General features: G+C 45.3%; 2 protein-coding genes across 2 annotated transcripts; both read right to left on the bottom strand.

The window, feature by feature from the left end:
• Window positions 1–12158: 12158 nt before the first annotated feature.
• On the bottom strand, window positions 12159–19784 carry LOC146179251 (calcium-activated chloride channel regulator 2-like). Its single transcript, XM_084580159.1, has 4 exons — window positions 19628–19784; window positions 18969–19145; window positions 14850–15137; window positions 12159–13120 (listed from the first exon to the last, which is right to left on the bottom strand). Exons 1-4 carry the CDS (start codon window positions 19782–19784, stop codon window positions 12465–12467), a joined length of 1278 nt encoding a protein of 425 aa, XP_084436285.1. The 3' UTR covers window positions 12159–12464.
• Window positions 19785–19893: 109 nt separating this feature from the next.
• Window positions 19894–53537, bottom strand: LOC146179250 (calcium-activated chloride channel regulator 1-like). The gene is made up of 10 exons (XM_084578927.1): window positions 53085–53537; window positions 46129–46298; window positions 44135–44432; window positions 39088–39194; window positions 37627–37800; window positions 32714–32841; window positions 29237–29351; window positions 26320–26547; window positions 21060–21362; window positions 19894–20332 (listed from the first exon to the last, which is right to left on the bottom strand). The coding sequence occupies exons 2-10, from the start codon at window positions 46282–46284 to the stop codon at window positions 20003–20005; spliced, it is 1839 nt and encodes a 612-aa protein (XP_084435053.1). The 5' UTR covers window positions 46285–46298; window positions 53085–53537; the 3' UTR covers window positions 19894–20002.
• Between the last annotated feature and the right edge of the window lie 18552 nt (window positions 53538–72089).

Below are 72089 nucleotides of genomic sequence, written 5' to 3'. Positions count from 1 at the left end.
TCTTTCGATTGGCTTCATCTATAGCGGCCATTAATTCGGGCGTGGAGATTTGGCTCGCGATTCCCTCAGCGTTGGCAGCGGATGGCAGCTTATCGACATGGACTGGCATGCCCCACAAATTAGTTCTTGTAACTGGTGCAAGCACCACGTCGTACTTGGGGAAAAACTTGAGCGCTGCTTGTCTTGCGAATTCATCCAGAGACAAGTTTGCTGAAAAAAACATGCTGTGTCCGCTGCGTCAACACGACGACCACCATGCTCCATGGCACAGAAAGTTCGTCAGAGGTAAGCATTCGATGAATGTGTAACATTCGGCTTTTGCCGGGGTTTGCACATGTGTAATGCAACATGTGCTGCAACATCCGGTTGGACTTCATCGCTGGTGTCAGCGACATTTAAACGCATATTTTCCTCATAAATGCCCCAGAACACAATATAAGTTCAAAAACATATCTTGAAGGCAATGGTTACATTAAAATGCATGAGTTCAGCCGCTGCTTGGCATAGCGTCCTCTGAGCTGCCACACATCACATGACAGCAATTATTGCAAATATTTCCAATATTGTCAAAACGAATAAAAGCGCATTTAATTGCCGCCGTTCCCGTCGCTTTTGAGGCTCATTGGAAAAACACTACTTATCTCACTATTCAAAACATGTGTTCGAACCCTCTGAGTGAAATTTTATTTGTTTTGTTTGATCTTCACAACACTAAAATAAATTGCATCATTCCTGGCGTCTGTTCCCCTTTAGGTTGCGTTATATGATGTTTTGGATTCCTAATAGCTGCTAAACCAGCTGTGAAAATAGCCAGGAGGTAACGGCACGAAACGGTTACACTATACAACTACCTTCACCGTCCTTTCCTGCCATCAGCGAGTGTATGTTACCTTTAGGTTGCGGTCAGAGACAAGGCTCAGCAACAATCACCGTTTATCTCGCTGGGAGACTACCAGTGAGGAGGAGAAAGAATTTGCGGGACCCTACTAAACTTTCCTTTGCTACACAATTCTTGGCCGATCCCCCTCTGTGGGTATGTGCCACAACTACGCAGCGAAGAATCTCAAGCCAGAGCATAAAGCTCAGCTTCTCGCACAGTGCAACATATTTTTAAAGAATCTGGAATGTAGGCAGGAGCTGCGTGCAGCGAAAGTTTCGTACGTGTGAAAGTTGAATATGGTATTGCACTTGCTTTCTGAAAGTACCTTGGCCTCGCTATAGAGGAAAGCACCGGAGCAAATGCGCCGGGGCAGGCGTGGACGTTTCGGAATGGTTCAAAATGGCAGCACCACTACCCTTCGGCGGAAAATGGGTTCTTTTACTTGGTCAATCTCGTCGTAGACGGCTTCGATTTCTCATCATGCGCTGTCAAAGCAAGTAAGAATCATTGTCAAACTTACTAAGCAACGAAAAGGCCAACAACGCGCAAACATTGTGCGCGGTTGCAGAGCAAACGGGCCTCCAGTTCATTCACGAGAATATTTGAAATGGTTCAAATAAACGCGCAGAGCACTGCATATACACTATAGGCGTAGTTTTTTTTTACTAATGGGACCGGGAAATTTAGCAAGGATCTCACGCTACTGTCCCAATCATCTTACTTTGTTTCAACTGAAAGGTTTATTTAATCCTTATATATATATTACCATATTACGGGCTACCATATTACGAGTACCAGGGGAAGTATACATTCGGGCGCTGATTTTTCGGAACGTTGGATTTGATATGTTTAATATATATATATTGGCCTTTGTAATGCTCCGGCAACATTTGAGCGGATGATGGACACCATTTTGCGTGGCCTAAAGTAGAAGACGTGCCTCTGCTACCTCGACTACATTGTCGTCTTTTCTCCTGACTTTGACACACACCTCTACCGTTTGAAGCACGTCTTGACCTTCCTATCTGATGCCGGGCTGCAGCTGAATTTTGAAAAATGTCGTTTTGCCGCCCGCCAGCTCATCATTTTCGGCCACGTTGCCTCCAAAGAAGGTGTATCTACAGATCCTGCCAAACTTCGTGCCGTAGCAGCCTTTCCCAAACCGACTTCCATCAAAGATCCACCTAGCTTCCTCGGGCTGTGCTCTTTCGCCGCTTTATTAGCAATTTTGCTTCAATTGCTGCTTTCTTGACAGACCTTCTGTCCGGCAGTTCCGACTTTTCGTCGTGGTCGCCAACGTGCGACGATGCCTCCATTACTTTACTCCGGATCCTCACGGCACCGCCTGTCCTACGTCACTTCGGTTCCACAGCGCCTACTGAGGTCCACACGAACGCTAGTGGTATTGGTCTCGGCGCTGTGGTCGCTCAGCGCAAATCAGGTTATACTGAGCACGTGGTCGCCTATGCTAGCCGAACACTCACGAAGGCTGAATCCAATTACTCTGTCACTGAGTGCTTAGCGATTATTTGGGCTCTTACTAAATTCAGCCCTTACCTCTATGGCCGCCCTTTTGAAGTAGTGACGGACCACCACGTGCTTTGCTGGCTTTCCGCACTGAAAGATCCGTCTGGCAGACTGGCAAGATGGGCTCTTCGCCTTCAGGAATATGATGTCCGCGGTGTTTACCTCTCCGGCCGCAAGCATCACGACGCCGAAGCACTTTCCCGCTGCCCCTTTACAGCTGAGGTCGCGAGCCTTTCCTCTTCCGACATTTCCCCACCATCGCTTCACATTAATGACATGCCGTTAGCGCAGCGATAAGATGCTTGGATACATTCTCTCCTAGATTTTATCTCCAATCCTGCAGATACTGCTCCATCGCGTGCTCTCCGCCGCCATGCTTCCCACTTCGCCATTCGCGATAACCTCCTCTACCGCCGCAGCTACTGCGCAGATGGCCGGAAGTGGTTGCTAGTTATTCCCTGGCATCTACGTTCGCAAATCTGTGACTCTTTCCACGCTGACCTACAATCCGGTCATGCGGGTGTCTTCAAGACATACACTCGTCTCCGGCTGCGTTACTACTGGCGGGGCATGTACACCTTCGTACCCAAGTACGTTCGCTCATGCCTCACCTGTCAACGTCGCAAGCCATCTCCTCAACGTTCCGCTGGAGAGTGGCTGCCGTCACCCAACCCATCACGCCCTTTCGACCGCGTCGGCATTGATTTGTACTGGCCGCTTCCCTACACTGCAGCCGGCAACCGCTGGGCTATTGTAGCCGTTGATCATCATACCAGGTATGCAGAAACCGCCGCACTTCCATCTGCTACAGCGTCAGAAGTAGCTTCCTTCATTTTGCCGAGATTTGTTCTTCGCCACGGCGCACCTCTAGAGCTGCTCAGCGACAGAGGACGCGTTTTCTTGAGTGACGTTGTGAAAGCCTTGCTCACCAAATGCAACATTATTCATATAACAACCTCCGCCTATAAACCCCAGACTAATGGCCTCAATGAGCATATTTTCCTCGTAAATGCCCCAGAACACAATATAAGTTCAAAAACATATCTTGAAGGCAATGGTTACATTAAAGTGCATGAGTTCAGCCGCTGCTCGGCATAGCGAATAGGCGCGATTCCGTTCCCTCAAGGGTCCTCTGAGCAGCCTCACATCACATGACAGCAATTATTGCAAATATTTCAAATATTGTCAAAACGAATAAAAGCGCATTTAATTGCCGCCGTTCCCGTCGCTTTTGAGGCTCACTGGATCAACACTACTTATCTCAGTATTCAAAACATGTGTTCGAACCCTCTGAGTGAAATTTTATTTGTTTTGTTTAATCTTCACAACACTAAAATAAATTGCATCATTCCTGGCGTCTGTTCCCCTTTAGGTTGAGTTATATGGTGTTTTTGATTCCTAATATTTACTAAACCAGCTGTGAAAATAGCCAGGAGGTAACGGCACGGCAACGGTTGCACTATACAATTACCTTCACCGTCCTTTCCTGCCATCAGCGAGTGTATGTTACCTTTAGGTTGCCTTCAGAGACAAGGCTCAGCAACAACCACCGTTTAACTCGCTGGGAGACTACCAGTGAGGAGGAGAAAGAATTTGCGGGGCCCTACTAAACTTTTCTTTGCTACACAATTCTTGGCCGATCCCCCTCTGTGGGTATGTGCCACAACTACGCAGCGAAGAATCTCAAGCCAGAGCATAAAGCTCAGCTTCTCGCACAGTGCAACATATTTTTAAAGAATCTGGAATGTAGGCAGGAGCTGCGTGCAGCGAAAGTTTCGTACGTGTGAAAGTTGAATATGGTATTGCACTTGCTTTCTGAAAGTACCTTGGCCTCGCTATAGAGGAAAGCACCGGAGCAAATGCGCTGGGGCAGGCGTGGACGTTTCGGAATGGTTCAAAATGGCAGCACCACTACCCTTCGACGGAAAATGGGTTCTTTTGCTTCCTCAATCTCGTCGTAGACGGCTTCGATTTCTCATCATGGGCTGTCAAAGCAAGTAAGAATCATTGTCAAATTACTAAGCAACGAAAAGGCCAACGACGCGCAAACATTGTGCGCGGTTGCACAGAAAACGGGCCTCCAGTTCATTCACGAGAATATTTCAAATGGTTCAGATAAACGCGCAGAGCACTGCATATACACTATAGGCGTAGTTTTTTTTTTTATTAATGGGACCGGGAAATTTAGCAAGGATCTCACGCTACTATCCCAATCATCTTACTTTGTTTCAACTGAAAGGTTTATTTCATCCTTATATATATATTGTCACGTCTCGGTAGAACACCAATTAGAACCTAGCGATAGATGGTTTGAATGGTCGACCAGAACAAGTCTTCCGTTCAAGCTTCTTTCATTTCCAGGCTCGCGCTTGTCGTCCCAGATGTCATCTTTTGCGTCGTCTTCTGTATGCGTCATTTGTCCCCCTCCTTAGGAAGCATCGTCTCGATGAGGTCAGTCCGAGTTGTACGGCTTCATACGCACAACGTGGACGACGTCTGCTTGTTGCTGGCGTCGCTTTGATGTCGACACCTTGTCTGGCACCACCTGATAAGTGACGTCAATTAAACGTCGCTGAACAAAATAGGGCCCGAAGTATCGCCGCAATAGTTTTTCGGGGAGTCCACGGCGGCGAATAGGAGTCCAGACCCACACTTTGTCGCCAGGTTCGTACATGGCATGTCGGTGTCTCTGATTGTAGCGTCGTGCATCATGCTCTTGCTGAGTTTTGATCCGCACGCGCGCTAGTTATCGAGCTTCCTCTGCATGTTGAGCGAATTGCTCGGCGTCCTGATCGAGATTATCGGTGTCAGCATTCGGGAGCAACATTGCATCCAGCATAGTTGTTACTGGTCGCCCGTGAAGGAGGCTGAATGGTGTCATACGAGTGGTGTCTTGGCGTGCCGTATTGTAGGCAAACGTGACGTAATGAAGAATTTCGTCCCAATTCTTGTGGTTCACGTCGACGTACATACAAAGCATGTCTGCGATGGTTTTATTGAGACGTTCCGTCAACCCATTGGTTTGGGGTGATAAGCTGTAGTTTTACGATGACTGGTGCCACTGAGGCGGAGAACGGTCTCCAAAAGTTCGGCCGTAAATGCAGTTCCTCGGTCTGTTATAATGAGTGCTGGAGCGCCATGCCTCAGGACAATGTTCTCAACGAAGAACCGAGCTGCTTCAGCGGCGGTACCCCTTGGCAGAGCCTTGGTCTCCGCGTAGCGGGTTAGATAATCGGTGGCGACAATTATCCATTTATTCCCGGCTGTGGGCGTCGAAAATGGTCCCAGGAGGTGCATTCCGATTTGTTTAAAAGGTTTAGTTGGCACTTGAAGAGGGTGGAGCAGGCCAGCTGGTTTTACAGGGGGTGATTTACGGCGCTGGCAGTCTATGCACGTACGTACTTACATAGTGTTTCACTGTCGCCGGCAGTTTTGGCCAGTAGTATCCATGCTGTACTCTAGCCAAAGTGCGGGTGTAGCCTAGGTGACCGGCTGTTGGCTCGTCGTGACACGCTAGCAAAACTTCACTGCGGAGAGCTGATGGGGCGACGAGTAAATGACTGTTTCCCCCTGGGCGGAAGTTCTTGTAAAGGACGTTGTTGCGAATAAAGAACGAAGGCATTACTCGGCCGAAAATCTTAGGCACTACCGTAGTTCGTTTTTCAAAGAAATCAATAAGAGGGAGCAATTGCCGGTCCTCTCGCTGCTGTTGGGAAAGCGTTGCATCATCTATGACACCTAAAATTGCAGTGCCTTCATCGTTCATAGTGGAAGGTTCGACCGGCGCTCGGGAAAGGCAATCAGCATCCGTGTGCTTCCTTCCAGATTTGTAAATAATGGCCATGTCAAATTCTTGTAATCGAAGGCTCCAACGCGCGAGTCTTCCTGAAGGGTCCTTTAGGTTCGTCAGCCAACAGAGAGAGTGATGGTCGCTAACGACTTCAAAGGGGCGAGCGTACAAATAAGAGCGGAACTTCATAACCGCCCATACCACTGCAAGGCATTCTTTTTCGGTTGTAGAGCAGTTCGCTTCCGCTTTAGATAGGGTCCTACGGACGTAAGCAATTACTTTTTCCACACCATCCTGGCGCTGCACCAGCACAGCACCTAAGCCCACGTTGCTGGCATCCGTATGAAGCAGTGTAGGGGCGTCGTCATCAATGTGTGCCAGAACAGGTGGCGTCTGTAAACGCCTCCGCAGCTCATTAAAAGCTTGTTGCTGTTCTTCACCCCAGCTAAAGACAGCGTTGTCACGCGTCAAAGAAGTTAATGGCCAGGCATTTCGTGAGAAGCCAGCAATAAACCGACGGTAATAGGCGCAAAGGCCCAGGAAGCGCCACAATGTCTTTTTGTCCGTAGGTTTTGGGAACTTGGCGACTGCGGAGAGCTAGCTTTTCAGGATCAGGCCGCACACCTTCTTGGCTAACGACGTGGCCTAAGAACTGCAGCTCCTCGTAACCGAAGTGGCACTTCTCGGGTTTTAGGGTGAGGCCTGAAGATCGTATGGCCTGAAATACAGCTAGCAAACGGCGTAGATGCTCTTCAAATGTGGCCGAAAACACAATCACGTCGTCAAGATACACCAGGCATGTTTGCCACCTAAATCCCGAGAGCACAGTGTCCATCAGCCTCTGAAATGTTGCTGGTGCCGAGCACAAACCGAACGGAAGCACCTTGAACTCATACAATCCGTTGGGAGTGACGAATGCTGTCTTCTCCCGATCCCTCTCATCTACTTCTATCTGCCAATATCCACTTTTCAAGTCCATTGATGAGAAGTAACGTGCATTTCGTAGGCGATCAAGGGAATCGTCGATGCGAGGAAGAGGGTACACGTCTTTTTTAGTCACTTGGTTTAGCTTGCGGTAGTCTATGCAAAATCGTAAGCTGCCGTCCTTCTTTTTAACAAGCACCACGGGGGAAGCCCAGGGGCTCTGTGACGGCTGGATAACGTCGTCTCTAAGCATTTCGGCCACCTGGCGCTGTATGGCTTCACGTTCTTTCGGAGCCACACGGTAAGGATTTTGTCGAATCGGGCGAATCGAGTCATCCGTAATGATTCGATGTTTTGTCAAGGGCGTTTGGCCGACCCGCGATTCGGAATCAAAGCAGTCTCGAAATTGATCTATGAGATCCAAAAGGCGGTCCCGTTCTGAAGAAGACAAATTTGGACTCACATCGACGATGGTTACGGGCGTCTTGCACATTGGCCCTTCCTTTTGCAGTGAGAAGCAGTGCTGTGCATTTAGGATGCTGTCGAAAAAGGCCACAGTTGTGCCTTTCGGAATTTGCTGACGCTCTTCGCTGAAGTTTGTCAGCAGCACTTCGGTCTCTCCATCGGTCAAGTTGACTAGCCCCCGAGCTATAGAAACACATCGGCTTAGTACCAGGGTGACTGCCCTTTCGGCGATTCCATCGCCGGTATGCGCCACGTCGCACTTCACTTGAACAAGAGAGCATGATCGCGGAGGTAATGTCACCGTCTCCTTGGCGACGCGTAAGGGCATCAGCGGTACTTCCGCATAACCAAGGTCTCCATGATTCTTGGTAAAGGCAACGACACTATCTCGAATGCTGATTACACCCCATGAAGGCGCAGAATGTCCATGCCCAAGATGAGGTCTTTGCAACAGTCAGGGAGAATAACGAAACTGCCAACAAACACCGCGTTTCCTATTCCTATCCGGGCAGTGCACTTCCCTGTCGGTGCCAGTAGCTGACCCCAGCACTTCTAATTACTGGCCCAGTCCATTCGGTTCTTACTTTACGCAGCGTATCAGCCAGTTTCTGGCTAGTAATTGAAAAATCCGCTCCGGTATCCACTAGAGCATGTACCTCCAGCCCGTCAATAGAAACGGCGAGGTCAGCACTAACAATTTCATCCAGGTTGCCCGTCTTTTTCGGCATTTGCGGCGGAAGTGCAGCAAGGTCGGCGCTGTCAGCTTCGTCGTCGGGGCTGCTCATCTGGTGCGGCATTTTCGGCGGTAATGTAGCCGGCATTTTCGGCGGTAGTGCGGCGATGTCAATGTTAATGTTAACAGCGGCGTCAGAAGCACAGGTTGTCGGCGGTTGCGGCGGTGGTGAAAGGTTTTGCATTTTTCTACTGGTTGCAACCTCCCCTCGCGAGGTTGCGGCTGTTAGTTTCCCCGGTGAGGGCTCGGGGACCGCTGTCCGCTAACGTCAGCAATGTTACGGCGCATCGGCGAAGGATAACGCTGTGGTGATGGGGAGGAGCGGCGGCGGAAGCCCCGGGATTTGTTTTCCCTGCTGACCGGAGGGTCGTCCTCGATTTGGGCAGTGCCGGCATTGAAGTGTTGGTGAGCAGAAGCAGGCGGAAAGGCTTGCCCCTCTTCGCGGTAGCGGCAGTACCGATACACGTGGCCAGGTTGTCCGCAGTAGAAATAGAGTGGCCGGCTATCATAACTGCGCCACCTGTCAGTTCGGCGTGGTTGAAAGCGACTGGAAGGCGCCCACTGAGGTCCATGGAAGAGTCGCGTCTCCTGACGGCTCGATGAGCTCGGTGGGGCGTGGTCTGGAGGCGGGCGACGAAGGACTGCGGCATAGCTCTCATGTTGCGGCTCGTGGTAAGTTGCAGGAACGTCGGCCGTGAAGCTGACCGGTTGTAGAGCATGGTATGGCTCCGAAATAGCTGCCGCGTTGTCGACGGGGTGAGACTGGTTACATGGTGCAGACGGGGATAAGGCATACCGAATTTCATTCCTGACGGTTTCCACGAGGGCCTGTAATGACTGAGCCTTCGTAGCCGTAATTCGCTGGAGCTCCTTAAGGACAATTTCTCTAATGAGGTCTCGAAGAGCGGTCCTATCGGTTGCATTCAGCGCCGCCGCAGTCGTCGAAGCACAGTTAACGGGTCGGTTATACTGGCGGCACCGATCTTGTAGGGCTCGCTCTATAGCAGTAGCGTCCTTAACGAACTCACGGTTTTAAGGGGGCTGCGTACCAAGCCAGCAAACACCTGTTCTTTGAAGCCATGCATGAGATGCCGTAGCTTCTTTGGCTCACTCATATCAGGGTCGGCACGGCGAAAAAGGTGAGCCATGTCTTCCGCAAACATAGCCACGCTCTCATTTGGCTTCTGGATGCGCACTTCAAGCAGGCGCAGCGCATTGTCCCGTCGGTCAGTTCTCGCGAAAGTGTCGACGAGCTGGCAGCGGAAGTCATCCATGTGGATAAACTGACCTCGTGGTTTTCAAACCACGTTCTAGCATTATCCTGAAGGGCAAAATAAACGTTACAAAGCTTCTGGTCTGCGCTCCACTGGTTGATCTTTGCCACTCGCTCAAACTGGTCGAGCCAGTCCTCCACATATTCAAACGCTTCCCCGCGAAAGCACTCTGGCACCTTGGTGTTCTGTAGAGTCACCGGCGTAGGGTTGGTATGTGCCATGGCTTGGGAGGTCTGAGGAACTTGGGCGTTTGAGGAGTCGTTCGGCAGATGACTGTACTCCGGCGCTAGGCCTAGAAGGCGGCGGCTAGCACGATGGACAGGCGTGTCGATGTTTGGGATCCGCTGGACCTGACGGTGTTCGCTGTCGCTGTGCTCGCCGCTGATCTGCCCAGTCCTGCTGATCTGCTCAATAAACCCCCATCTTACAATATATATATATATATATATATATATATATATATATATATATATATATATATATATATATATATATACATATATATATACATATATATATATACATATACAAGGTTTGCGAGGATGAGAATTCTTAACAATTAGCCCTCTCGTCCAGCAATCAATTGTATAGCACCGCACGTACTCAGGAAGTCAATTACCAAGATTGCGTCGCCTGTAGATCGAGGCTTCAAAGCGAATTCCGCCGGAATTCCTTGCCCCTGGAATAAGTTTTACAGCAACTAATGCACAGCTAGGATGCAACATCTCATAACATAAATATCAGCAATTCTGTCGGAAATGAACGTTACTTTGTGCAATAAAAGATTCCTAAACGCTAAACTCATGATAGAAACGGTATCGTCTGTGTCTACTAAAGCCATTGCGGACAAGCCGTCGATAAGCACATTAACTTTGTACTTCAAAATGTAAACAAATGGAGGAATAACAGGAAGCAGCGCACATGGTCCAGTCATCTCACCTCCATCGACCGCGCTAGCTGTTTCCGCACGCACGCACGCACACACAAACACACACACACACACACACACAAATATGTATATATATATATATATATATATATATATATATATATATATATATATATATATATTTGTGTGTGTGTGTGTATATATGTATATATATATATATATATATATATATATATATATATATATATATATATATATATATATATACATATTTGTGTGTGTGTGTGTGTGTGTGTTTGTGTGTGCGTGCGTGCGTGCGGAAACAGCTAGCGCGGTCGATGGAGGTGAGATGACTGGACCATGTGCGCTGCTTCCTGTTATTCCTCCATTTGTTTACATTTTGAAGTACAAAGTTAATGTGCTTATCGACGGCTTGTCCGCAATGGCTTTAGTAGACACAGACGATACCGTTTCTATCATGAGTTTAGCGTTTAGGAATCTTTTATTGCACAAAGTAACGTTCATTTCCGACAGAATTGCTGATATTTATGTTATGAGATGTTGCATCCTAGCTGTGCATTAGTTGCTGTAAAACTTATTCCAGGGGCAAGGAATTCCGGCGGAATTCGCTTTGAAGCCTCGATCTACAGGCGACGCAATCTTGGTAATTGACTTCCTGAGTACGTGCGGTGCTATACAATTGATTGCTGGACGAGAGGGCTAATTGTTAAGAATTCTCATCCTCGCAAACCTTTGTAAGAGTCAACAAATTGTGAAGAAGTTGTGTGCGTGCCGATGCAGTGGTACCGCCCCATTCTGCAATACACGTCGAGGAATCCTTCTCCTGCACCACTAACGTCTCATTTGACAGCTGAAGAAAAATGTATTGATTTTCTTACCGTGAGATCAGGGCTGTCGCGGTATGTGGACAATAAATTGCTTGCCAGAACCCTTTGGTTCTCCGGCGAACTCGAAACTAGCCTCATGGAACGCAGCTGTTCTATACCTATGTGGATCTAGTCACTCCTCCCCCTCACGACCGCGTTAATCACGCTCCTGCTGACCAGAAGCTTCCGCTGATCACTATCCTGCTGACTAAAAGCTCCTTCCAATGATAATCAACAGTGTTGTCGTGTTGCAATCTTGTTGCGTGATCAGCACATCGTTGAGCACATCAAGACGGCCGACCTTGATCACTCTCTTGTCTCAGGATGCCTACGTATTAATTTTGCAAGGTATTGCGCTAATAATAGTATGAACACCGCTTCTGCTCATTGCATGAACGCTAAGCCGAATATCAGGAATATAAGTTCTGCAGCGAAATCAATTTACGTGTTTTCTTTGTGCAGTCTAGTCTTTCCTGGACTTTTTTCGGTGCTAATCGCTTCCGTTCCTTCTTGAACTTAGGCTTATTTCAGACATTGCCATCCTACGGTCTCAACATAGCCCTTTTCACAAAACTTTCATATCCTGCACGGTGTTATTCTAAGCGCAGAGTATCGAGTCAATTCCGTTTTAAAGCTGCTACTTGGGTTCTTCCCTGTTTACTTATTGTCCTCCCATTTGCGAACCAAGGTGCTCAAAATAAAAGAGTGGTAAACTAACGTCATAAATACACAAACATAATTTACTGCCTCTTTTTGTTTTCTGGATGTGTGGCACCACCCCTTCTCCGAAGAATTTTCGCGCCGAATTTGAGAACATCGAGCTATTTAGAGCAACTGAAAGCAACTGAAATGAACTCATTAAATTTAATCCCCTTTGCTACCTCAATCAGATAAAGTGTTCAGTTGGCGCTACTTACGTTTTCCTACTATTTGCTATATTAGCAATATTTTTTGAAGACATAATTTTATTCGGCGAAGAACCCACTCTCAGAAACAAATCTCGACAAAGCCACAACTTATTGACGTACTGCAACAAAGGCGCAAATGCCTTCAGATCCGCTTCAGAAATTCCCAGTTCTTTTCGTACCACCTTGTTCACAGCGACGCAGTCGTCCGTTGCACGTCCAAAGATTGGTTAACGTAGGAGTCATCCATTCTTTTGTTTGAGTTTCTCTTGATTAGGACTGCAACCACAATAGCAACTACGATAACGCCAGTGATACTGCCTATCACGATCCACATCCGTACATGCAGAAACGCACCCGAATCTTTGTTATGCTGGACACCATGCGCAGATGTAGAGGCTTCCACAGTAGTGGAAAAAGGCATTTTGGTCGTACTTTCTGTGGTGGTCGACACTGCTGTGCTTGCCACCGTAGTGATGACCTCTGTTGTCGTTCCCTCTGTCATTTCCTCTGCTGTCGTAGCGGCTGTGCTTGTGGCCAGAGAAGTCGTCACTGAACGAGGTGTGTAACCCGCCGCAACGACGTTCGATATGTCAGACTTCAACCCGCCACTGTTGGCGACCCGGCATGCCAGATAGGCTCTCCATTGAATAGCTCCATCTGGCCGAGTCCTGGCGAATGCTCGTGGCACAGAAAGAGTCACTTTGTGTACGGCCCCGGACGGGAGGGGGTCAAGGTTGCCTTGGGCGATGTCACGCTTCTTGATCTCTGCTTGATTCTCGAAATTCTCGAAGTCCGAATACACCTTTTTGGAGTCCTTGCTAGCTCTGATTTCTATTAGAGAAGCTGAAAAAGAATGCAGTTGAAAAGTGTGTAAACAAAGAGTGATTTGATGACAAATCAGGACTACCTTACAAGAAAGAGTGGCACCTTGTGAATATCAAGTCTTCGCGAGCCTCCGTTTGAATCAGTATGCGTGCAAAGGTATGTCTTATATATTTACATGTGTAGCACAGCCTTCTGACTGTCAGGTCAGCCATGACAATCGCGATAGGTAAGGCTTAGTATAGTGACTGGCATGGTTTATATGTCTACTAATTCAGTCTTTGCAGCTAAAGAGTAATGCCATTTTGAGCTAAGTTTTCAATGTAATCCCTCTGATTATGTTCTAGTGACTGTGATTGATGCAACATCACCAGCTTTAAAGCTTCATTTATCTCTAGCGTACGCGTAGTAATAGGCGTTATAGCACACCCTCCTAACTTTGCCGATTGTTATTTAGCAATGCTTCGGGGTTACATTATTTCACGTGTGTCTCCATTCTCTGTTATGATTTTATTTTGAAACATATTGTTAATTAGCCCATACAATAAGCATAAATAATATATACATGCTGCATAAGCTGACAGGACGTTACGGTGCGGCACTTAAAACAATCTCTCGCGTTTCTCGCTGAGCGCAACGAGCTCTTGGTCATTTGATGGGGCTGTACCCTCTCCATATCCTACTACTAGCTAACAAAGAAAATAATGTTTATCCTCCTTTCTAAGCAATAAAATGATAACCCCTGCCCTTCCTTTCCAAGTTATTGAATGAGAAAGATTTATACAATGGCAGTGCCTATTGCCGCGGAAGTTTTATCCTCCTGTCTAGAAGTTAATTTAAGCATTGATCGGCCCCAATGTATTTTGCATGACAAGTTCCCATTCCCAGCATTTGCAAGCGAATTTCCTAAACGTTTTCGAATTCTAATGTAGCGTGTAGTTGCGTGTACCTTTTTGAAGAAATACTTATATCGCTAATGCCTCGCTTGTTTCTGTGTATGAGATTCAGCTGGAACAATCCATCATCTCCGCATAAGCAATCTTCGTTCGTAATTGCTACCTCAGCAAATTCTTTAGCTAACAGTATTGAAACAGAACAATAACACTTGCCGGGGGCTAGTTGGTGCATGTTCCTTTGATAAAATGTGTCGCCAAAACGGACCACACTCAAAAAGAAAAGAAGAGACAGACAGGACAGGCGGCACCAAAACAGACAACACTCAGACAGGACGGGCACCTCTCCTGTCTGTCTCTTTCAGAGTGTTGTCCGTTTTGGTGTCACATCTTTTCAGTAACACAGAAAGCTTAATTCTTATTTGATATCACGTATGTTTGCTTTAGCCTCGCCGCTGCTTCCAGCATGGTTTTACCTTTTTTTTTCTCTCTCTACGTAAGATTCGTTTCATCCTTTTATTTCTTTCATTCTTTGATGACTTTATTTCTTTAATAAAAGCTAGGCTATGCTCTTGATGTTCATTTTTAGAGCCCTGGTTCCGCATACACAGGGGTCTTATAATGAATGAGAAATTAGTTTTATGTGTACTTCTCCTGCAATAATACATGGCATCTGGCACGAAAAACTCAAGCTGTTAAACAGAAAACTAAAATTATTCACGGCAATGAACCCTGTACGTTTCTGCCATCAATTCTTCACATATTGATTTTTTTTAATTAAAGGTGTCTCATAAAAATTGCTTCTAATATCATATCCGGACTTCGTATCCGTTCAAGCTGTGTCCCTTGATGCTTACCTTTCCCGGACATCAAGTGGGCTCCAGGCCACGTCCATGTGACCGTCACCAAAAGAGTGCCGTTATCTCCTGGCTCTAGTGAGACCACTTTAAGGTTCCAGATTTCCGCTGGAGGCACCTGCTCTTCCAGAATTTCTTCCGTCACTAGGAAAGATCCACATGACGCCACCGTCTGGAAGGTGCCGCTGTCTTGCCCATCAGTAGAAGCTCCGTTATTCTCCTCGGCCGTTGTGTCGACAACAATGAAGTCGTCCAACGGGATCCCAAAAGGAACATCAAGGTCTGGATCTGCGCACAGTGGTTCCCAGAAATCAATACCCTGGAAAATGCTCGTTTCATTTCATTTGTGCACTTCAACATCCCAAAGTGACACAGGATATGCGGGTGCCGTAGTGTAGGGCTACGGAGTAATATCGACCGCCTGGGATTCTTAAACTTTCACTGACATCACGCAGTACAGGAGAACCTTGCTTTTCGTCTCCACCAAAGAGCGGCCGACGCGGTTGGGATTTGATTCCGCTTCCTCGGCTTACGCTTAGCCACCACTAAGCAATTTTTATAACCTTCTTGCCCAGCATGACGGGGCTCGGGACATAAGAGGCACCCGACACTGAATAATCACAAAACGGTCACCTTCCGCAAAGTTTAGTCGACAAGCTTTTCAAGCTCAACCCCTGTATGCTACATAAACGTAGCTGGCATGCTGACTGTCCAAACAGTGTAGATCAGGTTAGATACAGGAAAGGTTTCCCATACATGTATGCTAGGCCAGTCATCGCCGCCTTATTTTCACCATATTGCGGCGTTTATTCCGAATTGCCTGTCTTTATTGTGACTGGGCTACTGTAACCTGTTTCTGTTTTCCTTCAGCTCATATGTTGTGTGACGCTAGCGTGAAGCAAGGCAAGCAGACATTTTATTCAGTGTAGGTGTGGGGACATTCAGATAGCGAAAGCTTAAACGTGTTTGCCCTTACAGTATAAAATGTTTTATTCGAGAGCCACTTTCAATGCTAACTGTGGAACATTGCCTCTTTTCACAAGAATAAAAACAGGGGTAAGGTTGCGAAGGGAGGGAGGGGGGTCAGGACTTATGGATGGATTGAAACGAGCCACACTGTGGATGGAGTAAAACTAGGCTCTTTAGGCATGTTTTGAATGCTTTAGGAAGATTTACGCTGTTCGACCTTTTGAATTAGAAGAGACATCAAGTGTCGCCTTAGAGTAAACACAATATATCTACAACACTGTCTTTACATTCCACGATTTTTCATATTTTCTGCTTAAGCTAGTTTTAGGGGAAAGCAAGGTGTCACTTATCAGTAGACACCTTTACGCACTTGGGTCAAGTTTATTAGAAACCAGCTAAACGAAATTAAAAGTCGCAGCACGAAGTAAGGCTTCCGCTCTAAAAGGATTGTAAAGTGAAACATTCAATTTCAAAGGCGCACATATAATATTACGATGATAAAGAAAACGCATTTAATTACGCCGCTAAAGGCTTTCCGTGAACCCCAGATCATAGAAACAGGAAGGGGCAGTAGCAAGGGTTGTAAAACATATGCTTTAGCGTAAGGGGCAACTAGGTCTTGTTAACGCTCACGTTTCTAAAAATCCTTCTGCTGTATTCATTATCATCATGGTTAGCCTAACCACATCTGCTGTAACACGCAGGATACTTCCGTATATTTAGTTGCCTGCTCCTGTGGAGCCGGCAGAAACTGCTACTCAAGTATTCCCTTTGAATCCACTTTGTTACGTTTTACGAACATTGGTTTGTTACGCTTAACGACCATCCCTAGTTCCCGGTTAGATTAAAGCCCCATCTTCTTTACAGGCAAAGGAAGCTGCAATTATCTTGGCAATCTCCTCAAGCACCGTCACACTAATCTTTATTGATTCAAAAACAGCAATCCGCAATTTCGCTTGAAGGAAGACTCACACTTTCTATGGGTAACTGCTCATTCGGGCTACCCTGGAAATGAAGCAGCCCAAAATGCAGCTCAAGCCCATGTCCAGCAGGGCCAGCTACAGACCCAGGCAATACACGCGAATGCCCCGAAAATTATAACTCTTCTCTCCACAACAGAGAGCAACGGCTTCAGTACCTCCCCCAAATCTCTGTCTAAACATAAGCAGGTGACCTGGCGCAAGCTCCAGTCTCACACATCTCCATCTCCATCTCACATCACTTGTATCCACATCGGCCTTTTCGTTCATGTAGGCACGCTCTGCGGGACACCTAAAGACCAACCAAAATTCAGCCTATCCTGTACATTTGATCCAAGCTCCAGTCACCCTCAGAATGGCAACTAACGCACATGGAGCGATGGGAGATTGGGGTGTCCAGCTCGGACCCGGCTGCACAAAAGCAGCTGGTGAACTGGGGTATAAGAGTCGCTGAGAGCCACGACCTCTTGGCCTCCCTACGCGATATCGTGCTGACCCAGCAGTACAGACTGTAACTCCAGGCTAAAAAATCAATAAATATTATTCCCACCACACCACCGCTTACATTTCCTTCTCGTTAATTGCTACCTAAGGCTATTTTGCTCTTTCTAATTTCAACTCGCATGCCGTTAGCTATTGTTTGCTCAGTGACCAACTCCGCTATCGCATTTTATCTAACCGTTACAAATATAGTTTATCTATACAAAGATTGCTATTCTGTCCCCAAATTATAATCAGCCCAGTGCGTTAGACTCCGCATCAATGCCCAACAAGTGAGTACCACGTAAGCGCTAAACCAGTCGGGCGTCTTTTGACGTTTGAGTGATACCAAGCTAGTTGTCGTGGCAACTGTAATGCTAGTCGCCTCGTTGGTTGCCACAGCAACTGTGAGGCCGCCCGTTGTATAGAGCCGTTGTGCCGCAGACTTTAATGCGAAAACACTGCCTCACATGGCGAAAGCCAACAGAAAATGGCCTGCCCTGCTTATGTCAACCTCGGACAAAAACGACAAATGCCGAAGCAGGACGGATTAGAAAACAGCAATGTCTCGACGGAGTGAGTACGAAACGTCGTAGCCAACGTGAAACCTAAAGCCCCGCGTGCAGGTACACTGTCGCGGTGTACATTGCACGTCGTCACCTCTATAAACTTTCGCACGTGCGCAACAACTTTCGCCCGTCCCACTCTTTTAAGTACGCTAAAGCCTTACCATTCTACAATATCTCTTTCAGGAATACTGAAAGGCTCCTGAACAAAAACGTATACAGAATTGAACTATTTATATAATGCAACACTTTATTGAGATTAATTACACCAAACGAGCACCTTCAGTTTTACGTTATGCTGTCTGGCATATTTCGGGGCCGGACTTAAAACCTTACTACCCCGCCGGGGTGGCGCATTGGTTATAGCGCTCGGTGGAGGCGGAAAGCAAGGCACCCGTGTGCTGTGCGATGTCAGTGCACGTTAAAGAACCCCAGGTGGTCGAAATTTCCGACGTCCTCCACAACGGCGTCTCTCACAGCCTGAGTCGCTTTGGGACGTTAAACCCCACAAACCAAACCAAACCAAACTTAAAACCTTACTGCCCAAAATGAACTACCGTATTCGTATAAAAGTATATAGTTCGCTAAGTAGCTTATCATGATCTACGTTGCTTTATATCAGTGATTTTTCGATACTTGCCTAGATTGTTTGTAATGGACCAAAAACCTCATCATGGCACGTGCACAGTTTTCGCTGTGACAAGCCGAGCATTGGGCTTCACAAGCTGCTCCATCTGACGGATGGCGAGGCAATCGACATAACGGCTCCGGCTCCGTGGTTGGGCGCGTAGCGAGCATGCTTGAAAGGGAATGTTCATTTGCTCGCCACATTATTGCTACAAATAAGGGCAGCTTGTAAAATCGGCGCTCGGCACGTCTCGACGAAAACTGCGCACGAAGGTGCGAGTGGTTTTTCGACTCTAGAAAATCTAGCCAGGTAGCTAGATTGCCAAATCACCTGATAAATAACGTCCTCTGTGCTACGTCACATTGTGAACGATATCTGGGCTCGAACAGGACATTAGATTTCGCTCAGAATTTTCCTTAATTCCGGCCCCAAAATATCTGCTCGGTAGAACTTTACGGCATATGATAATTTTTCAAAAATGAAATGATGAACTCACCCGAAGTATGCGGGAGTAGAGGGGTGATGGCATAGGTGCTGCGCGAGCCGGGCTTTGGGTCCACAAGTAGGATGGTCTTGTGGTTGGACACATGTGCAGTGACGGCGTACCTGCCTTTCCCAACGAAGGCAGCGAAATATCCACTGTAGATGCCATCATTTGCGTCTAGGTCTGGATCTGTGGCGAGAGCATGCAAGGGCGCAAGAATGGTTTGAATGAAAGTAAAACGAACGACCTAAAGGTCTACGAGGTTTCAAGTACGCGACACAGTGTAATATGTAAACATGTAAAACAGCTTAATGCAACGACCAAACATCTTTGTTTTGAAATCTCTGCATTGTACACAATTTGAGTTTTATCTCTTTCGTTTGCCTCCGCTCTTCTGCCGCTTAAGTGAGAACCGGCAAGATACAGCTTGCTTCTCCCGAGGGGTATACTACTAAAGTGATAGTCACGACATAAAAGTTCCTGCCAGAGCGCTGCATCCTGCTGTTATTCTTCCGGTCATTTCACTCGCATGGTTTGGATCAGCTTCAACTATCTGCCCTAAGTCAAAATACTCGAAGTACTCCTCTTACATAAACCAGGCATCACCTCCTTTACTTCTAGAACACATCCCCAAGACGGGGAAAGCCGGACAAAAGAAAACACATTCGTACCTCGGCCTTCGTCATTGAGTGGAAATTTAACCTTGGGCGCTTGATTGGGTCTGGTGACCTCTGCAGTGACGTCAGCGTTCAGGACGACCTTCTGTCTCTTTCTCACCTCGGTAAGAATGATTGCATCGTTTGCTTTTCCTACTTCTGTAATAGCCATTCGGCAGGTTGCCTGAATAGGCTCGTTATTTGGGTCCTTGGCTTGAGACCTCACTTGGATGTTGACCTCTACTTCGTCACGACTTGAAGTTTCCAAGTGAAGAGTCCACTTCCCTGCCTTTGGAACACCCAATAAGTCTCATTAGTTTATTTATTCAATCAATCAACCGCGATGATCTGTTTTAAGGAATCAATAATTCAATAGGAAAATTGAGCACATTATAAATTTATCAGTCTAGTAGTGTAGCCGTTAATTAGAGACACAAATTCGGTACAGTTTTGCATTAAATGATGATTTAGACAACAGAATATTAGATTAAAACAATTTCGAGCCTCTGCAAGGCTTGGTATTAATATAGTCATTATAGAGCCTTTCTCCTCCACACGGCAATCTTGGCACTTTTTTCCGTTGGGATGGATGAGCCATGCTCTGATGGAAGCACTCTCAGGTTGCACGTGAATGAGGACGACAGTGTTGCTGCCCAAACTGTCCTCCAATACGAAAGTATCATTTAGACTGCCTACAAAAAGTCTTGAGGTATCCATGACCTGGAAGTGAAAGGACAAATATAAACATCACTGTTTTGAGACCAACGTAAGTTGAGCGCCGGCTCTCAGATATTACCGCTGTGTTCAAGAGTGGCTACTCCGAATGAAAAGGCGGTGTTAAAGGTGTCTATTTGTAACCGGAAGCTCAAGCATCATCCTATTTATATCTACGTGTCAGTACCTGCGCCATCATTGAATAAGATCAAAGAATTGGGGCAGCGGGCAACTGTTTTCCTTTCTACAAAAAGCAATATGGAAAAGCGACGATGTAACGTGACCGCGATGACACGGAGGTTACGCATTCCTCGGTTGGTTACGTCAAGCTTTAGCTTCAGTTTTGTAGGTAATAGCTGACGGGACGATATATATAGAGCAATTTTATTTGGCCCTGTTAGCTTTAACAACAGACAAATTCCATGCTGTCAAAACTTTCTGCGTTCAATATTTGTTACCTTCCACTCGTGATAAGTGCCAGACAGCGTAGCAGGTATGTATAACCGTCATCATCATTTACACTGTTAGGCATAAATTTCGAATAGTGTTCTTTCAGAATCGTTATGTCGCCTAAACTAGGGCTTGATGATTTGCCTCATCGACAGGTGCGAACCATGAGAAAGTATATAGAGACAGTTATCATTCCTTTCTTTTTCCTTTGATGCAATACCTGGTCATATACCTTCAATCATGCCCTCTATATGCGCGTCACGAAACTAGTATGAGTACCTACCATTGTGTACCTTCCAGAAGCTTCGTCCGTCTGGCTAGTCGAAGCTTCCACAAATGCAGTTTCAATTTTAAGCGCCGTATTTCTTTGCAGATCCTCGAAGAAGAACGCTTTTCCCTTGGTAGCAACGGCTAATTTCTCAAGTTGGTTGTCTGCCGTGGTCCCTAAAGCCATAGTGCTTACTTCAACCTTGGCTGCCACGACTTTCGGCGTAACGTTGGCCAGATTGGGAGCAATATTTTCTTCGCCGTCGCTCATCAGCAGGATTATGGCGCCTTCCGGAGTCTCATCAGGTGTGGTTAGTACCTGCAATTATAGAGTGGATACGCTTTTACTGTTTGGTTTGGTTTGGTTTTGGGGGGTGTAACGTCCCAAAGCGCCTCAGGCTATGAGAGACGCCGTAGTAGAGGACTCCGGAAATTTCGACCACCTGGGGTTCTTTAACGTGCACTGACATCGCTAAGGCTCCTTTCACAGAATGAGTGAACAGGCATACGTTTATGTGTTTTGCACGCCTCAGCCGATATTCAAAAAATGTCGAGGAGGAAACAAATTTGTCTAAACAAAAGTAAAAAGATTATTTAGAGTGTGCACAAATTTCAGCGTCCCAACAGGCGCAAATGTGTTAGTGAGGGTAATAATTATTAGTAATGCGACAAATGGACAGATTGAACATTGATATCTTGGGTATCAGCGAGCTCAAGTGGACCGGAATGGGAGAATTTAACTCCGGCGACCATTATGTCTTTTATTGTGGGCACGAATCCAAGAGAAGGAATGCGGTCGCTCTCATAGTAAAGAGAAGAATGGGCACAGCAGTGCTAGGGTACAACCCCAAAAATGACCGAATGATTTCACTTCGGATCCAAGGTCACCCTTTCAACATAACAGTTATCCAAGTCTATGCACCGACCACTACTGCTGAAGAAGCTGATGTTGAGAGATTTTATGCGGACCTACAATGCCTTTTAGACCGCACCCCATTATCGGACGTCGTGTTTCTCATAGGAGACTAGAATGCTAAGGTCAGGAGTGAAGAAATATTCGGAATTATAGGCAAGTTCGGTTTTGGCGAGCCAAATGAAGCTGGGTAGAGGCTAGTAGAGTTTTTTCAAGAAAACAACCTGACCATAGCGAATACTCATTTTCAACAGCACAAGAGGCGCCTGTACACATAGACTTCACCGTACGGTCTGTACAGGAATCAGATCGATTATATTCTTTGCCGGCAGAGATGGAGAAGCGCTATACAAGAAGTAAAAGCAAGGCCTGGGGCCGATTGTGGCACCGATGATCAGCTTATTGTTGCCAAAATTAAGCTTCGATTGAGGAAAAGGCAGAAAACTAGAAGGCCTTTCAGGTATGATCTGGATCAAATTCCATTAGATTATGCTGTGGAAGTGAGGAGTCGATTTCAAGAATTAGATCTAGAAGACAGAGAGCCCGAAGAGATGTGGACTGATGTTCGTGATATAATACAAGAAGTTGCTACTAAGATAGTTCCAAAGCAAAAGAAATGCAAGAAAGCAAACTGGTTATCTGAAGAGGCTTTGCAAATAGCTGAGGAAAGGCGGATGGCAAAAGTTATGGGGGAAAGAGAAAGATACAAGGTTCTCAATGCGGATTTTCAGAAAAGAGCAAGGAGAGATAAGAATGCCTTCCTGAACATACAGTGCCATCAGTTGAGGACAACAGCCAATTAAGGAACACAAGAGCTCTGTATAAGACGATCAAATATATCAAAGGAAGCTTCTGTGCTAAGCTGGGCGTGATAACGGACAAAAGAGGCAAGGACCTCACTGAAGCCTCAGAGATAAAGAAGAGGTGGCAGGAATGCACAGAAGAACTGTACAAGAAGGACCCGAATGTGCAAACCCAACGTAAGACGGTTGTGATTACTGAACTCGAGCCGGGCATCCTGAAGAGTGAAGTTGAATGGGCCTTAGCCAGCCTTGCTAAGGACACAGATAGCGGAATTGATGGCATTCCAGCTGAGTTGCTTCAAACCCTCAACCATGACGCAGTTAACATTCTGCATACATTATGTCAGAAGATTTGCACAACCGTGCAGTGGCCACAGGATTGGAGGAGGTCAGTTTACATCCCCATTCCAAAGAAAGGCAGTGCCAAAGATTGTTCCAACTACCGCACGATCGCGCATATTTCGCATGCTCGCAAGGTGATGTTGAAAATCCTCCAAGGTAGGCTGCAGCAGTATGTGGATCGGGAGCTTCCGGGCGTGCAGGATGGGTTTCGCAAGAGCAGAGGTACTAGAGACCAAATTGCCAACCTTCGCTGGATCATGAAAAAGCAAGAGTTCCAGAAACCCATCTACTTCTGCTTTATTGATTATGCGAAAGCGTTTGACTGCGTAGATCACAGCAGATTGTGGCAAGCTCTCCAAGAGATGGGAGTTCCAATTCACCTCATCAGCTACTCAGGAACCTGTATGAAGGGCAAGAGGCGTTCAATATTTGTTACCTTCCACTCGTGATAAGTGCCAGACAGCGTAGCAGGTATGTATAACCGTCATCATCATTTACACTGTTAGGCATAAATTCCGAATAGTGTTCTTTCAGAATCGTTATGTCGCCTAAACTAGGGCTTGATGATTTACCTCATCGACAGGTGCGAACCATGAGAAAGTATATAGAGACAGTTATCATTCCTTTATTTTTCCTTTGATGCAATACCTGGTCATATACCTTCAATCATGCCCTCTATATGCGCGTCACGAAACTAGTATGAGCATGGTCTTACTGATTGGTTTCCGATTGAAAAAGGAGTGAGGCAAGGCTGCATACTGTCGCCCCTCCTATTTAACCTATATGCAGAGTGCATCATGAGTAAGGCCGGTCTGGACGAGTCTTCAGCTGGAGTGAAGATTGCTGGAAAACGTTTCAACAACCTTAGATATGCGGATGATACCACTATAATGGCAGAAAGCGAAGTGGAACTCAAGAGAATTCTGATGCGCGTACAAGAAGAGAGTGAGAAGTTTGGGCTTAAACTGAACATTAAAAAGACAAAGATCATGGCGTCTTGCCCTTTCAAGTCCTGGAGCATCAATGGACAAGAAGTGGAAGCTGTGACAGATTTTCTGTTCTTGGGCTCCAAGATTACCTCGGAAGGAGACCGAAGCCATGAAATTAGGAGACGCCTGCTTCTGGGAAAGAGAGCAATGGTTAGCCTTGACCGCCTAGTAAAGAGCAGAGACATTAGTCTGCCAACCAAGATCCGCATAACTCGTGCTATGGTCTCTCCAGTTGTGATGTATGGATGCGAGAGTTGGACTGTGAAAAAGGCTGACCGCCGAAGAATTGACGCGTTTGAATTGTGGTGCTGGCGAAGACTCTTGAGAGTTCCTTGGACTGCCAGAAGATCAAATCAGTAGATATTGTCGACCATAAACCCCGACTGCTCATTGGAGGGTCAAATTCTAAAGTTAAAGCTCAGCTACTTTGGTCATCTGATGAGAAGAGAGGAGTCGCTGGAGAAAGATTTGATTTTGGGAAAGGTTGAGGGTCGCCGGAGAAGGGGTAGGCAGCGAACGCGATGGTTAAATGGCATCTTCGAGGCACTGCATATGAAGTTATGTGATGTTAGGAAGATAGTGAGAGACCGGAAAGCGTGTCGTGACATGGCCCATAGAATCACGAAGAGTCGGACACGACTGAACGACTGAACTGAACTGAATGCGAAGTTTTAAAGTAAGCCTAAAAAAAGTGCCGAGTGATAACGGTGGCGAGGGGGCAGAATGGAGGTAACTAAGTTTTCCAAAGCGAGGGGTTATCGGTTTTGCCTTTGTCTTGAAAACCAGTAGACTAGCCGGTGGCGACAGGAACAAGCCTTCTGCGCTAATGTCGCAGATAAGGGCTGCAGGTCGACTGCCCTCGCATTAAGGATGAAAATGGCAACGTGTTTTCCAGATAATACGTGTCAAGCATTGACATTGATTTTATTATTTTAGATCGATTATGACAGAGAGAAGATTAATCACGGAATGGCAAAGAACAAGAAACAAACGTCTAGTATTCATTACAATACAGATATTACTTCTTGGCCAAGGGCCAGAAGCATAGGAATTATCCCACTTGATCGAAATTGCGCCAAAGCTTTCTACGCATGGGGTACAGAGCGAACGGCCTAGTAGCTACGCTTTTCACTTGCAAGCTACCCTGCAAAGCAGTCATGCAATGCGTGCTATTCTTATTGGCTCATGTGTTTTGCAGCTTTCGTAGTGCTGCAAACAGCTTGTGAAACAAAGTATAGTTTTCGGTATCCTTGTCTTTGATTTAAAGCTCTGAGAGATGGGCATTTACTAAAAAAGCTGATTGCCAAAAGCAAGAAAACCAACTAATGTTTACAAAAAAAAATTCTATATTACAGCAAGAACTAGTATGGGGCCATTCACAAGCAACATCGCCTGATTGTGATGGCAAAGGGGGAGGGGGGACGGAGTATGAGGTTTCTTGTCACCTCTTGATGGGTGTTTAGGTTTCTTGATGAAAAATATGTTTCAAGAACCCTGCTCTGCACTAAACCTCTAGCAGTAGTGGTTTACGATTCGGGACCACTGTCAAGCAGCGCAGTGGGCTACATGTAAAGCCTTATATGTGTGCATGCGTGCGTGTATTTGTGTGTGCGTGTGTGCATGTGTGCATGTGTGCATGTGTGCATGTGTGTGTGTGCGCGTGTGTGTGCATGTGTGTGTGTGTGTGCGTGTGTGAGTGTGTGTGTGTGCGTGTGTGAGTGTGTGTGTGTGCGTGTGTGAGTGTGTGTGTTTGTGTGTGTGTTTGTGTGTGTGTGTGTGTGTGTGTGTGTGCGTGTGCGTGTGCGCGTGCGCGCGTGTGTGTGTGTGTGTGTGTGTGCGCGCGTGTGTGTGTGTGTTGTGTGTGTGTGTGTGTGTGTGTGTGTGTGTGTGTGTGTGTGTGTGTGTGTGTGTGTGTGTGTGTGTGTGTGTGTGTGTGTGTGTGTGTGTGTGTGTGTGTGTGTGTGTGTGTGTGTGTGTGTGTGTGTGTGTGTGTGTGTGTGTGTGTGTGTGTGTGTGTGTGTGTGTGTGTGTGTGTGTGTGTGTGTGTGTGTGTGTGTGTGTGTGTGTGTGTGTGTGTGTGTGTGTGTGTGTGTGTGGACAATCGTAAACTGTGATGGCTATTATGATGGCCCCTTCAACGACGAGGCCATACATATCCCCCATAGTGCAGCTGTCCCCACCTTCGCAGAAAAGAGTAGCGCTACTTAAAAATTCTTAAAAAAGTCTTGCCTCTAAAGCTCTTTCCAGGCCACAGCCAATGCAGGTGCTGCCTCCTGCGTTGAGCCTTTCAACGGCGTCCAAACATCCTTTCCTGGTGTTGACATTCACAGGCATCAGTGTGTGGTGTACGGCGGCGCTTGTTTCGAATGTGACAATAGCCAGACGCAATGACCCGTCCGGTATGTCATCAATGTAGCGTGCAGCAGCCTCCTGCAGAAACTCCATCCGGTTGTCGTCCTAGAGTAAGAAACGGAAGTTAAAATAAATGTCTTAATTGCAGTGTTGGTAAACTGTCATCTTACCGATCACTGTAGTGTGGATACAAGATTGCGTTTGTTACTTGGACAACACGCCGATATGCATTTGGTTTAGAAAGGCTAGATCCCGAACAATTCAAGGTACATCCCATGAGTACTGAAAAGGGGACTGTGGTTTCAAACTCCAAATCGACTTTGTTTCCAACCTACAAGTTGGAGGTTCCCCAGGCAAAAAGCTTTCACAAACAGCTTGACTGGGCCTCAGGGCCGACAGGCAGCACCGCGCTGTAGATAAACAATTATACACACAGCAGAAATCAGAAATGAACAAATAGCAAATGCAGTGCTTACACTTTCTGAAGGGTTATGCAACAATATTTGAATATATTATATTTAATTTCAATAAAATTAAAAACCCAATAGACGCTAGCACATTATGACGTGAACAAAAGTTAATCGATTAAAAACCAATCAGTTGTCCGTCGTTCGAGTAGTGGTGCCAGTTCTTATTGGTCAGTGCTTTTATTTGGATCGCAGTAATATTCATTACCTCATCAGAACATTTGTTAATTCGTGTCTATATGTGTAAAGTCAATGTGAGTTTTAAGTTTATAATAAGGTGATGGTATGCTGTAGTCAATAGTGAACCGGCCATAATTTGTTCTCGTATGTGGCACTGGCTTTAGTTCCTTACGTAAGCTGTAAGCATGCAAGGGGCGGTGTGTATAATTCGGAATGTTATTTTTTGGATATTGAGAGACAGTTTGTAATCGTATAATTCAGTTGCTTTAAACATATTATGTTTAGTAAACAAGGGATCAGTAAATGGCTGACTAGGATTTCCGTAAAACGTTCTCAAGAATTCGTGACACCTTTTTTGTAGTCGCTCGAGTTTAATTTAATTATGGATGGTTGTATCTCCCCAAACTAAAATGCAATATGGTTGGTTGGTTTGTGGGGTTTAACGTCCCAAAGCGACAGGCTATGAGAGACGCCTCGCTGGAAGTGATTCTTTCAGCTTGTAGAGACAGCCAACTGCTTTACTTAGTTCTATGGCCAGCCTGCTAACATGGTTGTTCCACAACATGGTTTCTTCCAACCAGACGCCTAAAAATTTTTCTGATGTCGCAAGCTGCAAAGCTGTATCTTGAAAATTTAGGACTACTCAGTGTCACAGGCTATGTTATGTCTGGTTTTATGCGGCCACTCTTCAAGTTTGATCAAATAATTAAGGACAGCGTTCAATTGGGTTACGGTTTGTGCGGAGAAAAAAAATGTTTATGTCAACAGCCTACATGACCTGTTTCGGTGAAAGAGGCAAATTGCACATGTCATTATAAACAGAATGAACAACAAAGATCCTAAGATAGAACCATGAGGTCCACCATGTTTTACCGTTGTAATCGAGCACGACGTTTTCACACTGTTTTCTGTCTGCGAGATAACGTTTGATAAGATCAAGAGCAACACCACCCGAGGCGATGGTGCTCTTAGCAGCACCCGAGGCTGTGAGCTATCGACCACACAAGAAACAGTGAAGAGCCTTTGAGCATCACGTCGTAAGGAGCCATACTTCACGAAACCTCAACTATAAGCTGGAGTTAACGGTGCACCACAAATTTGCCTCGCGCATTTGACTATACTTATACGTCGGCACGTTGATGCCCAAACCTGTAACTGTATAGATACCCTTCATACGAAATCATAAGTTTTGCGACACACAAGTTTATCTTCCTTAGCCCACAGATGTATACGTTTATCGATTGATGCAAACTGGAATAATATATTTTGGCTATTGATTAAATCGATTGAAATTTTAATATTTCATTCCCAATGTATTGATAAAACGGACAATAATTTTACGACATCAGCGTATTCAGCCAGCGTACATATAGGGGGGAGAGTTAGAATATAACGAGAATGATTAATAGGTGACAAAGACAGCGCATCTAGATATAGTAAGCAATATAATGAACGTAATATATAGAGAAAATAAAGACAAAACTGTGACATGGAATTAGATATAGATTTCTTCTAGCTCGATTTGCCACGAAAGCCTTGACTTCAGCTTGATATGCAACGCTTAGCACGAAAAAAAATAAAAAATGCTGCTCATCTGGGGGGCTACGTGAATCCCAAAGAAAAGAAAAGCACTTAGGAGCAGCGTATCAGGCTAGAGAAAGTAAGTGAGGTTAGAAAATTTATAATGAAGGTCACGACAAAGAAGAGAGATAGAGAAATGAATGGTGGGAGCAGCCTAAAAGGGGGCGAATGAGAGCGAAAAACAAAGAATTGGTGCATCGTTCGTTCGTTATAAATGTCGGTAGCGTACAAAAAGCTTAAATATAAATGAGTAGCAGAGACGTTAGAGAATTGTGAAATGGTTAGGTGTGATATCTCTGAAATCATTAAAAAATGATCTACAATGTAGGCACAATCTTTCTAAATCCAACTGCAGCTCGGCAAGTATTTATTATCAATGTCACAGAGTGAAGTGGAGACTTGCCTCCGATAGACATATAAGCTTTGAAATTTTAGCTATATATTTATTTCGACAGACTGTGCTTTATAATGCCCGCCCATTAAAGTCGCGCTTGATAGACATGAAGAAATTACACAACTAGGATCCGATAGGAGTTAATTTCTTCGTTTAAAATTACGACGCTTACATCCATGCTGTCTGAGACGTCGAGTACAAGCACGACACGCTGAGGCAGGCCTTCCTTCTGCTGAGTCTCGTCGAAGGTCACGTGGATGCTCTTAGTCATGTCCGGCTCGGGTATCCTGCAGTCGTAGACGGAGACAACGTGATTTAGACAGTTTTCGACATTCTTAAAATTTTCGGCTGATAACGACATCCTTACTGCATTTTAGTCCGATATGGATACTGAAACCAATGCTCTTTAGCTCATATATAAAAATGTTTTATATCACAGTATATTTCATTTCGTCCCAATGCAAACAAAATGGATTACTCGTGAAGTGATTCAAGGAAAACGTCGTGTTAAAAGGGTTCGACAGAACATCAAGTCGAAACGAGCGCCAACTCATAAAACAACTGAGCTAGCAAACGCTATTTCAGTTTTTAAACAACACGCAAAAAAGCCAAACAACACTACTTTCAATTTCAGCTTCCTGATTTCCTTACCAATAACCCGCAACTGTTCTGGAATCATTTCAGCAGCGATAAAAGTCATGCCTCTCTTCTATCTGCCGGGGAAAGGGTTAAAAGGCAAATGCGCGTAATGATTTCTTCCACTCGATATTTATTGTGGATAACTGTTACATCCAATATAGAACTATACGACATTTCAAAAATAATCCCCTCATCATCTTCCCGGCGCTAGCATTTTTAACCTCCTACTTGGGCTGGACAATAAGAACGCAACTGGTTTTGACGAAATTCGACGAAATTACAAATGCATTTTTAACACAATATTCCGAACCATGTCGAAGGTTCCTAGGCCTAACCTATCGTAAATCCCTTAGTATTTCTAGACTGCCAGATGACTGGATAATAACCAAGGTATTACTGATTCATAAATAACGCCATAACTTATCACGTCAGCATGGGTTTTGCCACGGCTTGTCAACACTTACTCAATTAACAGAAATAGTACATGACCTCGCTTTAATTATTCATAATTGCACACAAATTACAAATAGTTACACAATTTCGCTAAAGCTTTAGACCGCGTGTGTCATTCTAGACCTATCGCAAAATTTCGAGGTTTCGTTAGTGATGGGGAAATATTGGCTTGGATAGATTTTCTGCAGCAACGATCACAATTCTTTTACACCACGTCAAATTCAAATCAGTACTAGTCACATCCGTAGTTTCTCTAGGCTGTGTTCTTGGACCCTTTTTACTCCTTATCGTTATTAGTGATATTAGTGACAATGTCAACTGTGAGATGAAACTTTTTCTGGCGATTGCATAATATACAGCGAAAGAAGAAGCCTCGAAGATCGTGTCATTCTCAAGAGGAAACAAAATACTGATTGGTGCGATAACTGGAAGGTGTCATCAAAACAAAGAAGTAACCGGGGAGAAAGAGCCTTCTTATTTTGTTAATAAAATGAATGACACTTCGCTTACGTTTGTAAGCGAGCACGCATATCTAGGTGTCACATTGTCCAACGATCTTAACTGGGGTGAAAACATCAGTAATATCGCTTCAAGTGCATTACGCAAGTTATGGTTTCTTATAACATGTCTTCTACCTTCCCTTGCACAAACTAAATCTCCTATCGTATAGGATTTTTATTAGGTCTGTACTAGGATATGCTAACACCGTTTGGTTTCTCCAGTCTCTAAGTAATAGTTCATGGCTTGAAAGAATATAGCGTAAAACACGAAAATTCATTCACAATAGGTACAACCGAACGGATTCACCAACCGAACTAGCTGTAATATCTGGACTCGAAACTCTATGAACAAGACCGAAATTGTCGAGATTAAAATTCTATCAGTTACTGCATAACGCCATTAGCACTGACTTCTCACAGTATATTTTGTTATCACATAAGCGAGACTTCAGAAACCAGCACGGCTGTACGCCAACCGAATATTAATGTCACAGACACATATTTCTTCCCGCTAACAACAAGCGAATGGAATCGCTTGCATGTATTTGTGGCCTAGTGGTTAGAGCGCCCGTCTCGGCTGCGGGAGGTGGTTAGTTCGAAACCCACCGCCGGACACCCACCGGTAAAAATAGGTACAAGCGTCCCCCGGCCTGGCGCTCGGCTTTTCCAGGGGTGTGCGTTTGGGAGAAGCTCCGTAAACCCCGCTGCGCGCCCCTCCTCCGGAGTGGGCCCAAACCCAGTTTCGAACCTCACAGCCTGCAAAGGTGGTTCTGTTTGTCTTTCAAAAGGTACTTCCTTTGACCCTCACCTGAAGTGCTCCCTTAGAGCCTCAGCTGCAGCAGTCCTAAAAAAGGGCCACATAATGGGCTGTTGCCGCGCAAGGCGGACTTACTGTTGTCCGATGGCAGAACGAATCACTGCCACATCGGGGCAACTATTTGGGCCGTGACCCCTTTTCCCAAGCATTTCACCCCAGAAGAGCCGAGCACCAGGCCGGAGGAAAGCTTGTACCCATTTAAAAACCGGTGGGTAACCGGCGGCACCAGGGATCGAACCCGGTACCTCCCGAATGCGAGGCGGATGCTCTACCACAAGGCCACCGAACCGGGTTCGATCCCTGGTGCCGCCGGTTACCCACCGGTTTTTCAATGGGTACAAGCTTTCCCCCGGCCTGGTGCTCGGCTCTTCTGGGGTAAAATGCTTGGGAAAAGGTGTCACGGCCTAAATATTTGCGCCGATGTGGCAGTGATTCGTTCCGCCATCGGACAACAATAAGCCCGCCTCGCGCGGCAAAAGCCCATTGTGTGGCCCTTTTTTTACTACTCACAGAGTTGGGCTTAGAAGGCGCGGGCTCCTTTTCCAAGTCACGAGCCCTGGTAAGCCGAGCACCAGGCCGGGCCGTGGCTTGTACCCATTTGAGAAAACCGGTGGGTGTCCGGCCGGCAGTGGGAGTCGAACCCACTACCTCCCGTAGCCGAGGCGGGTACTCGACCCCGGGGCCACGGCTGGAATAAGGAAAAAGGAATAAGTTTTTGTTCCAAACCACATTCCATGGTTTGAACAGAAATGATCCGGGGAAGAATTTCGCTTCCTTTTTTTCTCGTTCCTTGTTTCACGAAGTCGACGGCCTGTTATCCCATGGTTTTCCTTCTTGAACTTTTTTTTTTGTGATGTGTGTCGTCTGTGCGGTGTTAACACGACATTTTTAGTTTTTCTGCGCTGTATTAATTGCCTAATACCGTATTTCTGTACAGCTGGTTTGACTCCTTTCATCACATTTTGTTAGATATTATGAATGTAATGACCATGTGCTATGGTCTCAACTAGAGATCGGCAGCACTGCAAATAAATAAATAAATATACTCTCTGATAGATATCTCCATGCCTATCGCACTGCCTAATGCCTAAGTGATCACGGTCTGTGCACCGCGACCTATGACTCCCAGTAAGGAAGCTCGACTTCAGTACATTTTAATTGCGAATGTCGTTGCTCTAGCTGCCGGACACATCCACTACCACATTGCTTGATTTAAAGAGAAAAAAAAGAGACAACGTACTTCTTGAAGTCTTCATTGGCGCTGATCACCTCCCATGTGGACTTGCCCTGGCAAAGCCTGTTCTGCTTGTTGGGAGCGAAGCGGTTGTGCCTGCGAGTTCCTGTGCTGGAGTCGCAAAACTGGCTGATCTGGAATAAGGATCGCAGTCAGGTAAAAAATGCTAACGCGAGGAGGTTTTGCCAGTGTTCATCACTTCACGACTATTGATATCTGCAACCAGTCGGCTAGATGCCTGAATGCTAAACCCTGGTGCTTCACGACGGGCATTTTGGGACCGGACGTTCTTTTTCAATATTCACAAATAATATTATGCTGCAGCTTTGGTGGCTTTGTCTACTGCAAAGGACAAATTAGACACAAGTTAGCTCCTCAAGAAGAAGCTTTTTGAACAAATACTTTCCGGCCGACTCCCCTGCCTTTCCATTTCATAAACATGTCCATCCGTCAGCATCCGTCCGTCAACGTCCGTCCGTCCGTCAACGTCTGCCCTTCTGACAACCTGTCTGTCCGTCAACGTCCGTCCGTCAACGTCTGCCCTTCTGACAACCTGTCTGTCCGTCAACGTCCGTTCGTCAACGTCTGCCCTTCTGACAACCTGTCTGTCCGTCAACGTCCGTCCGTCAACGTCTGCCTTTCTGACAACCTGTCTGTCCGTCAACGTCCGTCCGTCAACGTCCGTCCGTCAACGCCTGCCCTTCTGACAACCTGTCTGTCCGTCAACGTCCGTTCGTCAACGTCTGCCCTTCTGACAACCTGTCTGTCCGTCAACGTCCGTCCGTCAACGTCTGCCCTTCTGACAACCTGTCTGTCCGTCAACGTCCGTCTGTCAACGTCCGTCCGTCAACGCCTGCCCTTCTGACAACCTGTCTGTCCGTCAACGTCAACGTCTGCCCTTCTGACAACCTGTCTGTCCGTCAACGTCAACGTCTGCCCTTCTGACAACCTGTCTGTCCGTCAACGTCCGTCCATCAACGTCTGCCCTTCTGACAACCTGTCTGTCCGTCAACGTCCGCCCGTCAACGTCTGCCCTTCTGACAACCTGTCCGTCCGTCAACGTCCGTCCGTCAACGTCTGCCCTTCTGACAACCTGTCTGTCCGTCAACGTCAACGTCTGCCCTTCTGACAACCTGTCTGTCCGTCAACGTCCGTCCATCAACGTCTGCCCTTCTGACAACCTGTCTGTCCGTCAACGTCCGCCCGTCAACGTCTGCCCTTCTGACAACCTGTCCGTCCGTCAACGTCCGTCCGTCAACGTCTGCCCTTCTGACAACCTGTCTGTCCGTCAACGTCTGCCCTTCTGACAACCTGTCTGTCCGTCAACGTCCGTCCGTCCGTCCGTGTCTGTCTGTCTGTCCGTCCGTCTTTTTTTCAGAAACAAGGAATAAAACCAAAACGGCACGTGCCTCCCATATTCCTGCAATTAAATGCGTCCCGTGCCAGCAGCTGTCTTTAATCCGCCCAGCTATCTTTCCGCCTCCCTGCTGCTATGTTTGCCTTCCCTTGGAACCTATAATAGTTGGTTATCGCTGATGACCATTCGTTATCCTCCCTTTGCATTATATGTCCAGCGAATTTCGCCTTCGCGATTTTGACTAGGACCTCGTTAATCACGTGTGCTGCTTAACGAGCGCTGCTCTACCACTTGCTCAATGCTACACTCATTATATTCTTTTCGGAGTTTGCCGCGTTTTCCTCAATATAATAACCTCTGTCCTTCCCTGAAAATAAGCATAGATAGAGTATGAGTATTACACTTCCTTTTTGGAAACAAATGAATTCTTTTAGTTAAATACACCAATTCCACTTTTATTTTAAGTATTTTATGGTCGTGATGCGGATGTAAGGTAACTACTTGCCCATAAGTACTCTTCGCGTCCAATCATAAATTGCCGTTCCTTTCCTGGATTGTTGAACGTTATTGTTCTGTGCTTATTCATTTTGAACCGAGCCATTTGGCTTTGGTGGTAAGGATCTCGGTCATGTTTTGCGGTTCGCTCATTGCGTTACTTAGCAAAGCAATGTCATGAGCGAATGAGCGATTACTGAGGCACTGTACATAAAGGTCTATTCTTAACTACTCTTAGTTCTCTCCTCAGAATACCTCATGTGAGCAAGCAAGGAATAGTACCGAGAAGATGGCGTCACCTTGCTTGGCACACATGTTCTAATGCAGCATGAAATTGCTGGTTCTTACTCTTCCCCAAGGTTATTTATACTTAGATTGCGCGTAGACACATTTTTTTCTGGCCAGTCCGGTTGCACTACTCCATCCTACAGGAGCTGTGCTGTGTGCGGACAGTATCGTTAAATTACTCTACTAGGGCGAATGCCTAAGCTATGTTGTGTCGGCAAAATTTGTAGCGCGTGCAGCTTTTTCGATCCTCTTGTTTCAGGTTGGCAGATAGACATATTGTGTGCTGATGAATGTCTACAAGAAACTGTATTTGGACCTGCATAGGCTACTTTTGAACCGGCGTGCCGAAGACTCTTCTGACCCTGCTATTGCGTTATTGAGCACCAAATGCTGTTGCTGTCGTCGAAAATGACTTTGTGGTCATGCTGAGCCAAATCCGGGAGTCGTTATCCGGTCGCCGAAGCAGTCACATTCGGGCATCAAACGGGAGTAATCTGGACGCGTTTTTCTCCCTCGTACAGCTAAAAAAATTTATTTTGCAGTTTCTTCTTGATGCTTTCTGAGATATCGCCCAAGCTGTTTATTTAAAACGCGCTGAATTTTATTCTGTCATTACTACCAACCCAGAAAAAAGAGGCACAATATCATAAAATGTATACAAAGAGAACACAACGTAGGCGCATATCAGATAACTGCCAATACAAACAGAAGAAACAAAATTTTCTCTTTCACATTCATGGCATGACTGACCTTAACACTCAAGCACATAACCTAACCCTATCTCACACAACCCATCATGCACCAGCTAGCCACACAATCTGTAATTCTGAGATTTCTAATAACGCCATTATAAAGGAAGGCACTGCATGCACCAAACACTTCCTTTTCCTCGGTTGCCTTTGAGCAGCTTTTGAGGGTGTGCCACGCAATGGTAAGAGGAGCACTCCAGGGTGAGAGGGGCGCTGAGCGGGTGGACAATGGCTTCGGCGTCGTCTCCAAGTCTGGCGCCACAGTCTCATGTCCGTAACCATTTAGTGCTTGCATCTACTCTCCTATACCGGAGAGGCAGTAATTTATTCATACCTGGGTCTGTATTGCTCAGAATGAATAGTCCACAGTGTTTGGTGAAGTATAAATTGAGTGTGGGCCACTTGGTTCAAATGTCTTTCTAGCACGCGAGTCTAGGAATGAATTGAGGAACACTTCAGCTACTCCTTATTTTGGGGGTTTGACGCGAAAACATTAGTAGTTCCCGTGAGCGGTTCCTCTCGCGCGTTTAGCCATCCGTGCACACTTACCCTTCATAGACATGCACTTGCACTGCATTCCGATCGAAGCATACCACCGATAATCAAAGAGGTTGATTCAAATGTCCCTCTGTGTCATACCTTGGTGCATGCTCAATACCTGAAGCTTTCAAGCCCACAGATAAAAATTTGTTCATCCATGAAATCATCCCAGCTGGCAGCTGGCATGACTAAGCACTGATTCTTGGAAGCTTTGTGCTCCTTAACGACGCCACATTATATCAGAAATTTTGAGCAGCTGCCAACTCGGGGTGCTCAGTTGAAATAAAAATCAACTTGCTCTCCTCTTTGATGTCAAGTATATGCCCGCTAACGACGGAGCTCTATCACGTCACACGTTTAAAGAAGGAGCTTAAATGTCCCGTATTTTTTCCATAGCCAAAATTTCATCGAAATTGATGAAAGTACTCCTGAGCCCGCACAATAAGAAAGCCTAAGAAAAGGAGACTTCATGTTATCAGCGTTTGATGAGAAAGTTAAATTCCATATAAAATATTAAACAGGAAATCCTTTAATGTGGGCCACGCATTCGCAACACACCTAACTTGTGGGTAAAGTGTCTTCACAGGACAGTTGTTACGTGAGGGTAACATCCCAATTATCCGAAAAAATTTCAGATGGATTTTTTCGCCATACATTGGCAAACGCTGATGCTCAGGTAGACACTTTGCATCCCGAAGCGCTAGCGCAGCGTAGAACAGGATATGATGATGGCAGCAACAAGGGGACAATAGAGTGAGCTGTGGGAGATAGTGGCTTATCTGTTGTGGCCAAAAATACAAAGCTGGTCGGCTCCCCTTCGAAAAAAGTCACTTGGACAAAGTTACTGGGCGCTCCCGAGAGAAAGCAGGGCTAACTGCCGGCAATCCGAACCAAAGACTGTCAACGTGATCCTTCTCCGCAATGTTACAGTTTAAATCTGTAGGAACCGGTGTCATGAATAGGTAATGGAATAGGAAATGGCCGTCGTAAGCAGTCTCTGTAACAACTATCCTGCATAGATGAAAGCTTACGTTTGGAGTCATTTTCGACGAGACATCACACAAATCATGAGTTAAGGTACATAAAGGAAAGGCTGACGCGAGCGCCCGAGTTTTTCCTCCTTTTGACAATGACGCTATAAGGATTAATGAATTGGTAAGTTCCCTCTACTGCTCTAACCTTTTCATTTCACTTCCTCAATGCAGGCACCTCCTTGAAAAAGAAAAACGTCATGCTGACGTTCGAAGACTGGCTGCCCACTTGAAATTACGCACAGACTTCCTACATTCAAACAAAATCTGACTGGTGGTCACGTGTCTATAACAGAGAGTAACGTACACCTTTCCAGTAATACGATTACACAATCAAATACCCATTAACTAATTGGCATCCTTTTAAATAATTAAACGACGATAGATGTATCATGAGGACGGCCACAATGTCTCTGGCCAATGCGTCGTGGCTGCAAATGCATGGCAAGATATACTTACATTTTCCTGGTACGGCATGAACATGATGGATGACTCGACGAGGATCTTACATGGCATCATGATCTCCACCGTACAGATCTTGGAGAGCTGGCGATTCGTGTACATCATGCATTTTTCACCACTTTTGGTCGTGGCCCGGAAGCGAATCTCCTGAGAGCACGAGTTCAGCCTCACCTTGGAGCATGATGGAAAAGAAAAAAAAAGAATAATAAGATGTTTCAACTGAGCGCCTTCGATTTCAATACGATGTGTCAACTGCAAACTATTGAGTCGCTCGAGTGCAGAAGCAGGGCTGCTATTTTCGCAATAAAGTTTAAACTTTTAAGCTATACGCTACTTGTTACAGAAGGTAGAGAACAGCGTTGGAAAAGCAGAGAACAGCGTTGGAAAACGGGTCAAGACAGCACACGACAGACAGCTCCGCTATTTCGGTAGCAATTTTTTCAAGACCTGCCGATTTTAAGACTTGGTAGAATACGGGGCTAATACGAAGGTGGTGAAAAACACGTGATTGGCTCATCGCTAATGTGCTCTATTCTGCAACGAAATATGGTAGAAACTTGCGATATAAGTCTGGAAGAGATTACACTAACTTAGGTGCCTGAGATTACGCTGACGTCGCCCGCATTAAGAACTTGCATGAGTAGCAGAATAGTCATAGCCACTGCGCCGTGGGCGTGCACTGTAGGCTTTACAACTTTTACTCATGTACATTTCTGATCTTGGTTTAAAATATTTTGTCACAAACCTTTCCGCTTCATTGTGCTCTTAGTTTTGATTAGATATTAGGGCACTTTATAGCGATATTTGGCTTTCAGAGCTGTGTCTGCATTAACCGGAAAACAACAAAAAGGTCATCTCTCCGCTTCAGCGTATTCTTAGTTCTGACGCGACATTTGGAAGGTTTATTGATGATCTTATGGTTTTTGGGCTGTATCATCATCCAGAATCATCTGGGAGAAGGCGGTTATATCAGAAAAGTAATCTTCGAGATAGACTAGTGTTCTTTCCAAACTCGAGTTTTAATGAAAGGTTCTTTATTTCAGGTAGCAAATTGTTTGCGACGCAAAACATTTACACTCGTATTTTTCCGCGACCAGCGTTTTATTTGTTAATGCAGTATATTTGAACATATCAGCAGACGTGGTTTGTTACAAGTGTAGTTTTAGTGTGTGTTCACGGTTTTCACTCCGAAATATATGTTATCAGTGCCTCTAAGACTGTCATCAGCAGACAGAAGAACGCTAGCACACTGCTTCTGCGTGATAATGACCTACTTCTAGGTGGATAACTGAGGCTGTTGATTCTTTATATTGAAAAAAAAAACACCTTATTCAAGATCGTACCAGGTTTGCCGCTCCCCTTTTGTATGCCGTCTTTCAGAAGGTCTTGTATGTGAATGTTTTCGCAACATTTTTATCACATACTTGGTTTCGTATCCACGTTTTTAACAGCACTCACCATGTTATTGTAGCAATAGGTGAGGGGAAATGTGTCGTCGTCCTGGCTTCCGTACTCGTCGAACACGCCATACCGGTAGTGGGCCCATTCGTGCACGAATACGTAGGCTGTAAGGATGAAATGGCGATGAAAAATGGTGGAATTAGCATGTAACTTACCGCAGTTGGTAGAACCTCTAATTAGTGTCATTTCTTCCTAAGGAATTTCATTTTTAGCCTTTAAGTTTCATATAACTGTCTCATGTGGCAAACTGCATTAATAAACAAATGGCAACAAGCTGCTGGGCAGCGAACTAGAGCGGTTAGGCTTATCGCCAGTGTCAGCATGACTGTTTTCAAAGTGCAGTAATCAAATAGAAAAACATTTATTGGTGACAGAATATGGCTAGCCCCCCTGGACTCTCCTGGCTCGCAGACTTAAGGGGAATGGGGATGGTGCCGTTTCAGATGCTGGCGCCTGAAGGTCTTGTGCCCCGGCTGCCTCTTCCTGCAAGCAGATGGTCAGAAGCTGGAGCTCAGGGTCCCAACTACGCAGCAAGGTAGTCCAGGTTGCTCTACTATTTACTTTGTGCGCTTCTTCGATAGAGAGTGAACATTCTAAAATTATGTGATCGAGGGTCCCTCTCTCATCACAGTTTTTGCATTTATCATCCTCGCGCGATTTTTCCTATTTGTTTTGCTTTTGCGCGGGCAGCGCTAGTGCGCATGAGTGAACAGCTGATCTTGGGGGCGGGTTGTTATCGGCGAAAAAACGAGAGTAGATAAGCGCGTCGAAATTAAGGCGCGGGGCCTTTTGGCCTGGCGGGGAGGCCAAAGCGGGGCGGCCAGCGAGCGTCACGGGCCACCCGGGCATGCACGGATGACGGAAAGACCGGAGGCACGAAGATGGAAGGAGTGCCTGTAGAAATGGCCTAGGCGTATTCGCGTGAGCTGTTGACACGAGAGAAGCAATGTCGCTTGGGCTGCAGCTAGTGCTTTGGCGCCATCGCTCGCCCTGTTCGCGCCGCAGTGTGTTTTGTTTGCCGCGGTGAAGCCCTGACCCTAGTTCGGTTTTATCCTTGGCAATGTATTGTCGTGCTGGTCGACATCATGTCTCCAGCGCAGTGGCGTTTCTTTTGTTTGTTCTTTTTATTAAATGCTTTTGCATTTGTCCGGAAATAAACCAGTGTTTTTAAGAGAGACTGGAACTAATTGGCACTCACCGGCGAGGCCATGGCTCGCGGACTCCTGTTCTGAAGGCGAGGCATTCAATACCTAAGCTGAAAACCGGGTGCGGCCACGTGTAGGTTTGCAATCGTCTCCAGGGGTGGGGGGAGGGCAGTCTGCGTTTCAATCTATAATGCTGCGTAATCTTTCCATATCGTTCTCTGCTCCCTTGGTCGCCAAAGTATGGTTTGATTTGGTTTGTGGGGTTTAACGTCCCAAAGCAACTCAGGCTATGAGAGACGCCGTAGTGGAGGACTCCGGAAATTTCGACCACCTGGGGTTCTTTAACGTGCACGTGCCAAAGTATGTTCTCGTTTCTAGGTGGTAGAGAACTCAAGCCAACTTGTGGAATGCTTTGTTCCCGGTGATGGCTGCGGGAGCCGATGTCCAAATTATCTGAACTTTCCTGGTCAACGTTCTCCGGTCTCCCCTTACTAAAATTTTCGATAGACGTTTTGCGGTGATCACTTATTACTTGTTGTGCTTCCGTTCATAAGCTAGCCAACGCTATCGCAACTTCGGCAGCTTCAATGCTCTGGTCGCGCAGGATGGCGGCTGCCACGGCGTAACCTCGGCCTTTGACGACAGCTGCCACCATGATGCCACCGCAACCTCCGGTGGCATCCACCTAGGCTATCGCACCTACCGACATTTATCCGGTTATAATTTCTAGAGCCTTGGCTTTGTTTTGCCTTCTGCAATTGTTGTGTTCCGCCGGATGCATGTCTTTTGACACGAGGGGAATTCCAACTTTGTACAGGATAACTCCTGCTGTCTCTGTTGCCCGGAGTATTTCGATTTGAGAGGTTCGCATGGCCTCAGCTAGTTCTGTAAATGATCTGCGCACTCCTAGAGCTAGCATCTCTTTCGTGGGTATGCATATGGATAGTCTTAGCACTTTTGCTGATGCATTTCCTCATTAGGGAATATATTTTTGCTGTTTCCGCAATTTTTAAATTACGGTACGGTGTGGCGTAGCTTATCCGGCTTACGACAGCTTTTCTTAAGCTACGTCTTCAGTTTTCTCTTTTATTCCTCAATCTTTATAGGCCACTAGCCTGATTAGACTCAGAGTCTGCATAATGTGACGCTCCGGCCTCTCTATATTCTCGACATTGCGACAATGCGACTGGAGGATCAGGCCTAGGATTCTCATTTGCTCAACCTTTCTTACGTGTGTACCGTCCACATTAATGTTTCTATCCGAGGTTGCATTGCCCCTTAGGTGCTTCGAACTATGTATAAAGATTTCGGAATTTTTGTAGTTGTAGGAGAACGGCTGATTGGGCAAGTTGGTGAACCATGATGGACAGTAATATGCGTACGCAACAAAGACGAGACAAAGAGGAGATGTTGACAACGACGGCTTAGATGATTGGCAGGCCAATGACGGTGGTTGGCCTGCCAATCCTCTCTTGGCCGCAAAGTAAAAATTTCGTCAGTGGCGATTTGAAGCAGATTTAGTCGAGCGGCTGCCCCGGTTGACCCATAGCGTGTTATCGTAGGCGTACATATTAAATTACAGTACCTCAAGCTTTGCTACTTTGCCGAGTTCTGTCATGGTCACGTTGAAAACTAGAAGGAGCAGCAGAGACGCCTGTGATGTGCTCTGGCGTCCTAGTTCAATCGTGGGGGGAGATTCTGAAGGTTGAAATCTCAAGCGAGCAGTTCTGCCCGTCAAGAAATTCCTGGTGTACGTGTGTGTTTTGGTACATACGTCTAACTTGTTCAGTCCTTCTAGCATTGCCTCATGTTTCCCATTATCATGAGCTTTCGTGAGATCTAGGTCCAAGTTTGTCTGTGCGTCCTTTGATTTTGAGTCTATTATATTTATATCGCGTTTAATTTGGAGCATGTCGTCCTGCGTACAAAGGTGAGGTCTGAAGCCGCTCATCTCATTCGGCCACAGTCTGTTCCGCCCCATGAACCCTATTAGTCCGGTTTGGAAAAGCGTGTTCACTCAATCTCCCTACGTAGGAGGTTAGGAAGGTTAGTTCTAAATTTGCCAGTTTGGGAGGCCTCCCAGATTCTGGTATTAGAATGATTTTTGCTGTTTTCCACTGCTGTGGCAGCTCGCTTTTTTCCCAGCATTCCTGCATACACTCCGTTATGTGCCTAATGGAGTCGCCGTCTTGGTTTCTTCACGTTTTGTTCTTTACCCCGTCTGGTCCAGAATTCGTTTTGAGTCTCACGGTTCCTGCCCTCATCTCAACCTCCGTGATGTTTGCTGCTTCGCTGGCCATTCTGTTGTAATCGGGGAGGGATGTAGGCGAGGCATCTCCCACGTATGTTTCTATTACGTTTTCATGAAGTCCTCGTCGTCTTCATCATACGCGCGCCTAGTATTTGCTAGCCTTATGTCACATGGTGTCTTATACTTTTCCGGGCCTAACAGGTTGCGAAAGATGTTCCATGTTTTAGAGAGAATCGTATTTCTCTCCACTTCATCGCCCTTATTATGTGAGTTTTGCTCACATAGTTTGCAAGTGTAGTTGAGGGTTCAACAGAATCGTGTCTGTCGAGGGGCAGACATAGTGGCCGAATAAAACGTACACTCGTCAAATACCGAAAAAAACATGATAGAAAAACAGCGCAAAAGACGTGCACGGAGGAGAAGAACGGACAGGACAAGCGCTTGTCCTGTCCGTTCTTCTCCTCCGTGCACGTCTTTTGCGCTGTTTTTCTATCATGTCACCATACCAACTCGCCCAGATGTCTCTTCTTTTACCGAAAAAAAAATGCTTTAAACATGACGTTTCGGGACACCTACGGGTCTCTTGATCACAGTGAAAGAATGTGTGAAATGGGCTGCCTTTCATATATGAGGCGACCCATTTAGTTTTTTTTTTTAATATTACACCTTACATTACAAGCCCGGGAAGAGCTTCTGTATAAAATTACAATTAAACTGAAGTGAATTTTACTATAATCCTGGAGAGCAATTTTAGCACAACCTCTTAGTGCACTGGTCGTGCCCATTGAGTTGGAGCAATGAATAATTAACGTGCCAAGAAAAAGATCTGGAAGTAATTTAAATCTTCTCGCTCTTAAATGTGATTAAAAACACACAAACGTATAGAATACACTGTTTCAAGATATAACTATTTTAGTTATAAGCTGTCGTCAAAGTATTCTGCAAAGCCGTTAATTGCGCTAGGTCGTCTCCGCAACAGGCTTGCTCTGCAACACTCTTCTTGAAAGCAAGGTGGAAACCAAGTTGTCGACTCCTATCAATATGTACAAGACATTGCTTATTTTGTTTTGTTTTTCATTGTAAACTTCAGCAAGGAAAATTTGCTTCGTTAGTATTGGAAGCTAGCGCATGTGATGCCTTGGCTAACGTCTCCCCTTTCAGTTTTTTTTTTTTCGGTCTCCAGCTTCTGCTGATTGACGCTTTCATAGCCTATATAAGCTTTCACTGTTTTCACGAATCACGAATATGTGCGTGGGTACTAACAATCTGGCAGCGGACGACTCAAGGTGATCGTTTATTAGCTGGCAGCTTAAAAATGGTGCCGTTCGTTTGTCCAATAATCAAAATGCGGTCCGTATTCCGAGTCTGCGTCGTTATCGAAAGTGCCGCTATGTCCCTGACATGGAATCATGTTATTGATGGAAATGCCAGAACCTGAAGTCGCCACCAGTTCGTTTTGTGGCGGCAACGTCCGACATCGACATTTCCACCAATGAGATTTATTCAATTTAAGTGAGATACCGATAACGACGCAAGCTCAGAATACGGACCCTGCCTCCGTTTCGTAAGAAAGGCACCATGCAACCTCACCGGCTTTCAAAAAAAAAAAAAGAAACCTTTTGGCTTCTTTGGCTAAACACAAGAGTACCTGGATTAATGTACTTCGCCATGGTCGATGCCTTCAGTTCCGCGATGAATGCAGGGGGAATCTGTATAAAATCTCCCGGCTGGCCGCAGAGCCGCGACTGTTTCGTGAACGGCCGGTCTTCGTGAGCTGACGCTGGAAGCTCAAAGCGGACGTCGCTCTTTTTGTAGGAATTTCCAGACACGAGTCTCGCACTGCTTCTCTTGGGCCACGTGTACGGGAAGTGGATGGTCACGTGTTTGAAGAACACACGTCCGTTCGTTGCCCGGTGCAGGAATTCGGACGAAGATTGAAGCAGGACCTATGGGTGGCGATACACCATTTCTGCCATTCACTCAGGTGTGCTTATATTATATATTACCCGCAGAAGTTGCTCCTACACGTAAGCATTGCTACGGACACATTGAGAAGTTCTTCGTGTTAGCTTAATACAGCTGACAGAGCGCGAAAAGATAGGCAAAAGGTAGGAGACGAAGAACTGTCATTTTATTTCGGTCATAATCAGCATGCTAATAGCGGGCCGCAGTAAAGTCGGCACTACCAAAAATGAAAAAAAATAAATAATTTTAACTACTTCTTACTGCGGAAAATATCCGTTTGACGTCTAAGATGTTTCGCATAACTGCATGGCTGGTCAAGCAAGACCAGGAACGTCATTCGACAAAAACTATGAACACAACGACGCAGTTTCACAACAACGCTTACTCCAGCAAGCATATTGGGAAACTGCGTAGGCAGTGTTTTTTTTTTTTTAATGTATCCATTAAAACTGACTGAAGCCTTTGGAGTTGTAATGGGCCCTGCATAATAATCGTTTGCAGATTTAGCTGCCAACAAGTAACATGTCGCATTCCGAAGCGTGCTGTTCTGCATATAAATATAAAGACACTGTTGTTTTTAGTCTTTAGTAGTTAAGATTCTACTTCATTCTAATATAAACTATCTATATATGAGTTCTTACTTTAAATATTATACTCGCCTTTACGAGCGTTCTGCCTTGCTGAGCTCTTTCTATTGATTTCATTCAACGTTTTGTTTTGTTTCCATATCGTGCTGCTGTAACGTATGTATTCCATAACACTTTTGAATATCATGGTCGAATTTTTAATGAAGTTCTGAAATTTGCTGTTTGCTCCTGCTATGTTGCGTACGGGTTTCCTTGGCCTTTGTCAAGCTCTTTGTGTACAGCTTTTAGCCCAGGCGGCCATTTACTTGTTAGAAAATATAATTTGATTTGATTTGATATACCTCCACCATCTCTATCTTCTACCCATGTTTCTTAGATGTCTATATCTGGATAAGCTAATGCGAGTCTCTCATTCACAGCCCTGTGAGCACCTTTGCCTGCCGCGACTTGAGCCATGTAAGCCTTACAGCCCTGGGCGTCGCATCGTGCAGTGTCCTTAACAGCCTCATTTGCGATCTATTTATCCTTTTCCAGCTTTTAAAATACAATCGCCAGGATAGCAATTCCTAAGAAGTTGGAGATGGTCGAGCTGAAAACACTTTAAGCCTCCCCTGCCAATCAAAAACATGTTCCTAGAAGTAGGTACGTAGCCACATAGGAAGGCACCTCCCAATTATTTTAAGAAACTTTTTGCGTTTCTACTAAAATCTATCAAAATAACAGCAACGTGACGCAAGAATGTTTAATTCCGACGGTTATTTAGAACGCGGGTTGCAATGAACGCGCTCTAAAGATAATCAACAATGAAGACCAGTTTACCGCACGCGGTTACTTCTGCGTCCTATATTCATCACGATGGCGAAGCTTGTAATGGTTACATGCACGAAGGTTGTCGGAAAAAAAGCACAGGTGATGTAGTGCTGTACAACTTATGTTTCTTTCACTTCATTCTGCACTGAGTACGAAACATTTGCAATGACAGACAGAAAAGGACAGGTAATACTACCCAGAAACTTTGGTACGAACACTGGGCGTGATACGCCGGGCCGATGTAGCGAAATGAAAAGTGAAAGTTAGTTTCATTTCATACCTTAATGTTATCGACGATAGTCTCATTGTAGGCGACGTCTTTATGGATAGCGATCAACAGGTCTTTGTAGCCGCCGTCTGCCGGGTCGATCTCCAGCGAAGCCACATTTATCAGCAGGAAGCAGAACACAGCTGCTACTGGCAACCGGCCATCCATTATCTCTTTGTACGCTGCGAAAGGGTACACATAAAGCATGAATACCTTGGCGATGTGCGTACCAGCGAGAATAGTGTATGTGGTGGCAGTCGAAAGTTTTGTTGAGCAGTGTCTTTTAGCATTTCGTTGCATGATCATAGTGAGATTGTAGTGCAGGAGAAGGAGATGACACAAGAAGAAACAAACATGAGCTCTAACCTTCGACAAAGTTTATTAGTGCGAGAGCGCTTATTCGAATGGTCGGGGCCTATCAAAATCGTATAACGCGTATGCCGTCGCTCTGATTAGATAAGGTTTTCGTGAGGTCAGAAACACGCGACCTCGCGCGTGTAATTCAAACTCAGTCCGCTGTACCGGCTCCAACAAGGAGTCTCTCCTACAAGTCTTTAAAGCTCGCCAGACAACAGGGACCGATGGACCTTCTCAGTCATCACACACCAAGGCCCAATATTGGGAGTCTGTTGGCAATATCCCGCCCTACACACGCACATTGCCAACAATGTGTGTGTGTAGTGTGCATTCCGTTGGCAAAGTTCGGCCCTACGCACACATACCGCATTGCACGCAAACTGCAATATTGGACATATGGTTCGTGCCGCCTGAGATATATAACTGACCACTGCTTGACTCTTATCTCTTGTAGTAATTTTACGCAAAGAAACTATCGGCATAGATTCACACTGGCGCGAGTCAGGGTACTCGGTTTCAGTAGTCGAGCGTCGTAGCCACTTAGCCACCACGGCCTTTTTTTTTTCACTAATTAAACCAGTTTAAAATATTGTTAAACTTCCTATATTTCATGCTGTGGCCCTCATATGACACCATAAATAGGAATACATTTATGGCCACCGCTATCAAGAGCGCCACTGTACCACAACCAATTGGCAAGGGCTGTGGATACACCATCGCTATATCACGCGCCGGCCACCAGATGGCGCAACATGTAATGCTGGAACTGCAGCGCGCAAGGTTAATAACTACAAAAAATTTAGGCAGCCACGCTTTCACCCGACTTTCGAATCCTAGCCAATATTCTCAGCGTCTTTAAGTGTTCCTCATATGACACCGTCAATACAAGTAACATACACCTTCTGCAGAGGAGCCCTACGTCCGCGTGCTCCATTGCTGTTCGTTTTTCGAACCTTACGCAATGTGACGAGTTTCTTTGGAGCCGAAAACACGACGGATGTATTCGCTCGTTGCCCAGTTCATTTAGATACTGAGTTCTTTTACACTTTGCAATTGAATCAATTGAGCTGGTTTTGGCGGACACATATGCAAGCTCAAGGCATACAAACTTGGCACACTCGCTACTGTTAGAATTTGTAGCGCGACCAACTTAAATGAAATTTTCACAAGAGCCGAAGCAGAAAGAGTCAGTGGTCTTGTGGTAGACCATTCACCTTGCATATCATAGGCGTCAATGATGCGATACCTAAGACCATGCACCGGGCGCACATTGCTTTTCGAATGAATACTGAGATATGAGACCTTCTTTAATTTAAATCTTAACCTTATAGATCTAAAATGTTTTTTTCTACACAGAATCCGACCTTGTCGGTGCTGTGGGCGGAAAAATATGGGCATTGCTCTAGCAGGAGGGAGTTTGCACTCGGGTGGCTTATCACAGACTGATGACGTCACGAGACCGGATGGCATGAAAGGAGTTGCCAAATCGAACTCCGCTTTTGAGGTAGGTCGGTGCGATGGGAATTGACTCCATGAGAGCCTTGGAACATGTGTCAAGCATGCTATTTTTAGGCCATGCAGCCACTTCCTTACCGCTTGGTTCAAGCGGGACTTTTTTGTTTACGTCGCTTGGCCTTCCATATATAGAGGCAGCGTAAGACTGTATGGTAACGATTATTTGTGAAATAGTTGAGACGTATACAAAGAATCAGAAAGCAAGTGAGCAAAAATACACATACGCGAACGAGGATCCTCAAGAGGAGACACAGACGGTAGCGAAGAAATCTAACACGCTATAACCTTACAAGCTGAGCTGAAGGGTTTCTCTGCATTTTTCTCGTTCGCGTTCTCGAAAAGATGCGTAATTATCGTCACCATCGTTATAATTTTAGGTCATGTCATTCAAGTGAGCCTGATAGCTATCACTGTTTATATTACATAAGAAGCGCATGAGAAATATGGTTGGGCTCATGTGGGCTTTAAAACAGAATGAGACTGGCCTCAAAGGGAAGGCGGCAACTATTTTCGTCAGGTCTCATTAAAAGAGGGCATCAAGTAAGGCTTTTTAGCTAGGTGTATGGTGGGCGTATGTTGCTCGCTTCATAAACTTTGTACTCTCCTAGAGCCCTCGCATGAGAAAGCTAAAATTTTATTCATTAACTACTTATTAATTTTCGATGTGGAGCGCCTGAACACAACACCCCCCCCCCCCCCCCCCGAGTTGGGTTTAAGATTGGGTCCAGCTATGTCGCCAGTGGCCATTGGGAAAGTGGCAAAAACAATTCCAGCAAAACGGGAATGTAGGAGTTGAATAAATAGAAATGTTCTAATCACCCTGATGTAAAAATATTTCAGGGCTGAAAAGCTCACTTAATGCAATGGCGTAGGCTGTTTCGCGGAAGCCATTCTGTCTCCATTTTTTCACCCGGTATTATAAGGGCCATTTTCGCGCTGCCTATCGCAGCTCATGTAACGCTACATCTCTGGTTAAGAAACGTAAACTTTCCTCAAAAAGAATATTCCTGGTTCGTCAAGAAACAACGAGGGTATTGGAGCTCCGCCCTTAAATGCTTGACGGCACAGACTCACGTTACAGATCCAGGTTTGCGTACATGAATTTTGTTATGTGCTAAATCCCTAAAAATCCACTTGTCCATGGAATTACATAAAAAGTTTGAGGGTGCGAACTGATTTCGATGAACAATTCCTAAAACGCACTGCGTCCCCAGAACGGGATTTAGCTACCCTGCTGTAGCATTTGGGCACAGCCTCCTATGAATACTCCAATATATGAAAGAACCCAACAAACGTCATAACTGCAGAGCTTTTGAAGGTAATCAATAATGCAAAGTGTCCGATATCAGGAAGTTTATATGGAAGACATCGAGCATGCTCTTAAGAATGGTGGAAGTCTTAAAGCGGTGAAGAATAAATTAGGCATTGCGAAATTCAGATTTAAGCACTAAGGTACAAGGCGGTAATTCTGGTGCATAATATGGACAAGACAATCAAAATACTCGAGGAATTATATACTGACCTATACAGCAGCAGAAGTAGGCAAGACAATAATTAGATTGACAGTAGCGAAGAGCAGCAATCAGACGTTCCGCCAGGAACGAAGGAGAAGTTTAAGAAAGCTTTAGAAGCTACGAAAAGGCAAAAAGCAGCTTCGGAGGATCTGCTCATTGCAGATGTGTTGACGGCGGAGAATACGCAATGCCTGATGACATAGACGGTACGAGAAGTTTGGAAGAGCGGTAACATTATCTTAATACCAAGAAATGGGACGTTGAGCACTCGAAACATTACAGACCAATGAGCTTAATATCCGCTAAGTACAGGGTATTCACTAATTTAATCTCTAATATAATCAGGGCAACCTCAGACTTCAATCAATCGAAAGATCGAGCAGGTTCTCAGAGAGGGAACTCTACCATCAGTCATATCCATACTATCAACCGGGTGTAAAAAATGCTTGGAATATAAGCCGCATCTATACATAGCATTCATTGGTTGCGGAAAAATGGTCGTGCTGAAAATCGCAACAGCCAAGCAAGCATTCTGAAATCATGGCGTAGAGTATGTGAAAGTACCGGAAAATATCTATAGGGGCTGCGCAGCACACGCAGTTGCGCATAAAGAAAGTAATAAAATTCCAATAAAGAAAGGTGTTAGGCAAGGAGACATGATATTCACAATACTGTTCACACCTTGCTCAGCGGAAGTATTGAGAGAATTCGAACGGGATCAAATTGAGATAACGGTTGATGGAGAATATCTCAGCAATCTGCGATTCGCCGATGATACTGCCTTGCTATAGCTATATTAGGGGACAAAGTGGAATTAATTATTAACAATCTAGACAGCAAAAAAATAAATAAAAGGTAGGCCCAAATATTATTATGCTAACGTAACGTTTAACAGCCTAAGAAAGGAACACATATTTACAATAGATAGAAGCACCGCATGTGGTAGGAGGATGACTTCTTAGGACAGATAGTAAGCGCAGATTTATACCACGAAAAAATTATATCTAAGGGAATAAGATTGGGGCGGAGCGCATCTGGCAGGTACTCGCAGATTATGACCAGCAGCTTATCGGCACCGCTCAAAAGGATAGTGTATAAAACTTGAACCTCACCGGTGCTTATCAATAGGCTGTAACTTGGAGTGTAACGAAATAAAGGTTCTACTTATCTGAGGACAACGCTAATATCTACGGGACCTAAAATGGCATGCGAGTAACGTTAAGCTATAGGAAGCCTATAGACTGTTTCAGAGACATAACTCGACCTAAAGACATTCCAGCCAAATCAGAGTTGACAGGGGTAGGAAATGTATTGCGAAGAGATTTTAACCAATGACCGCTAAGGGCAACAAATTAGATTCAAAGGGAAGGAGAGGTCTAGCAAAGGGCGAAACAAAGTTAAATGGACGGATGAGGTTACGTTTACAGGGTTCAATTGGATGCAGCTATGGCACAGGACCGGGTCAATTGGAAGAATATGAGAGAGGCCTCCGCCCTGTGTTGGTAATAGTCCAGCAGATGATGATGATGACATTTATAATCATTTAATTTGTGCTTCCATTACGTCCCGCATACTTATTCGCGTAGAGCCGTAAGCCACGACAATCTGTGACGGACTATCGACGTAGGCACAAAGTCCCGCTTTAGCCAAGCCATATGAATGTGATTGCGTGGCCTAAGGGTATGCGATGTCTTTCTCGAGGTCCAGACGTCAGAAGTTCGACTCTATGCACTCCTTCCATGTTATGTTGTCTCCCAACATCGCACAACCAGCCAACAATGCGTTACCAGTCGTATCAATTTCAAACTACCACTTGTCAGAGAGATTAATCGCTTAGTATTGCGCCAACGCTCACGCCTGATTTTCGAAAGATTGTAGAGTAATATGACGAAGTCGGTTAAATAAATTTGGCTAAACAGGAGTCGAATCAAATCAAACAGGTTTGTTTTATCCTTCCGGCTGTCATTCAGCTTCTAGATGACGCTAAAATAAAGTTTTGGTTTAGTTCGGTTTCGCTTCTGGACAAAAGTACGGCTTGCAGTTCTGATTAAGGGTTCAGCTCTAATTAAAATTCAGCACCTGGTCAGACACAAATATTTATGAAATGATTTCGATTAACAGGAACTTTAGGACGTCTAGGGTCGCCAACACGTTACCCAAACAGGAGCATTTCGGAAGAAAGAGGGGCAGTTGCATTTTATTTTAGTTACAACTAACACAGGGCGATTGAAATGAAATTGAAATAATATTTCATGAAGCAAGCAAATAGAGCACTTCTGATTGAAGCTGTCTCGAAATAACATGACGGCAGCCATGTTTTTTTTCCCTGCGCGTGCCTGCTTTCTCCCACTGTCTGGAAATCATTATAAGCGTCTCAACATTCAATGTGTCTTTAATCTAAAGCGTATGTTTCATTCGAGGGATATACAGAGATGGGTGCCAGAATTGGAGCATTCACTTGTATAACACTTCGTACGCAAAAATAATGAAACTTTTCGTCTTTCGAACTTAATAAAAGTTCATTTTTTAACATATACCTTTCAAACTCTGGTGCAGAAAAACTCAGCTTGCTCTGTGCGCATTCCTCGATGCCGTGCTTTTTATTCGTGACTCAGAAGGGGTACTGCTGATCCTTGCTCTAAGGCAGTCAGATGACCCTTGATAACATTGTGATCTATGCAACCTCCGTGATAAATCAGCATAAATGACTACTATCGAATATCTACGCACTCATTCGTATTCACGCCCATGGTACCCATACTTGCGTACAAGCAAACAGTTGCCATGACGGGAAAATGGTTTTAAAACGCAGTATCTTTTGCCAGCAAACATGTCACACATGTGCAGAGAAAGAAAACGAGGACTCAGCCGAATCTTTCCTAAAAAATGTGCCGATCGGCTGAGAGAACGCAATACTTACTTCCGTATACATATTCAACCGGATAGTGTCATGTTTCAGCAGCGCGGCCTTTTCTCATTAACATCGGTCATACCGACGCAGCTCTATACGCCATTGCGCGGAAGTTGTATCGGTGGAGAATTGCAAAATCATTTCCATAAGGGAACCTACCCTTCGAGCCTATAGCTTATTACGTTATTCATAGCATCACTCATGTTAGCGTTATTTAAAACTCCATATTCCGGCATTAAAACAAGATAATATTTAGTTGTCCAAACCTATGGCCTAAACTGAAAAAAGAGAAACAGGCTCTCTGGCCAAATGGCACATATTATGTTGCGGCATGAAAAGGAAAAAAAAAATAAAGAGCCTCTGCCCGTGCCGCATAGTAAGTAGATAAACCTGAAAGGGCATTTTTTATCAAGTTGTTTTGTGATTTTGGGGGCTCACCTGATCCATGAAGGTGAAAATCAGAGCGCCAGATGACAGATTGTGAGGTTCGTTTCTTTAAATCTTCTGGCCACCTTGTTCTGTGGCTTATTCAGAGACAGCAATCTAAATAGATGACCATACCGACCTATCTAACGATGATACGAGGAATACTTTTATGTATACACATTGACGGGACGAGAGTAGGACAAGCAAGTAGGACGAAGACTAAACAATAAATTGTCTATAGTCACCAGTTCGTTGGGTGGAGAAGCCGGTGCAGACGCTTCGGATGGTCAGAGTTTTGCGGGGTCGGTGCAGTAAGGCCTCGGTAAGCCCAGCGGAAGGCCAGGCCACCGGACGGGGCCCAGTAGAGGCAAGAGGCCTCGGGTTGCCTTTCTACAGCCGATGCGTCAGGCCTCCCCGACGTGCCTGGGCTCCGCACGGCGCCGAAAGCTCGTGCCAGCGAAGAGCTGGCGCTGTGGCACTCCCGGGCCCGACCACCGTTCCGAGCTTCGTGGACAACAGGAGAACAGGACAGGATACGGCCGGCAGGCCCCAGGTCTGGATCCCCGGGTCAGGCCTGGCAGAAGACACACCGCTCCAAGCTCCTTGGACAGCCGATCGGCTCCCCTGCTCGCCTGTTCTCTCCTGCTCGTGCCTCGCGCTCCTCGAGCCAACCTCCACGTTTTCTTCTTCTTCTTTTTCCAAACGTGGTTTTCTTTCTTCGTCTTTTATCAAATTATTACATGTTCTTCACACAGATCTGCGCGCCTGCGAAGCGATTTTTCGAATATTTTATATAAAAATCTAATGCCTTCTATATCGAACTCATTTTCATATTCATATGAAAATGAGTTCAGTTTTATATTCAGTCCATCATTCGCAGCATCAACTTGCGACGACTTTTAGATAGCTTAACATAATGTACTTGTTAGAATTTTATATTTGCGGACTAAATGTTTACAAGGATATAATTATGGTTCATCTGCAAAGCAATAAGCAGCGTAGCGGAAGCGACGAGCTCTGTTCAAAAGCAGGCACAACTGCGCTGCTCACACGCGGTCACGGGCGAATCTGGCTAGTTGGGAAATTGATCCCGCTCAGTTTGCAGCTTTAACTTTGCAGCAAACCTCTTGTGAGACTGCATTTAGTAACAGGTCCACTCGTTTTCGAGTAAAGCATTGCTTTAGCTGAATTCTTCACTTCAACGTCGGGTAATCTTTCTCCATACGTCTTAATTTGCTGTTATTAATTTTTTTTTTTTAATTTTGACAGTAGTCATTCATACGTACTTTCTACCCTTCTATCCGGTGATATATATGTGGGTGGTCTCTTCTGTAGGAATCAACTATCTGCAAATAACCCCAATCGGACAAAATGAGTCACAGAATTTCTGCTTCAGCATCACTCATTGCACCCTGCGGTTGTTCACGTTAAGGCTGGTTTACTGCCAACCATGGCCATACCAAATAATTCCTGCCGCTCGTGTTCTGTTACTGTTCCAAAAGACAGCCGACTATCTCCAGCCGCATACGCTTAATTCTAGTTTTCATGCAATTGCGAAAGGCAACACTAACATATATTATGGTGAGGCTACCCCCCAAAAAATATAAAATAATATGCCTTTACAGTAACAGTCGTTTTTTTCTGCGGACGCTGTACCCAAATAAGCTTGCTTGTAGCGAAGTGTCCTCTGGCTTCCGGATTGATCTTGCCAGCGCAGATAAATAGGATAGGATAGGATAGGAAATACGTTAGTTTCTCTACGAGGGTCTTGTGCTAGTAGCGGAAGAGTTCCATCTTCCGTCTTCTCACAGGGTCGGTGCCCCTATTCCAGGGCTCCGCTGAGCTTCGCTGCTCGCTGGGCGTGCTGGATTAAACCTAGTTGGCAATCCAAATCGCCGCTGGAGAGCCGGCTCTCCCACTGTTCCGCACTCGGGTCTTTACGAAAGCTGTCGTTATTTTTACATTGCCACGTGATGTGGTATAGCGAAGGTTTGCTACCACACCATGGGCAGATGTCTCGATATTGTGACGGGTAAATTTTGCTCAGGGTATGCAGGTTAGGGAATGTTCCTGTCTGCAGTCTTCGCCAGTACACGGCCTCTTGTTGTTTTAGATCCCGATGAGGCGGCGGATAGCGGATCCGTACCCCCTTATAGTAGTTAAGAATGTCGGAGTACGTAGGGCCGACAAGCTCGGGTAGATCGTCCGATTGGGAGGAAGCTCGGCTCGTGTACCCTCGAGCTACCTGATCGGCGCGTTCGTTCCCCGCTATGCCGGTGTGTCCTGGCACCCAGTAGATGTTGTGTTTGACTTTTGATGGGGTCGTGCTATGGAGGAGCCTGAGGGCGGCGCGACCTATGCGGCCGTTCATGTAGTTACGGCACGCTTCTCTAGAATCTGTAAGAATGGTAAGGGACGTGTTGCATCGATACCCGGCTACCACCGAAAGAGCAACGGCCAGCTCCTCCCCTTCGGTTACCGTGCATTCCCTGACTGAGGCGCTAGCTAGTTCCTTTAGGTTGGAATGAATAGCTACCTCCACGGCGCTATTATGTGAGCTTCCTGTATACGAAGCCGCGTCCGTGTATACCGTGGTGGATCTTGTAGCTAAATTTAGTTGTACATACTTCGCCCGGGCTGCTCTACGGGCCACATGCAAGTTGGGGTCCATGTTCCGGGGAAGGGAGCTAACCTTTAGCGTCTGGCGAATTGCATCCGGTATGCTCGCAGTACGGTTCTCGATTTCCGCAGTTGCACCTAGCCCCAGTCGCCTAAGAAGCGAGCGCCCCGTAGGAGTATGCTGGAGCCTGGCTATCTGCGTGACCAGTTGGGCTTCTTTGATCTCTTCGAAGGTGTTGTGAACGCCAAGAGCTAGCAGTTTTGCGTTAGAGGTGTTCATTGGTAGGTGCAGGGCTGTCTTGTAAGCTTTGCGGATGATGATATCTGCACTTTCCACTTCTCCTTTGTTGAGGTTGAAATACGGGAGGGCGTAGCCTACGCGACTGAGTACCAGGCTCTGAACGAGGCGCAGGGTATCCCCCTCTCGCATACCGCTCCGCTTCTGCGACACACGCGTGATCATCCTGGCGACCTGAGTGGTCGATTGCTTGAGAAGGCCGAGCGTATGGCTGCATCGCTGATTGTTCTGAAGCCACATTCCTAAGACTCGTATCTTGTCTCGTTCGGGAAGTAGCTTTCCTTCGAGGGAGACATTGAGGGTCCCTTCTTTGTGTTTCCCTTTGTGAACTCGCAAGAGTTCGGATTTTTCTGTGGAGCAGGCGAGACCTCGTGCATGGACATATTCTTCTACGCAGGTAGCCGCTGCTTGCAGCCGTTCTTCTTTCTGGCCGAGCGATCCGGAGGTAACCCAAACCGTGAAGTCGTCAACGTACATGGCGTGCTGTATGCCTTCGATCTTCTCAAGTTGTCTAGCGAGTCCGATCATAGCCACATTAAAAAGTAGTGGCGAGATGACGGACCCTTGAGGTGTGCCTTTGTTGGGGGTCGAGAATTTATCGCTGCGAAGGTCTCCGAGCCCAACCGTTGCAGTTCGGTTGGAAAGAAAGGCCTTCACGTAGCTGTGAATCTTCTCGCCACAGTGGAGGTTGTCGAGTCCTTCCATTACAGCCGCATGGCTAACGTTGTCAAAGGCCCCTTTAATATCAAGGGCCATGACCGCGTTCTCGCCAGCGCTCGGGACATTGGTAAGGACTTCCTCTTTGAGTTGTATGAGGACGTCCTGCGTGGAGAGGTGAGCTCGGAAGCCGAACATGCTGTGGGGGTACAGGTCTTCATCCTCCATGTAATTTTGGAGCCTCCGAGTAACGACACGCTCGTAGAGCTTGCCTAGACAGGAGGTGAGTTAGATAGGTCGGAGGTTTTCGATCTGGAGTTTCTTACCCGGTTTTGGGATCATTACGACCTCTGCATGCTTCCACTCTTCAGGAACCGTTCCTGCGGCCCAGTGCCCGTTAAAGAAGGTTGTCAATTGGTCGACTGCCCCGTCGCTGAGGTTGCGTATGAGTGCATTATGGATCTTGTCTGCACCCGCCGCCGTGTTGCGCGTGCATACCTTTATGGCAGCGAACACTTCTTCCCTGGTGATCGGTCTGTCCAGGTGGGTGTTCGGTCTTCCCAAGTATGGTTTCGGGTATGCTGCAGGCAAGGTCGTGCCGTAGCATTTCTCTTTTACTTTATCTAACAGTTCCTTCTCCGTACCCTCGAAGGTGTGGATGAGTCTGCGGATAGCTTTCCCGCTTTCGGCCCTGGTTTGGATAGGGTCGAGAAGGGTCTTGAGTATACGCCACGTTTTGGCCGTGCTGAGGGTGCCGTCCAGCGAGCTACTGAACTGCTGCCAGCTCTGCCTGGCCAGTTGGGCTGCGTACTCCTACGCTATCTTGGTGACTTCTGCAATCTTCAGCTTGAGTTTCCTGTTAAAGCGCTGCTTCTTCCAGCGCTTGGTGAGCCCTCGGCGTGCCTCCCATAGCCTGAGGAGCCGAGGGTCCACCTCTGGTGTTTGCTCGGTGCGATCCACTTCCTGAGTGTACTGCTTCTGAATGTCTTTGAGTTGTTGACACCAATCATCTATGGAAGTAATCCTCCCTTCCAGGTCCGCGCATGCCTTGCGGAAGGCCGGCCAGTTGGTGATCTTGGCCGTGCCGAGCTTGCGCTTGATGTTGGTGGCTGTTATTGTGATCTTCAAGATATAATGGTCACTGCCTAGATTCTCCAGCAGATTCTCCCACGTTGCATGTTTCGCCCCCCTGGCAAAAGTTAAGTCCGGACACGTATCCTGGCAGACAGAATTGCCAAAGCGCGTGGGTTGAGTTTCGTCCGTTAAGAGGGTACATTGGATCGCTTCCGCCGCATCCTCGACCTCTATACCTTTCTGATTATTTGTGGGGTATCCCCACTGCTGTCCGCGAGCGTTATAGTCACCTACAATTAACAGCGTGTTGCTTTTAGCAAGTTTGCTGGCCCCTAGAAAGAGTTTATGAAAATTCGCGTCCCGCTGGCGAGGCGGGCTATAGAGGTTTACGAGAAAGACACTCTTTTCCTTGTGCTTCTTTTTGGGAATAATTTCCGTCACTAAGTGCTCAATTTTTGTGTTGGGAATCGGGTCATGGGCTATGGTTACCAACTTTTTGCTCACCAGGGTTGCCGTGCGTCCGGTATCGTAGCACGTATATCCCCTGAGTGTCGGTGTCGTGTTAGTTTCCTGTAAAGCTATTATATCGGGTGTGGAGTCTTGCGTGAGTAGAAACTGCATTAGGAGTCCCTGTTTTTGGCGGTACCCCCTGCAGTTCCATTGCCAGATTTCTAGTGGTGTTTGTTTAGCCATGGCTTTTGGGCGTGGTTCGGATTGGAGCCTTCAGTGACGAAACGGTGCTCTTGTATGAGCCTGTCCCGGGCCTCGTTTGTTATTCGTCGCGTATTTTGGCTTTTCACCAAGCGATGCAAGGTGACTGCCGAACTTATTACGGAGCGTAGCAGTAGCATATCCTGTGCACATTACAAGCCTTGACTCAGAACCGTTCGCACTTAGACGCGGAGAAAACGAAATGACTCGAAAATTTTGCGAGAGAGGTAGCGTACATTTACACTGAGGAAATGACGGAGGATGCCGCTAAAAGTGTTCCGCTCACATATGCTCTTGGGAAAACGACATTCGAAATCTTGGCTGACATAACTAGCACCTGTGTTCAAAGAGCTATAGTGGCGAAGTGAGAAACCTGAAAACATAATTTAGGCAAGACGAAGCAAATTATTATAAGGAAATGTTTGAAGTTTTACAACCAGTCAGCAAAAAGAACGGTCCGTGCATTTTTCTATACAGTGAACGTTACTGAGTGCAAAAGTGGGGCATTTTGTCCGGTGCATAAATTTGACCTTCAGCTTACCCCAAGGTCAACCACAACTTCCAACCCCTAGCAACTGCCAGCGTTGCTTCGCCGCTCATGGATGGTGAATCAGGGCTTACAATGCTGCGGATCGGCAGTATCGCAAACGAGAATGGTATCACGTAATACATATTTGCAGCTCGTAAGAAAACCAAATTGGCAAGAAACGAGAATAAAATAAAAAAACGCGAGATGCAAAATTATCAGAAGAGTGAGAGGCTATAGGCTCGCAGTGAACAAGGAGGGAGTCCGTGAACCAGATAGCGCGAAGCGCATGGTAACGAGCGATGCTTCGTCAGATTAGGTTCAACAAGTTACACCGTTGCTTTTTTTATCTCTATCCCGACAAATAACACAGAACTGTGAATCCTCATAAGCGATACAGGTGCTTACAAAGTGGTATATATAGAGAGAGTAGTCTGCCAACAAATTAGTGGAAAAAGAAAATTCGAAACAAAGTGTTCACGTTAGAAGAGGCACATGCTCTAGCAATACACAGAGAGAATGGAAACATAAATTCCCGTGACATACCCCGTCACGCAGTATAAAGAACTCCTTTCACGATGCGAGGTCTATCACTCCATAGGTCTATCAAGGATTGTATTTCTGCTACAGGAGATTAGAGAGAATGGAGCGCCTATTTTTCGGAGTAAGCGAAAAAAGCCCCCGCTGTGCAAACTATAGGCGAGAGACATGAATGCTCCGACTCCGGAAACGCCAATGCTTCATATGATCGTGAACTAAAGCACCAACATTGTGCTATCAAAAGAGGCGTTACAAACTTGTGTACGTAACGACGCAGTTCACAAAGGAATCCAAGAACAATGGCCGCAGCGCGTTGTGCGTTCGTTCAGTCGAGTTCATTGTAGACACCTGTACCTGTCATACAGTGGAGGTTTGCAAGCAATGGCCTTCACCTAGAGGCTCAAATAGATACTTGCGCGTGGTTGACGGCCTTTCAGGCGCTACCTATGATACCAGACAATCAGGAGTGGCCTAGCGCGGTAGACATGGAGAGATACAATTGTCGTGTTATCTCTGTGAGCTAGCCGCTATCAACCAGAAAAAAAAAAAGAGCTGAGGGCAAGATAGAGGGTGCACGTGTAATGAGCAGAGTGAGACTACGAAGTTTAGGAATGCAGTGGAGATTGCTCTCTCCGGACAAAGAGCCGCTGAAAGTAGAGATGTTAGTTTAAAGTTTATATGGCTTAACGTCGCAGACCGGCGCAGAATGCTCGGGCACCTTTCTTGTCGCTTTGAAATAGAAAAAAGTTTTCGCCGAACCATGCAGGCCACAAGAATTAGAAGGAGGAACAGGCGCCTGTGTCTCGTTTTATGCTTTGTGCCAGAAGGCCCTGGTCCACTGTACCCGAGCCACAGTGGTCGCCAATAGGCTCTTGTACTAAGGAGCCCATATAGTGATTGTAATAGGGTGCCCCGGCCACCTTAAGCTTCCTCCGTGCAGTAAAGTTTTTCAGACAGATAATATAATCTATGATAAACAGAAACTGAAAAGACTTGGGAAGCGGCATAGAACCGGAGCTTCGCTTCTTGATTGTTTAAAATCCATGTAGGCAGCAAAAGTCAAGGAAGCACGGAATAACATTTTTAAACAGGCTTGAAGCATTCATGAGCTCGGACAAAAAATCCTAGAGAGCACTTTGGACCACTAAAACGCGATCAGGTGAAAGCCAATATAGCGTGGTGGATCGCCGCCCTCCACTACGGCATTTCTATCTCCCTTTCTTCTTTCATTCCCACCTTTCTCCCTGCCTTTACGGCGTGGTACATGTGTCCGCGGAGAATTGTGACTGATACTGCGCACTTGCTATCCTGCAAGTCAAATTAAAACACCGCTGATTCGTGCTTTCCTAACGCCTCCTAAACATCTGGGTCTGCTTCTGTTTGCTGTGTGGTTCGGCGTTCGAGGAAGCGGCAAATGAAAGGCGCCGCACGGACACCTGGATCGGATGTCCGGCAGCGTCAGCTTCGTATATGCATGAATGGCCTAGTCACGCCATGACTTGCACAACCAGGGCTGAAATCCCGGCCTCGGCGGCTGCGTTTCGGGGGGGCGAAACGAGGTGGCGTCCGTGTGCTGTGCGATGTCAGCGCACGTTAAAGAACCCCAGGTGGACGAAATTTCTGGAGTCCTCCACTACAGCGTCTCTCATAGCCTGAGTCGCTTTGGAGGTAAACCCCACAAACCACCACCACCTATCTTCGCAAGTGTCTCCAAGCTGGTGCGCCATCTGGCCGAAGTGAGTATTGGGGGAAACGAGACGCTCAGCATTCCGATCCAACATACGCGTTTTGCACAGGCTGTGCAGTCTAATGAGGAAAATCATGTCGAAGAGTTCATGGTCTTGTTCGGTGGCAATTAAGAAACGCACACTGTGGGAATTATGAAGAGCGTTTCACGGCCACGCCTACGATCGTGAAACGCTCTACATAATTCCCTCCACTACGGCTGCAATTTCGACCACCTGGGGTTCTTTAACGTGCACTGACATCGCACAGAACACGGGCGCCTTGCTTTTCGCCTCCACCGAAAAACGGCCTATGAACCGGACTGGCTGCCATTGTTGATGTGTTGTCTTTCGTTGTCACCATTTTAGTGAAGTTGCGCTAAGTTGTATGGTATTGTGTTGTATGTTTCAACTGAACTTTTCGCGTACAGGCTGATTACTTTGTAAATAATATATATAGCTTTTTCCAGCATTTAAAGGCATGTAATAAATACTGTGCCGAAAAAAAAGAGGCAATCTAGAAATCTACAGCAGAACTTCCCGAGTGGCTCTCAAGGCGACAGCCTTTGTTGTGTATGCGTAGATTTTAGCGTTTCATATGTAAATAGCGTATGTAAATAGCATTTGAGTGATTTTGGTTGATTTCGTTTTCGTGAAAAGCAATGTGTCAAGACCAGGCAATAAAGAAAAAAAAGGCATGGCGCAGTTGGTAAAGCCCTGGGCTGGGAATCCAACAGATGGAGGTTCAATTCCCGGTGGAGACAAGGTTTATTAATTTATTTTGAACTCTGGCTCTCGAAAGCGTGACGCCTCTGCTGACAACCTTCTGCTGACAACCTTTTGTCGACAGCGATAAGGCATTAAAGTCTTTGGCCTCTTGCGTTTTTCAAGATAGGAAATCACTGTGATAAAAATTCGTGATGCATCTGGAAAAGCACGTTAGCTCGCTATGTGTTTACTAATCACTTTAATAGTGTGTTCACAAGGCATGGTGAATACAAATCGCAGATTTCTTATACTTTACATGCGGATTTGGTTTGACACTTGGTCGCGAACGAGTTACTTAACCTTACCACTTAAACGACTCTAAGGCCCGTTGGTGTTCTGAATACGTTCTTGAAGCGCTAAGCTAAGCAGTTAAATAGCCCAATACTTGTCTGACATGTGTAACTTGTCCTTGAATATAAGTAGTTTACCGTCTGATGGGCGTAAGGCTCGAGTTTTCCCGATTGCCAAGAAAGGGGACTGTGAACTATAGACCAATAATCGCCCTGTTTATTTTACCGACAATTGCTGTAACTTGTTAATGCATACTATTTTTGTGACGTGGTAACGGTTCTAGAAGACCACAAGATCTTGTCGGATGACCGGGATGAGTGAGTAGGGAAGTGTCTACTGTTACCCGTCTTGTATCCGCTGGGGCGTCAGAATAGACAAAAGGGCTATTTTTTTACTTGAGTAATTCCTTAAGGTGCCTCACGGAAATTTATTTAAACTGCACACATTGTGCCTTCCTTCTCTTATAGTTAAGTGAATCAGCGCCTACATTTCAGATAAGCAGCAATTTGTATCGATCCGCTATTGCTGTTCAGACAGGTTACAGGTACTTCAGGATTTCCCCACGGCAGTGTCTTGGGGTCCCAATTGCTTCAAAGCTATGTGAACGACTTTCTTTAACGTTGAAAAGAATGTATCTGTGAAGCTTTTTCCGACGACTGTGTTGTGTTCAAAGAAATAATGATCTATTGGGATTACTTTTGACTACAAGAAACCGTAGTAGCAATGGGAGATAGGTGTGCGTGCTGAGTATGCATATCAACCAAGAAAGCACCGCATCGTTACGAATCACACGAAAAAAAGGCCTAAGTTACATAGTTAAAAACTTGACATTATTTATATTTTAGAAGTAGCGAGCTATAAATACCTCGGTGTAACCCTCACTCACACACTTACTTGCACCTTGCGGTGGCGCAGTGGTTACAGCGCTCGACTACTGTTCCCAAGGATGCAGGATCGAATCCCGGCCTCGGCGGCCGCTTTTCGATGCAGGTGAAAAGCAAGGAGCCCGTGTGCTGTGCGATGTCAGAGCATGTTAAAGAACCCCAGGTGGTCGAAATTTTTGGAGACCTCCCCTACGGCGTCTCTCATAGCCTGAGTCGCTTTGGGACGTTAAACCCCACAAACCAAACCAAAGCAAAGCATATCTCGGACATGTCTGGAGTTCCGGCATACCTCTGACTCGCTATGACAAATTTCACCCTCCACTTCTAGTTAAGACTTCTGTCTCTGCCTCACCTTCTACTAATTCAGATCGGGCGGAGAATTCGCCCCGTTCACGTCTGCACATAGCGACTATGGTAGTCTCTTCAATTTCTTCTCTTCCGTCAACTGGTTCCTTTTAAATGACATTAATGATGCGACGGACAAGTCAGTCGCTTTACTGAAATAGTTCTTGATGGTAGGCTTCAGTAAATACCTCTGCATACTCCTACTCGTAGCAAGTTTTTTTTTCTGGTTTTCCGGAAAACTAAGAACGCCTCTTGCGTTCTCTTTGCAAACGCTTGCACTAGCTGGATCACGATTCTTATCTTGCGTCTTTAGAGAGGAGTGTCCCAAATCGTCCTAGTCAGTTCTGGCGGTACTTCGCAAGCGTTCCATTAAATTGGATTCGAGTATCAACTAGTTGACTCATAGGGTTGGAAATTCGGGATGTCTGGACAGTTTTGTCCAACATTTTCCTCCGTATACAAACCCCCACATTGCGATTCCGTATGCCTCCCACCTCGTCCACCACCTAATTCCGTTCTCTTTGACGAGAAGTTGATAACTGCGAGTCCTAAGCGTCTGAAACCATCTTTGTCTCCTGGACCTGATGGTATTCAAGCCGCCATAATAAAAGCCTTCAGTAGTATCTTTGTACCAGCATTGCTTCTATATTTAATAACTGATTTAAAAAATTCTAATTTTCTGATATGTGGAATATAGCACGCGGGTGTTCTGTCTTCAAGTCAGGAAACAAATGTGATGTTTTCAATTATCGTCCGATTTCTCTTCCACGTGCAAGCTCTAAGCTTTTCGAATTAGCTTTGCACAATGTACTTTCCTTCCATCTCAAACATATAATGCCGAATCAACATGGCTTCATGTCGGGTCGCTCTACTTCTACCAACCTAGTCACGTTTATGACATATGCCTCTGCAGCAGTCCTTCAAAGAGGTCAGGTTGACAGTGTGTACTGTGATTTGAGCAAAGCTTTCGACATTGTTACTGACTCATTACTTCTTGAAAAGCTTCTACTTTCTAGCGTCGAAGTATCAATCGTAACCCTTCTACGTAGCTATCTCCTTGATTGCTCCTTTTTGTCAGTGTCAATGACAATAGCTTCTTCATTTACCGTGTAACTAGTGGAGTTCCTCAAGGTTCTGTATTAGGCACGTTTCTATTCTCCGCTTTTATTAATGACGTTTCCTCTGTGATAAAAAACTCCTCGTTTCTTCTTTATGCTGATGATGTCAAAATATTCAAGGTCTTACATTTTTTTTTAAAGATTGCTTGTCGTTGCAATCGGACATATCTGATTTCCCTAATTGGTGAGCGAATAAAGTACTTACCCTCAATTGCCAAACTAGGGTTGTCTCATTTACTAGTAAAACGCACAGCTTTCTCTACCATTATTCATTGCAATCTGTGCTGTTGGACAGGGTTGATTAAATTAATGACCTTGGTGTATTGTTTGGCCGCACCCTAAGCTTCTCATCTCATACTAAACGTATTGCTCTGCGGGCTATGAGGACACTCGGATTCGTCTGCATACTTTCGAGAGAGTTCCGTACTCCACTTCCAGTCTTAAAGCTGTACCTTTCCATATGCTTGCCGCTTTTGGAGTATGCGTCGGTTGTTTGGAATGGCACTTGCAAATCGAACTGTGACAAGGTTGGCAGAGCACAGCCAAAACAATTACAGATATTTAAATATCGCTTTCCTTACGCAACTTCCACCTCTCGCTCCACCAGGAGTACCCCACTGAATCTTTCTTCTCTTACGTGCCGTCGTGTCAGAGTAGATATAATTTTTCTGTATTGTCTCAATTTGTCTCATGGCCACATTATGTGCCCTCAGCTGATAGAGTACATCCTACTGCACGGTCCACGAAAGGTTACGAGGGCATTAAAACCGTTTCGAGTTTTTCCGTTTTCGCATTTCCATTTCCCTATAGACAGAAGACAGATGTTGTTTAACTCTTTTTGTCTTCACCTTGACATGACGAAACTTGTTCGCTTCATTTATATTGGATGTTCGTATCGTTGTATTCTAAACAGTACTTTACCACACATAACTTCCACTTTCTAGCCTAAAATATTATATTTACTTCACTTCTGCTTTTTCTCCTGTTCAATGCTGTCTGTATCTTGAACTACTTTTTATCCGTTTCTTATTTATTTTTAACTTTAAATTTTATATCTGAATCTTACTGCCCTGCGTTCAATTGCATTTCTTTATTGTATTTCCCTGTATTTATAGCCTGTGTTCTAGGTACCACTCACTTGTTGCACTTGGAATAGTAGTTTTTTTTTCTGTGTATTTCTATATTGCTATAGCCAATGACTGTTCTTTGTTATTTTTCTCTGTCTATCGTTCTTATTTTGTGTGTGATGTGCTCTGCAATTCTTACACCGTGTCTACAAAACATCCCACTGACTGATTTCATTCTCTCCGTGCCTCTTTTTGTCTCAATGTCATTTCATGTGCTATTTCTTTCTTCTTGTGTCTTCTATCGGCGGGTGTAAAACTTGCGTGTGCATTTTTTTATTTGTGCTGCAGCACAAAAGCCACATGGCTGTTCCTGCGCGCATGAAATAAAGATTGTTTGATTGATTCATTTTTTGGTTCATTGATTATTATTATTATTATTATTATTATTATTATTATTATTATTATTATTATTATTATTATTATTATTATTATTATTATTATTATTATTATTATTATGACATGACCTTAATGATTCAGAGTTCTTGATCGTATGCGTCGGTACATACCTTTGCATACTCCTACGCGTAGGAAGTTCCCTTCCTGGTTTTCTAGGGAACTAATACCGACGTTAAAACTCAAGGAACGGGCCCATCGTAAAGCGAAACGCCCTGGGTTTCTCAATTGGGCAGATGAGTTTCGCCGTGTGCGTTCTCTTTGCAAGCGCCTATACAAGCGGCACTACGACTCCTATCTTGAGTCTTTAGAGAGGAGTGCCTCAAATCGTCCTAGCAAGTTCTGGCGTTACGTTCGCAAGCGTTCCATTAAATCAGATTTAAGCATCAGCTTAGTTGACTCTCAGGGTTCGGAAATTCGGGATGTTGCCGAGAGTTTTGCCCAACATTTTTCCTCCGTTTACAAACATCCACATTGTGATTCCGTTTGCCTCCCATCTGGAGCACTAATTCCATTCTCTTTGACGAGGAGTTGATAACTGAGAGTCTTAAGCGTCTGAGACCATCTTTGTCTCCTGGACCTGATGGCATTCCAGCCGCATAATAAAAGCCTTCAGTTATATCTTTGTACCAGTACTGACTGCCATATTTAATAACAGTTTAAAAAATGCTGCCTTACCTCGCGTGTGCAAAATGGCACCTGTGTTTCCTGTCTTCAAGTCTGGAAACAAATCTGATGTTTCCAATTATCGTCCGATTTCTCTTCTATGTACAACCTCTAAGCTTTTCGAATTAGCTTTGCACAACGTACTTTCCTTCCATCTCAAACATATCATAGTACCGAATCAGCATGGCTTCATGTCGGGTCGGTCTACTTCTACCAACCTAGTCACGTTTATGACGTATCCCTCTGCAGCAGTCCTTCAGAGGGGTCAGGTTGACACTGTGTACTGTGATATGAGCAAAGCTTTCAACTTTGTTACTCACTCACTACTTCTTGAAAAACTTCTACTCTCTGGCGTTGAAGTCTCGCTCGTAGCCCTCCTACGCAACTATCTCCTTGATCGCTTCTGCTTTGTCCGTGTCAATGGACACACTTCTTTCGTTTACCCTGCAACGAGTGGAGTTCCTCAAGGTTCAGTACTAGGCCCGCTTCTCTTCTCCGCTTTTATTAATGATGTTTCCTCGGCGATAGACAACTCCTCGTTTCTTATTTATGCTGATGAGATAAAAATATTCAAGGTAATACATTCTTTTCAAGATTGCTTGTTGTTGCAATCGGACATATCTGCTTTTTCTGATTAGTGTGTGAAGAATCTGCTTGCCCTCAATTCTTCCAAAACTAGGGTTGTGTCCTTTACTCGTAAAACACATAGCTTTCTCTACCATTATTCTGTGAATTCTGTGCTGTTGGACAGGGTTGATGAAATGAACGACCTTGGTGTACTTTTTGACCACACCCTCAGCTTCTCCTCTCACACTAAACGCATTGGTCAGCGGGCATGCGCACACTCGGATTCGTTTGGAGACTTTCGAGAGAGTTCCATACTCCACTTCCGTTCCTAAAACTGTACCTGTCCATATGCTTACCGGTCTTGGAGTATGCGTCGGTTGTTTGGAATGGCACTTGCAAATCGAACTTGGACAAGGTTGACAGAGTACAAAAAAAATTTTACGGATATTTCATTATCGCTTTCCTTGCGCAACTTCCCCCTCTCGCTCCACCAGGAGCGCCCAACTGAATCTTTCTTCTCTTCACTGCCGTCGTATCAGACTCGATATCATATTTTTGTACAAACTCCTTCATGGCCACATTATGTGCCCTCAGCTCTTAGACTACGTCCTACTGCGCGTTCCGCGAAAGAGCATGAGGGAATTCAGACCATTTCAGGTTTCTCCTCTTCATTCCCACTCCCCTCTGGACAGGATGCAGTGGTTATTTAACTCTTTTTGTCCTCACCTTGGCATCTTCCAAAACTCGCTCTGTTGATTCACATTGGATAGTTCGTAGCGTTGTATTCTAAATAGTACTTTATCACAAATAACTCCCATTTTCTAGCCTTAATATTGTATTTACTTCACTTTTTGCTTTTTCTCGTGTTCAATGCTGTCTGTATCTTGAACTACTTTTTTATCCGTTTCTTACTTATATTTCAACTTTAAACTTCATATTCGAATCTTACTGTCCCTTGTTTAATTTTACTTCTTTATCGTATTATTCTGTATTTCTAGCCTGTGTTTTAAGTTCCACGCACTTGTTGTGCCTGGAATGGTTGTTTATTTTATGTATATTTCTATATTACTATAATCATTGTCAGTTATTTGTTGTTGTTTTCTTCTCTTCTATCTACCGTTCTTTTTTTTTTTCTTTCCTGGTGTGCTCAAACATTCTCTCACTGTGTATATAAGTGATGCTACTCATTGATTGCTTACTTTCCGTGATACTTTTCGTCTCAGTTTCATTTCATGTAATATTTATTTCTTTTTTTGTGTTCTTTCTGTGTGTGTAAACATATTTGTGCTTTTTCATTTTTTTATTATTTGTGCTGCAGCACAAAGACCACACGGTTGTTCCTGCGCACATTAAATAAATATTGATTATTATTATTATTATTATTATTATTATTATTATTATTATTATTATTATTATTATTATTATTATTATTATTATTATTATTATTATTATTATTATTATTATCGATTATCATCATCACTAATTATCATTATTATTTTTACACAGCCTACTAATGCTTTCGTAAATGTTTGACAGGAACGAAAGTCGCGGTATACGTCACACTTTGTGGACATCTGCACCGCGCCTAAGAAAAAAGTCATACTTCTACACGGAGCTCACCCTCGTTGCCTCACGTTCTGCGCCCACTTCTTGCGGCCCTATTTCAGCCTCGCCATCATAGCCTATTACGATTTTCTCCTTAAAACATATAGTTCTAAGGAAAGAGATTCTACGGCTCACCTAAAAATAAGCGCGACGTTAGCTCTGACCACGTACCAGGGTGGATAGACAGTATTTCTTCACCTCCCTTGCTGTCCCGAAACTTCTTACCTGTGCTTGAAAAGATGGCGATGACGCATGTTTCAGACACTCGCAATACCTCACCGCCATCAAGCGATTGCGACTGCAACGACGGCACTGCACAGTCAGCCGACTTTGCTCTCGGTCACCCATGCCTGCTCCCTTCTGGCAAATACGACACATTGATATTTCGCTTTGCAAAGACTACACTTGGTTTGAGCTTGCAGGATTTCTAGCGCATCGAAATATTTTTCGTCTTTCACTCTACTGGCATAACGTGCTCTATTTTAGCTCAGTTCCCTTGAAAGAGCACCGGACGCGGTATTTGGAGGTCCTGGGTTCGGTTCCCACTATCGGCATGTAGTTTTTCCTTCTACTTTGTGTTTAATTATCTTTCCCCTAAACAGATTACATTACCAATTTATGTGATTACCGAAATAAAAAAGAAAAAAAGCGCAATGTCCAGTGCTTTCCTTGGCCTCTCCGACTGTCGGCTTCTCTATTTTCACACACACACACACACACACACACACACACACACACACACACACACACACACACACACACACACACACACACACACACACACACACACACACACACACACACACACACACACACACACACACACACACACACACACACACACACACACACACACACACACACACACACACACACACACACACACACACACACACACACACACACACACACACACACACACACACACACACACACACACACACACACACACACACACACACACACGCACACACACACACACACACACACACACACACACACACACACATATATATATATATATATATATATATATATAATATATATGATACATAGTAGACAAACAGTAACCTTTAATCCGACGTTTCGGACGGGGTCCTGCCTTTGTCAATGAATGTGACATTCCTTGACAAAGGCAGGACCCCGTCCGAAACGTCTGATTAAAGGTTACTGTTTTTCTACCGTGTGTTTATACCCTCCTACACATTGTTACTTTTACTCCTATGCTAGAGACTACCATTCCAAATTTTTCTAAGCATCATACCTGTCCCTCCTTCAACACCTGACGGTTTTCACAGATTAACTACTTGGTTTCGGAGCCAGCCTCTCACTCTCACCTTTCTCGGTCGTTACAAAGCTGTAGCCACGGGCGGGAGTCCCCGGATGGAGGCCTGCACAGTGCAAAACAGCAACAGAGCATAAAGGCTCTCTCAGGTTCAAGATGATGAAAGAGAGTAGAATCCATTTATGCGCCACTGGCGCACGTTTGCTTGCAAACCCGAGCGTTTGCCAGCAAAATAAAGAAAACAGCCCACAAACCAAATCATGGCATCAATCAACCTTCAGCCAGTGCGCTAGTGAATGCAAGATATTGCTTGTAGTTTGTTTATTAAAGTGTTACGCTCATTAAAGGCTTTGTGAGTAGAAAAACGCTTGATAATAATGTTGTGCTTAAATAGATGAGGGTGTTTCGTTTCCTTAGACATGATGGGATCAGCTCGAGGGAATAACTTCTGTGTGTGCTATATGCTCGATAAAAGTGTTTACTTGATTGATTTTGATTTACTTATATCAAATTGCCTGTCATTCTTAGGATAACCTACTTGGGTATAAAGGTTATTTTTGTTATTTTCATAGCCTCACCAGTAGGAGGCTAATCACCATGAGAAAAGAGTCGTGGTTATGTACTCTCTCCCACCTGACACCTACCAGGATTCACACACCGAAGAAACACCTATTATGGCTGACCAGCGACTAAATGGACAGCCGTAAATCTGATATTTCCTCTTCCACGGAAGAAGTGGGTGAGCAGACATGGATAAATCGTAACACTAGTAAATAGTGAAAATGCAGCATCCTATCCCGAAGTGAGACACCTGCTGGATGTCTGATATGAAAGAAGCATGCTAAAAAGGAGTGTAAATCAACATGAAAGAACAGTAGTCAAAGAAAGTACAATTCGCTTTGGCAAATATAATTCATAATTATTATTTCGCACCCTGTTCGAACGGTTGCGCTTTTACACACACAGCAAAAGTTTATTGGTCGCGCATACTTTTTGACCAGAATCACAGTCATCACTTGCAATTTTTTTCCTGAATTTAAAAGTTTGCGTTTCACTTTTTAAAACTAGCTGGGGAAGGCTAAACTGCAAAGGCCCATTTCCATCAGACAGAACGTGACTAATTATTTTCCTAATCTCATAATATTCCTCTCGTGCTTTCCTGAAATACGTAGGATAGTGCCCCTAAATGAATAACAATTATCCTTAACAAGATAAATGGGACCTTGTTTGTAAGAATATCGACCAAACACACATTTTGTATTGGAATAAGGTGGAACTTGGGGCGCTAGCAACAGTAGCAGAGAGCCAAAATAGAACACGCCCGCTATATGCGCGTGGCATCTCTGCAGGTACACCGCTATCGAGGCATAGCCATATTTGTGCTACAGCTGTAATGAAGTGTTAGCAGCTCTGCTGTAACCTCAAGTTCATATCTCCACGGAGGAAGAATTTAATTCGTCTGGCCAGATGACATTCATCATCTGTCCTGGCCGAGCCTGCTCCTGTTTTGTGGCCCTGTGCGTATTTTGTCCAGACCTTGTCCCCTGACATCTGGTGGATGTGCCGGGTAATGTCCTCTGGCTGTGATTTAGACGGGGATCCAGAATGGCGTACGGGTGCTGAGTAAGTTATGCCTAGAGCGGGGTCGAGTACTTCTGTTGAAGCGGTGTGAGTGCCTACTGCTTCTCCTCCTGAATTAAATATGAAAGTGATAAAATATATCCAGCGATCGGAATGGCCGGGCGCTAGTATACTGCTTGCATGAAATCTGGAGCGTCTTCACTGCGATTGTGGGCTTGAACACTAATTTCGCTATCATTTTGTAGTCTTCGCACTAAGCCAATTATTATCTGTTCTGATTAGGCTATTGTTTCTTCTCGGACATGTTGGAATCAGCCCGACGGAATGGCGTTGTCATGTTAACGATGTAAACGAAGACGCTCTCGGTAGAGAGTTGATCGATTGCCGGTATGAGCGGCTCAGCTCATTCACTTGAGAGGGGTACGTGATGAAAGCTTGCAGGAACTGGTCTTTCAAGAAACAGCACATTGT

Source organism: Amblyomma maculatum, chromosome 9, assembly GCF_055883805.1.
Source record: "Amblyomma maculatum isolate TAMU_Amacu chromosome 9, ASM5588380v1, whole genome shotgun sequence".
Lineage (NCBI taxonomy): Eukaryota > Metazoa > Arthropoda > Arachnida > Ixodida > Ixodidae > Amblyomma > Amblyomma maculatum.
This window is presented reverse-complemented; position numbering and strand designations above follow the sequence as displayed.

Coding starts and splice junctions, on each gene's coding strand:
- LOC146179251 (XM_084580159.1), bottom strand. CDS start 19,784: ATGGCTATTACAGAAGTAGGAAAAGCAAACGATGCAATCATTCTTACC. Junction 19,146..19,627: donor ACTCAATGACGAAGGCCGAG/GTACGAATGTGT, acceptor CTCTCGCCACAG/ATCCAGACCTAGACGCAAAT. Junction 15,138..18,968: donor TCTACTCCCGCATACTTCGG/GTGAGTTCATCA, acceptor CACTGTGCGCAG/ATCCAGACCTTGATGTTCCT.
- LOC146179250 (XM_084578927.1), bottom strand. CDS start 46,284: ATGGATGGCCGGTTGCCAGTAGCAGCTGTGTTCTGCTTCCTGCTGATA. Junction 44,433..46,128: donor CTATCGTCGATAACATTAAG/GTATGAAATGAA, acceptor CGCCACCCATAG/GTCCTGCTTCAATCTTCGTC. Junction 32,842..37,626: donor TCATGCCGTACCAGGAAAAT/GTAAGTATATCT, acceptor TCCTTATTCCAG/ATCAGCCAGTTTTGCGACTC.